The sequence below is a fragment of the Arachis ipaensis genome, chromosome B7, assembly GCF_059453495.1.
Source record: "Arachis ipaensis isolate K30076 ecotype BB chromosome B7, ASM5945349v1, whole genome shotgun sequence".
Classification (NCBI taxonomy): Eukaryota; Viridiplantae; Streptophyta; class Magnoliopsida; order Fabales; family Fabaceae; genus Arachis; species Arachis ipaensis.
The window spans coordinates 70,031,569-70,103,657 of NC_142442.1; the positions used below are offsets into that span (position 1 = coordinate 70,031,569).

Genomic DNA, 72,089 nt, shown 5'->3' on the forward strand with positions numbered 1-72,089 from the left:
ACGATTACAATTATAAAATTGGGTAATTGAAAAATAAATTGATGATAGATTATAAAATTAAAAATTTTATTGTAAGAAATAATACTATAAAATTGATTAGAGATGGATCTTCACAAAATTTAATGATAGAATTTTAAAATTAAGATACATGATAAATAGTTAAATAGTAATTTATAAAATATAGGATAGATTTTATAATTAAATAATATATAAAAGATTAATTAATAAATAAAATTAAATAAAGATTATTTGATAATTATTAAAAAATTTAAAAATATATTTTATTATTAAAATTATTTAATAGACTAAATGTTTTAAAATTATTAAAATTGGAGTTAATTTTTATATAATAAAAATAGATAGATGTTGACAAAGTTGTAATACTAGGAGAACCGAGTGATTTGTCATTTTTTATTTTAAGTGAACCAAATGAATAAGATTGCAATTATTTTGAACTTGCATCGTGGGCTTCATATCAAACAAGAGTCCCTGACTTGGGAAAGGACTGGACTATATATATTGGACTTCTATCGTTCTATGATTTGGATTTTTTTTTTCTTTTTTTTGACATTTTTTTTTAAATCTTAGAACTTTTTCAAAATCATAAATTAACTAATTAAGCATAATACATTAGTAGATAAAATAAAAATAAATTAAATTGATTCAAACAAAGAAAAAGATACAAAATTTGGAATTTTTTCTTATGTGATAAATAAAATAGAAATTGTAAAAGATGGAATTAATATAAGTAGATTGTAATTAACAAACATGAATTATATAATTATGTGTGTGTAAAACTAATATTATTATCGTAAATGAAAATTATAAAATACACAATATATGTAGGTCACGTCTCTGGTGAGTCCTGGTGATTGAAGTTTGTGTGGCTATAAGTAACTAAAAGTTGACTCGCCACTCAGCAGTTGACACTTGAACACAAGAAGAGGTGTTAATTCGAATGCTAATTATTTATAATGATGTCATTTGGCTAGAGTGCTCTAGAACATGTCAAGTTACTAAACATGTGTTATCCTTATCCCCAATAAATATTGAGTTTATCTAAATTTAGAAAACATAATTACAAGAAAATAATTTTTTTGTCACGTTTTTAAAGTGTATTTAAAAGTACGAAAAAGTATGCTGAAAGTTTTTCACCACATTTTTGTTGATCTATTAGAATACTTTATATTTTGTCACGTTTTTATCTATTATCACGCTTAAAAACATGACCATATATATAACTCTATACCCACGCTTTAAAAGCGTGCCAAAAAGTGGATATATAACTACCCTTTTAAAATGTGTCCATTGGTTTGGTTTTAACTACGCTTCAAAAGCGTGCTGATAGAAAAAGATATGGCTACGCTTTCTTAAGCGCACCTAGATGTGAATTTATTGCCACGCTTTTAAAGCGTCGCTATATACTTATCAAATTGAAAAAAGAAATTCTTAGTATGTGCTTTTACATGTACTCTAATACATTCAAAAAACAATAAAAAATATTGACAAAAATATGTGAATATCATTTAAAAAAATTAATCAATAAAAATTAGTATTATATTAGTAGAATTTGAACCAAATTAGCCATATCAATCTCTTATAGCCAAAGTAGTTATAAGTTTGTAAAATTAATAAACTCCTCAAATATGTCTCTCCTATAAAGTGGTAAAAGAATATAACTAGAGTTATACATATTTTGTAAACTCCGAGTAATTAGTAAATAATTAACTAATAAATTAATTATTAATTAAAAAAATTATAAAATTAAATTTTATAGTTTAATGATGTAGAAATAATTAAAATACGAATTTTGACACTAATTTAAAAGATTTTCGTCTGAAAATAGATCAACGGACTGAACCAATTCGATCGAACCCAAGTGGGCCCAAGCTCATCACTTACTCCACCCTATATAAAAGCATGATTTCAGCCACTCCTCCCTTCAAGAATAGGAAATCACGCTGAATTGGAGAATGGGGGAGCAAATAAGAACCCTAAACCCTTGTCCAATTTCAAATCCACATATTTTTCAATCCGGAGCTTTGATTGACAAGCCGTCAGCGGCCACGCGTTTGTCTTGGAATTCTCTACAAAATTCATTCAACAATTTAGTAAGGAGATTCTGATTTTGTGCCCAGTTCCCCCCTCTTCAATTCGTGATTTTTGGATGTTGAGGGTTTTGGTGTTTTGGTGGTTTAGGTACAATCTAACATTTGATAATTGAATGATTTTGCTACAATCATCAATGGGTAAGGTAAGAAAACTCGAAATCCTTGTGGGTTATCCAATTTTGTGTGCCCTAGTGTTCAATTGTTCAATTGTATGAACTAGTTTGAGTTTATGTTGAATTAGAGTTGAAAGTGTCAATTTGGAGCTTTTGGAACAATCTTTGGTGGCTGGAATAATTGGGTGTGAATTGGAGTCTTGGAAGCTTGAATTTTGGTGGTTTTGAGCTTAGGGAGGAATCGGCCAAGGTATAGTTTAGGTTTCTCGTAACTAAAACATAATGTGTCGTGAAAACTTAGGTTAGTTGACCGTAGGATAAGAATCGAATTATTTTGTTGTTGATGATTACAATGGATTGATATACATAAGGATTAGTGAGTTTGAGGTTGTTGTTGTGCCATATTGGTTGTGGTGTTGGTGTTGTGTTTGATAGAGATAATTGATGATGTATATGATAATGATAACGATGATAATGTATATTGAACTTGAATGGTTGGACTATGTTGTTGTTGAAAATGAATTATTATGCGGAAGTGATGATATTTGTGAAATTGGGGTCATATAGAGTAAAATTAGTGTGTTGAAGAGTGTTTGGACTTGTTTTGGTATGGTTTGGTAAGTTTTAAAAAGGGTTAAAATGAAATTGTTGTGAAAATTGAGGTTTAGAAATCTTTGAGAATTTTTGTTAAAAGTTGATTTTTGGCTGAACTTTCGCAAGACATAACTTAGCTTCAGGACCCTCAATTTCCCTCAAACTTGTTTTATATGAAAATTTGGGTCCGTAAGGTTTATGTCTTTTGAAGAACAGATGAAAAATGATTTCTAACGAAAAAGTTACGCACATCGGAAGTTTGGTGTGTAAAGCTGATATTTTGCAGCATTCAAGATTTTTGCTAACTCTGTATAACTCACGTACGCAAGCCTCCCACGTGACGTGGGAGTTCAGTTTGGGTTGGCTATCCTGCGTACACGAGAGGTTGCGTGCGTACGCAAGTAGAGGAAAAACGCACTCATGCATACGCGTGGTCCACGTGTACATGGGATCCCTGTTTTTAGCAAAGTAAATTTTATATTTTAAAACCTAACTTTGAACTTCTAAACTTCTATTTTTACTCCCCAGTATCCTAAACTTAAATTTAATTATAGGGAAGGAGTTGAACATTGAGAGGATAATAACTTGTGAGTGAAGAAAGATTGTGAAGGGGTGATAAAAGTTGAAAAGTTTAACAGGAATGCTAGTTTGTAAATAATTGTAACTGTGGCCCTGGGTAGTAGGCAGTGGCGATGTCCATTGGCTCCGGGTATGAGATGGGGAAGAAGAATTATGAAAAATGAGTTTAATTATGAAATTTTGAATGAATGTATGTTTGTGATACCTGGGCAGTAACAAAGATTGTGGTTCGTCCCACTTGCTCCAGGTCAGTGTTTGAGATTTGATAATAATGATGATTGATTTGGAATGAATGAATATATGTTTGAGCTCCTGGGCAGTAGCAAGGATTGTGGTTCGTTCCGCTTGCTCTAGGTTAGTGACTGTGACGCTTGGGTAGTAGCAGTAGTAGTGGATTATTCCACTTGCTCTAGGTTGAGCTTTTAAACACCCACCTGGGTAGTAGTGGTTCTTCCACTCGCTCTGGGTTAAGTGGGTAGTAGCAAGGGGGTTGTATCTTAGATCCACTTGCTCCGCAATGAGTGTTTCTGTCCATAGTTAGCTACCAGGATATGTCGGGTTGGCTATATAACCGACAGATGATATCATCAGCCATAGAACAGGCATACATCATATGCATATGTTTGTTTTATGTGTTTGTGCATTACTCTGGCTTGCCTATGTGATTATCACACCTACTTGCTAAATTTGCTACTTGCTGTAATTGTATTTTACTTGTGTTTGCTTTGTCTGTATTTGTTGTCTGTGCACTAGAGCTTTGGAGGGTTGGAGGAAGGTGGAGATTAGGGTTTAAGTTAGAAATTGAGATAGAATCTAGAACATTAGACAGCCTACCTTGTTTATGATTTTCAATGTTAGTTTTAAGTTTGAATCTAATGTTGGAAGCTCTAGGATCGCCTTCGGCTTTCCCGGGACATTATATGTTAGTTATGTGGGCACCGTTACCATGTTGAGAACCTCTGGTTCTCACCACATACATATTTTATGGTTTTCAGATGCAAGACGTGAGACACCTCCCTGAGGCATGCTGGGAGCTTTTGATGATGGAGCATCTTATACCCTTTTTCGTTGCATTTTTAGAGTGTTTTCAGTAGTATTTTATTTAGTTTTAATATGTTTTAGTCCAAAATTCACCTTTGGGATGCTATTTTGAGTTTTTGTGTTTTTCTTATGATTTTAGGTGATTTTTGGGTGAAATTAGCAAGTTTTGGCAAAGTCTGATTCAGAGGCAAAGAAAGGATAGTAGATGCTGTTAAATCCTGACCTCCATGCATTCTAACAAGCATATTTGGAGCTACAGAGGTCCAATTGACGCGCTCTCAATGGCGTTGGAAAGTTAACTTCTAGGGCTTTCCATCAATATATAATAGTTTATATTTTTCTTTGGAAATGACTACCCAAAATGGCCGTTGAACGCCCAAGAAGGACCAAGGCCAATGTTGAATGCCAAAACTGGCGTTCAACGCCACCAAAGGAGCACAAGGCAGCGTGGACACCTCCGTTCAATGCCCACTCACCCAAGTTGGACAACAAGCTCAGCCCAAACAATCACCAAGTGGGCCCAGAAGTGGATTTTTGCACTCCTTAGCTTAGTCTATCTCATTTTTGTAATTTTTAATTATTATTAATATCTTTTTAGGTCTAGATTAGTATAAATAGAAGGAAGATCATTCTTGTTAAAGATCTTCCACCCTATCATACATTACTTATATTTTCTCTGTAAAGTATGAGCAACTAAACCTCCTAAGTTTAGGAGAGGAGCTCTGCTCATTCCCACGGATTAATATGGGGTGGAACGGAAGTATGACCGCTTATTCTACATGAGTTCTTGCAAGTCCCTAACAGGATAGTAGTGAGCTGTAGCTTGAGAATGCATCACAGATCCCAACAGAGTATCTAGGCTAATTGGGATAAGTAACATAAAATCTCGTTAGTCATGGGTAATTGAGGTTTCTATGGCGCTAAGGCTAGAATCCTGAGCTTCATTCTTTGATCCAGAAGATCTGACCTTGTCTGTGGTATTTTGAGTAGGATCATCAGAGATTGAATTGCATGAGCTTCACCTTCGTTCAGATTGAATGACCATTGACCATGGCATTTGATGTGGATCAGAGGAGATTAATGACCACTGACCCTGGCTTTAATCACTTACAGCCATGCCATTGAATGAATCACTCATTGTTAAAGTAGTCAGTAAGAAGTATTAATCCAGAAAGATAAGCATCTCCAAGGCCTTAACTGATTTTCCATCATTGTTTCTACACCAGTTCGGTATTACTTTATTTATTATTCTGTTTTATGCGCCTACAACAACAACCTTCTTTTCTAATCGCCTGACTAAGATCTGCAGGATAACCACTGCTTGCTCAATCCAACAATCCTCGTGGGATTGACCCTCACTCACCTGAGGTATTACTTGGACGACCCGGTGCACTTGCCGGTTCATTTGTGCGAGTTCTAATTTCACGCACCAACTTTTTGAAGCGAAGAATTGTTCTTTTGGGAGTTTTATTTTGCTAGAGTTGTTATATATTTGTATCTCCTCTATATATGTGTTTTATGTTTGTCCCTCTATTTTTGGATTCCTTATGTATATATGTATGTATGTATATATGCTCTGGCCGGTTTAACTTCGCGAGTTGGTTCAGAAGCTTTGCTTTCAGTATCTTTGGAATTCTTTCCCTATGTATATATATTTATATATGTCGCTCGGTTCTTACCTCGTCGGGTTTACGTTTAACGCTTTTTGTTAAATCTTTCCTTCAAAGGCTCCTCGGTATAAATTTCCTTCAACTATTATTATGTATATGTTTTTACTTTTAGATCGTAATATCTTGCCACCTCAGTTTTATTACTTAAGCATAAGACTCTGTGTGGTAGGTGTTACATATTTCCCTTACCCATACTCCATAAATCTCTTCATTTCCTCCTCTACTTCAAATCTCACATATGTCACATGAAGAACTGCCATCGTTGTCTTTCAAGTCTGTGTCTTCATTATGCTTCACTAAATACTCAGCCATTACTTCCCGCTCATAGACAATAGCATAACACAGTGGTGTTTGTCCATCATTATCCTTATAAAAGTACAAAACATGACAATATAAGCAAAATTTCAAATTTAGCATTCAAAAAATAATTAAAAATTCATAGAACGGTCTTCTACTGCACATGCTAAATTGAGAGTTAGAGTTAAGCAACTATTGCAATAAGGAATAACAACTTAATTTAACACTCAAGCTAACTTCCATCATGTTTCCATTCCAGAAAAACAGTGGCAATACCTCTAAAACTCTAAAGCGTATAGATTAGCTCAAATATCTTAAGTACTTAAATTAGAATATTTTGAATTGCAATATATGAAATACCTTGGCACTAATATTAGCATTCTTGCTAATAAGCAACTATGTGACACTAATGTGGCCATGATCCACGACCTAGTGTAGTGGTGTCTGACCTTCACTGTCTGTAACCACTCTCATTAATCAAATATTGAGAAAGGGAAAGCATAATAAAAAACTAAATGATTTGATATAGTGTTGTAGCATAGAAAAATGATCCAAAAGAACTTTTATGACTATAGGAAACTAATGGTTAAATCACTAGATTTACCTTCAAGAGTGGAACTAAGGGTTTGTCTTCACCAGGCTGAGGATGCCACTCAAGAAGCACTTGCTTCTCGTTAACTGCATCACAAATATACAGATACATATTCATTGTAGTTCTTGAATGGAAATCTCTGCCGACTTCAAGTCTTCCAACATGCTTTTATAGTTAGCAAGATGTGCAAGGATCTTAAGTTCCAACTGAAATAAAAAATAGAAAGAGAAACCTACATTAGCTGAATGAATTTTCTTGTTGAATTATAATGGGAACATAAACTACTAACTTGACCGTAATGAGCAGCTATGAGAGAATTCCCAAGAGCAGCTGTGAATGCTTGACGAATTTTGTAACCGTCCTTTTCCAAAGTGGGTAGATTATGATTATGAATTATATGTGAGTCAGATTAAACATGTTGCATTAAGAAAGCCAATGATCAAACTAGTCCATGAGATATCCATATTTGAATGTTAGTTCAAATATCCATAATGCATCTAACTAATTTGAAGCTCAAATTATTGTAATAAATTTGTTGAGAATGCAACAAAACCGAATAGGTGAACAGCTAAGCTTTGTCCCACTAGGTGACATCAACTATATGAATTAAACGATGCTAAAACGACCTATTATATATAAAATATAAAACATTTAAAAAGAATCTTGTAAGTCTAGGGAGTTAGCAGAACCTACAGACTTGGCCTTCTTACTAATAAGAATCCCGCCTCTATTGATATTTATGGAACAATGAATACTGTGGTCCTTTTTTAATATATTGCATCCCTGCCATGGAAGACAAATCAAGAAAATGCAGAGAAGATATAAAAAATAAATTAAAGGTAAAAATTGTTCCAAAAGAACTAAAGATACGCATACAATCTATGAAATGAGTATGATGTAAAAACCTAAATCCATCACTAAAACACGCAGAACAGAACAGGAAGCAATAGCAGTTCAGCACCACATAGCAGCAGTTGAGCACTACCATAGCTACAATAGAACGGAACCAAATATCAAGCAGTTTAGAAAAAAAACCCTAAACCAAATATCCAAATAGAACAAAGGCAAAATAACTACTCATAATCCTTTATTAAAGATGCATGAAGTCTGAAATACGAAGACGATAAGCAAAGGAAAAATACCTAAAATGAAATTGAACCATATCACTCTCATACATTAGCGATTTATAAGTCGACCACTTACCAGTAGATCATAGCTTAGTTTTGAATTCCAACTAAAATATCAAACAAATTATAGCATTCCTACTCTGTTTTTCCTATGAAGTACATTGTGTATTTATGCTTGGTATTCACTCTGAAATAACATTCATGTCTACAACTTACCCTACTCCACTTGTCAAATCTAAAAGCATATGGTCATGCCAACTAGATTTTTTCAAAGAAAAATGATACTGTTCCAATTTTCCATCCATTCAAAAGCTCTATCATTTGGAATATGATACAAATAAAAGTTGACAGTAACAAAAACCAAAATTTGGTTGAACTTGGGTGAAGTAAGGCATCACTTTACAAAGGAATATGAGTATCAAATGTAATAGAGAGTAAAAAATCTGGGTAGGGCAGTTTTACACTTAGAGGAAGCATGGAAGAAGCTAGTGAAGTATGCACAACACACTAAAGATCTCTGAGAAGTCAGATTCTAGACCCGCCACCTCCAGGCCCTCCCTATTTGGAGTACTTGCTTCTGCTACGTAAGTGGCTGTCCACTCCAGGTTGTGGAAGCATCCCGTCCAGTAAAGGAAGAATACAATTCACACATTTAAAGAAGCAAAAATCTTCCACAGATCCATCCTCCCTGATGAGGACGAAACACCTACCCATCCACGTGAAAAAATCGTGAATATGCTTAAAGTATGAAAAAATTAACCCGCTGATAGTTGATGTAGAAAAACTAGCAGAATAGAACAGACATAAATCTAAACAAATTCATTAAAATATTGTTGCAGCACAAATTCAGCAATCAATAAAATTTTTGCTGCACTAATCAGATTCATAATCTTCCTCATCCATTAGTTGGGGAGTTATTTCAAGTTCTTTAACAACAAAAAATACTGCAAAAAACAAAACAAATAAAAGATTAATAACAAATTAAACACAGCAAAACTAATTTAATAACAGAACCAGAACAAATAGAAGATTAACAGAGAGAAGAGAGGTCTAGAAGATTTAAAAAATAGAGTAGTTAAAAGGAGAATAGCACAAACTCGGGAATTAGGAAGAACGACAGTGGCGTTCATGGGACAGGGAGGATAGCAACTGATGAGCGAATAATTTATACGCTTTTTGACATTGTTTTTAGTATGTTTTTAGTAGGATCTAGTTACTTTTAGGGATGTTTTCATTATTTTTTATGTTAAATTCACATTTCTGGACTTTACTATGAGTTTGTGTGTTTTTCTGTGATTTCAGGTATTTTCTGGCTGAAATTGAGGGACTTGAGCAGAAATCAGATTCAGAGGTTGAAGAAGGACTGCTGATGCTGTTGGATTCTGACCTCCCTGCACTCAAAGTGGATTTTCTGGAGCTACAGAACTCGAAATGGCGCGCTTCCAATTGCGTTGGAAATTAGACATCCAGGGCTTTCCAGCAATATATAATAGTCCATACTTTGGCCAAGAATAGATGATGTAAACTGGCGTTCAAGGCCAGCCTTCTGCCCAAATCTGGCGTCCAACGCCAGAAAAGGATCCAAAACCAGAGTTGAACGCCCAAACTGGCACAGAAACTGGCGTTCAACTCCACAAATGGCCTCTGCACGTGCAACACTCAGGCTCAGCCCAAACACACACCAAGTGGGCCCAGGAAGTGGATTTATGCATCAATTACTTACTCATGTAAACCCTAGTAGCTAGTTTATTATAAATAGGACCTCTTACTATTGTATTAGGTATCTTTGGTCTCAGTTTTAATCCATTGTTCATCTTAGGAGACTATTGATCACGTTTTAGGGGGATGGCCATCTCGGCCATGCCTGGACCTTTCACTTATGTATTTTCAACGGTAGAGTTTCTACACTCCATAGATTAAGGTGTGGAGCTCTGCTGTTCCTCAAAGATTAATGCAAAGTACTACTGTTTTCTATTCAATTCTTCTTATTTCGCTTCTAAGATATCTATTCGCACCCAAGAACGTGATGAAGGTGATGATTATGTGTGACGCTCATCATCCTTCTCCCTTATGAACGCGTGCCTGACAAACACTTCCGTTCTACATGAATTAAGCTAGAATGAATATCTCTTAGATCTCCTAACCAGAATCTTCGTGGCGTAAGCTAGAATGATGGCGGCATTCAAGAGAATCCGGAAAGTCTAAACCTTGTCTGTGGTATTCCGAGTAGGATTCAATGATTGAATGACTGTGACGAGCTCCTAACTCGCGATTGCAGGGCGTTAGTGACAGACGCAAAAGGATAGTAAATCCTATTCCAGCATGATCGAGAACTGACAGATGAATAGCCGTGCCGTGACAGGGTGCGTGAGCATATTATTCACTGAGAGGATAAGATGAAGCCATTGGCAAGGGTGATGCCTCCAGACGATTAGCTGTGCCGTGACAGGGCATTGGATCATTTTCCCGAGAGATGACCGAAAGTAGCCATTGACAGTGGTGATGTATCACATAAAGCCAGCCATGGAAAGGAGTGAGACTGATTGGATGAAGATAGCAGGAAAGCAGAGGTTCAGAGGAACGAAAAGCATCTCCATTCGCCTATCTGAAATTCCTACCAATGATTTACATAAGTATCTCTATCCCTATTCTATTATTTATTATTCGAAAACTCCATGATTATTTTATATCCGCCTGACTGAGATTTGCAAGGTGACCATAGCTTGCTTCATACCAACAATCTCCGTGGGATTCGACCCTTACTCACGTAAGGTATTACTTGGACGACCCAGTGCACTTGCTGGTCAGTTGTATCGAAGTTGTGACAAATTATGAATGTGTAGTCACGATTACGCGTACCAAGTTGCTCACGTGCCAGGAATAGTTTGAGCCTGGACAACACAATTTCGTGCACCAAGTTTTTGGCGCCGTTGCCGGGGATTGTTTGAGTTTTCGGCAAGCTTTTGGTCCGGTAACATCAGTGCCAAGTTTGGATCCGGCAACAACACCAAGTTCTTGGCGCCGTTGCCGGGGACTGTTCGAGTTTGGACAACTGGCGGTTCATCTTGTTGCTCAGATTAGGTAATTTTCTTTTTATTTTCTTTTCAAAAATTTTTCAAAAATATTTTCAAAAATCTCTCATCTGTTTTCGAAAAAAATAAAAAATGTTTTCAAAAATTTTATTCAAGATTTTTAAGAATGAATTCTAGTGTTTCATGAAGCATGTGAAGCCTGGCTGGCTGTAAAGCCATGTCTAAATTCTTTTGGACTGAGGCTTCCAAACCATCAGAGGTAAGTTACATACTTGATAAATGATGAGCAGCAATTTGTTATCAAGAGCAATATACTCTGGTGTTACATGCTAAAGCTTGGCTGGCCATTGGCCATGTCTAGTGTTTTGGACTGGAGCTTTCATTGAAAGCTTGGCTGGCTAGTGAGCCATGTCTAATTCCTGGACTGAAGCTTTAGACTAAGAATGCAAGATTCCTGGAATTCATGTTAAAAATTTTGGAATCCTTATTTTTCTTTTTCATATAATTTTCGAAAAATATAAAATAAAAATCCAAAAAAATTAGAAAATCATAAAAATAAAAAATATTTTTGTGTTTCTTGTTTGAGTCATGTGTCATGTTATAAGTTTGGTGTCAATTGCATGTGCATCTTGCATTTTTCAAAAATTTCATGCATTCATAGTGTTCTTCATGATCTTCAAGTTGTTCTTGGTAAGTCTTCTTGTTTGATCTTGATGATTTTTTGTTTTGTGTCTTTTCATATTTTTCATATGCATTCTTGAATTCTTAGTGTCTAAGCATTAAAGAATTCTAAGTTTGGTGTCTTCCATGTTTTCTTTGCATTAAAAATTTTTCAAAATTGTGTCTATGATGTTCATCTTGACATTCATAGTGTTCTTGATGTTCATCTTGACATTCATAGCATTCTTGCATGCATTCATTGTTTTGATCTAAAAATTTCATGCATTGCATAAATTTCATGTTTTTCATAAAAATTTCAAAAATCAAAAAAATATCTTTCCCTTTTTCTCTCATCAAATTCGAAAATTTGGATTGACTTTTTCAAAAATTTTTAAAATCAAGTTGTTTCTTATGAGTCAAATCAAATTTTTCAATTTGAAAATCTTATCTTTTTCAAAATCTTTTTCAAAAATCAAATCTTTTTCAAAATTTTTGGTTATTTTCGAAAATTCCAAAAATATTTTTCAAAAATCTTTTTCTTATTTTTATCACAAATTTTCGAAAATAACATAATCAATTAATGTTTTGATTCAAAAATTGGAAGTTTGTTACTTGCTTGTTAACAAAGATTCAAACTTTAAGTTCTAGAATCATATCTTGTGATTTCTTATGAATCAAGTCATTAATTGAGATTTTAAAAATCAAATCTTTTTCAAAACTAATTTCTATCATATCTTTTCAAAAATATCTTCTTATCTTATCTTTTTCAAAAAAATCTTTTCAAAATATCTTTTCTAACTTCCTAACTTCTTATCTTTTCAAAATTTGTTTCAACTAACTAACTAACTTTTTGTTTGTTTCTTAACTTTTTCAAAACCACCTAACTAACTCTCTCTCTCAATTTTCGAAAATATCTTCTCTCTTTCTCAAAAATTTCTTTTTTTATTAACTAATTATTCTTATTTTAATTTTTAATTTCAAAAAATTTTCGAAAAAAAAATACTAAACATTTTTCAAAAACCATTTTCAAAAATCACTAACTCCTTTTCAAAAATAATTTTCGAAAATTCCCTCCTTCTCTCTCATCTTATTCTATTTATTTATTCATCTACTAACATCTCTTCCTCACATCATCACCAAATTCGAACCCCCTCCTCTATCTGTGTTCGAATTTTTTTTTCTTTTCTACTAACAATAAGGAACCTCTTTACTGTGACATAGAGGATTCCTCTTCTTTTCTTTTTCTCTCCTCTTTCTTATGAGCAGGGACAGAGAAAAAGGCATTCTTGTTGAAGCTGATCCAGAACCTGAAAGGACTCTGAAGAGAAAATTAAGAGAAGCTAAATTACAACAATCCAGAGACAACTTGATTGAAAATTTCGAACAAGTAAAGGAGATGGCAGCCGAACCCAACAACAATGCAAGGAGAATGCTTGGTGACTTTACTGCACCAAATTCCAATTTACATGGAAGAAGCATCTCCATTCCTGCCATTGGAGCAAACAACTTTGAGCTGAAACCTCAATTAGTTTCTCTGATGCAGCAGAACTGCAAGTTTCATGGACTTTCATCTGAAGATCCTTTTCAGTTCTTAACTGAATTCTTGCAGATATGTGATACTATTAAGACTAATGGAATAGATCCTGAAGTCTACAGGCTCATGCTTTTCCCTTTTGCTGTAAGAGACAGAGCTAGATTATGGTTGGATTCTCAACCTAAAGACAGCCTGAACTCTTGGGATAAGCTGGTCACGGCTTTCTTAGCCAAGTACTTTCCTCCTCAAAAGCTGAGCAAGCTTAGAGCTGATGTTCAAACCTTCAGGCAGAAAGAAGGTGAATCCCTCTATGAAGCTTGGGAAAGATACAAACAGTTGACCAAAAAGTGTCCTTCTGACATGCTTTCAGAATGGACCATCCTGGATATATTCTAGGATGGTTTATCTGAGCTATCAAAGATGTCACTGGACACTTCTGCAGGTGGATCCATTCACCTAAAGAAAACGCCTGCAGAAGCTCAAGAACTCATTGACATGGTTGCTAATAACCAGTTCATGTACACTTCTGAAAGGAATCCTGTGAGTAATGGGACGCCTATGAAGAAGGGAGTTCTTGAAGTTGATACTCTAAATGCCATATTGGCTCAGAATAAAATATTGACTCAGCAAGTCAATATGATCTCTCAGAGTCTGCATGGAATGCAAGCTGCATCCAACAGTACTCAAGAGGCATCTTCTGAAGAAGAAGCTTATGATCCTGAGAACCCTGCAATAGCAGAGGTAAATTACTTAGGTGAACCTTATGGAAACACCTATAATTCATCATGGAGAAATCATCCAAATTTCTCATGGAAGGATCAAAAGCCTCAACAAGGCTTTAATAATGGTGGAAGAAACAGGTTTAGCAATAGCAAGCCTTTTCCATCATCAACTCAGCAACAGACAGAGAACTCTGAACAAAATGCTTCCAATTTAGCAAATCTAGTCTCTGATCTATCTAAGGCCACTGTAAGTTTCATGAATGAAACAAGGTCTTCCATTAGAAATTTGGAAGCACAAGTGGGCCAGCTGAGTAAAAGGATCACTGAAATCCCTCCTAGTATTCTCCCAAGCAATACAGAAGAGAACCCAAAAGGAGAATGCAAGGCCATTGACATAAGCGCCATGGCCGAACCCAATGAGGGAGAGGAGGACGTGAATCCCAAGGAGGAAGACCTCCTGGGACGTCCAGTGATCAATAAGGAGCTTCCCTCTGAGGAACCAAAGGAGTCTGGGACTCATCTAGAGACCATAGAGATTCCATTGAACCTCCTTATGCCCTTCATGAGCTCTGATGAGTATTCCTCTTCTGAAGAGAATGAGGATGTTACTGAAGAGCAAACTGCCAAGTTTCTTGGTGCAATCATGAAGCTGAATGCCAAATTATTTGGCATTGATACTTGGGAAGTTGAACCTCCCTTGTTCATCAATGAACTAAGAGATCTGGATCAACTGACATTGCCTCAGAAGAGACAGGATCCTGGAAAGTTCATAATACCCTGTACCATAGGCACTATGATCTTTAAGGCTCTGTGTGACCTTGGTTCAGGAATAAACCTCATGCCCCTCTCTGTAATAGAGAAACTGGGAATCTATGGGGTGCAAGCTGCTAAAATCTCATTAGAGATGGCAGACAGTTCAAGAAAACAGGCTTATGGACAAGTAGAGGACGTTTTAGTAAAGGTTGAGGGCCTTTACATCCCTGCTGATTTCATAGTCCTGGATACTGGAAAGGAAGAGGATGAATCCATCATCCTAGGAAGACCTTTCCTGGCCACAGCAAGAGCTGTGATTGATGTTGACAGAGGTGAAATAGTCCTTCAATGGAATGAGAACTCCCTTGTATTCAAAACTCAAGGATCTCCCTCTGCAACCATGGAGAGGAAGCTTGAAAAGCTTCTCTCAAAGCAGAGTCAATCAGAGCCCCCACAGTCAAACTCTAAGTTTGGTGTTGAACTCCCATATCCAAACTCTAAGTTTGGTGTTGGAGAGTCTCAACAAAGCTCTGCACATCTGTGAGGCTCCATGAGAGCCCACTGTCAAGCTATTGACATTAAAGAAGCGCTTGTTGGGAGGCAACCCAATGTTTATCTAATTCTTATTTTTATTGTTTTTCATGTTTTCTTAGGTTCATGATCATGTGGAGTCACAAAATAAATAGAAAAATTGAAAACGAAATCAAAAACAGCAGAAGAAAAATCACACCCTGGAGTAGCATCTGTCTGGCGTTCAGCGCCAGAACAGAGCATGGTTCTGGCGCTGAACGCCCAAAATGGGCAGCTTCTGGGCGCTGAATGCCAGAACAGGCATGGTTCTGGCGTTCAACGCCAGAAATGGCACACAAATGGGCGTTGAACGCCCAAAATGGCCACCAACCTGGCGCTGAACGCCCAGAGTTGGGTACAAAGGCATTTTTACATGCCTAATGGGTGCAGGGATGTAAATCCTTGAACACCTCAGGATCTGTGGACCCCACAGGATCCACTCAGGATCTGTGGACCCCACAGGATCCCCACCTACCTCCACTCACTTCTTCTCACCACTCTCTTTCACATAACCCCATAAACACTCTTCCCCAAAAACCCTTCACCAATCACCTCAAACTCTCTTCCCCATCACCTTTTCACCACTCACATCCATCCACTTTTCCCCATAAACCTACCTCATAAACTCCACCTACCTTCAAAATTCAAAACCAATCTCCCACCCAAACCCACCCATATGGCCGAAACCACATCTTCCTCTCCCTCTCCATATTTCTTCTTCTTCTTCTTCTATTCTTTTGTTTATTGCTCGAGGGCGAGCAATATTCTAAGTTTGGTGTGGTAAAAGCATAGCTTTTTTGTTTTTCCATTACCATTGATGGCATCAAAGATCGGAGAATCCTCTAGAAGAGGGAAAGGGAAGATAAAAGCTTCCACATCCGAGTCATGGGAGATGGAAAGGTTCATCTCCAAAGCCCATCAAGACCACTTCTATGATGTTGTGGCCAAGAAGAAGGTGATCCCTGAGGTCCCTTTTAAACTCAAAAGAAATGAGTATCCGGAGATCCGACATGAAATTCAAAGAAGAGGTTGGGAAGTTCTAACAAATCCCATCCAACAAGTCGGCATCCTAATGGTTCAAGAGTTCTATGCCAATGCATGGATCACCAAGAACCATGATCAAAGTAAGAACCCGGATCCAAAGAACTATGTTACAATGGTTCGAGGGAAATACTTAGATTTTAGTCCGGAGAATGTGAGGTTGGCGTTCAACTTGCCATACATGGAAGAGAACGCACGACCCTACACAAGGAGAGTCAACTTTGATCAAAGGTTGGACCAAGTCCTTATGGACATATGTGTAGAAGGAGCTCAATGGAAAATTGACTCTAAAGGCAAGCCGGTTCAACTAAGAAGATTGGACCTCAAGCCTATAGCTAGAGGATGGTTGGAGTTTATTCAATGCTCAATCATTCCCACTAGCAACCGGTCTGAAGTTACTATAGACCGGGCCATCATGATCCATAGCATCATGATTGGAGAAGAGGTGGAAGTTCATGAGATTATACCTCAAGAACTCTACAAGGTGGCTGACAAGTCCTCCACTATGGCAAGGTTAGCCTTTCCTCACCTCATTTGCCACCTATGCAATTCAGCTGGGATTGACATAGAGGGAGATATCCTCATCAAAGAGGACAAGCCCATCACTAAGAAAAAAATGGAGCAAGCAAGAGAGCCCAGTCATGGAGCTCAAGAGGCGCAAGAAGCTCATCACCATGAGATTCCGAAAATGCCTCAAATGCAACTTCCTCCACAAAACTATTAGGAGCAAATCAACACCTCCCTAGGAGAATTGAGTTCCAATATGGGACAACTAAGGGTGGAACATCAAGAGCACTCCATCATGCTCCATGAAATAAGAGAAGATCAAAAAGCAATGAGGGAGGAGCAACAAAGACAAGGAAGAGACATAGAAGAGCTCAAGGACATCATTGGTTCCTCAAGAAGGAAACGCCACCATCACTAAGGTGGATTCATTCCTTGTTCTTATTTCTTCTGTTTTTCGTTTTCTATGTTATGTGCTTATCTATGTTTGTGTCTTCATTACATGATCATTAGTAGTAATACTATGTCTTAAAGTTATGAATGTCCTATGAATCCATCACCTCTCTTAAAAAAATGTTTTAATTCAAAAGAACAAGAAGTACATGAGTTTCGAATTTATCCTTGAACTTAGCTTAATTATATTGATGTGGTGACAATGCTTCTTGTTTTCTGAATGTATGCTTGAACATTGCATATGTCTTTTGAAGTTGTTGTTTAAGAATGTTAAATATGTTGGCTCTTGAAAGAATGATGACTAGGAGACATGTTATTTGATAATCTGAAAAATCATAAAAATGATTCTTGAAGCAAGAAAAAGCAGCAAAGAACAAAGCTTGCAGAAAAAAAAAATAGGCGACAAAAAAAAAGAAATATATAGAAAGAAAAAGAAAAAGCAAGCAGAAAAAGCCAATAACCCTTAAAACCAAAAGGCAAGGGAAATAAAAAGGATCCCAAGGCTTTGAGCATCAGTGGATAGGAGGGCCTAAAGGAATAAAATCCTGGTCTAAGCGGCTAAACCAAGTTTTCCCTAACCATGTGCTTGTGGCGTGAAGGTGTCAAGTGAAAACTTGAGACTGAGCGGTTAAAGTCAAGGTCCAAAGTAAAAAAAAAAAAAAGAGTGTGCTTAAGAACCCTGGACACCTCTAATTGGGGACTTTAGCAAAGCTGAGTCACAATCTGAAAAGGTTCACCCAATTATGTGTCTGTGGCATTTATGTATCCGGTGGTAATACTGGAAAACAAAGTGCTTAGGGCCACGGCCAAGACTCATAAAGAAGCTGTGTTCAAGAATCATCATACTGAACTAGGAGAGTCAATAACACTATTCGAAATCTGAAGTTCCTATAGATGCCAATCATTCTAAACTTCAATGGATAGAGTGAGATGCCAAAACTATTCAAGAGGCAAAAAGCTATAAGTCCCGCACATTTGATTGGAGCTATGTTTCATTGATAGTTTGGAATTTATAGTACATTCTCTTCTTTTTATCCTATTTGATTTTCAGTTGCTTGGGGACAAGCAACAATTTAAGTTTGGTGTTGTGATGAGCGAATAATTTATACGCTTTTTGACGTTGTTTTTAGTATGTTTTTAGTAGGATCTAGTTACTTTTAGGGATGTTTTCATTAGTTTTTATGTTAAATTCACATTTCTGGACTTTACTATGAGTTTGTGTGTTTTTCTGTGATTTCAGGTATTTTCTGGCTGAAATTGAGGGACTTGAGCAGAAATCAGATTCAGAGGTTGAAGAAGGACTGCTGATGCTGTTGGATTCTGACCTCCCTGCACTCAAAGTGGATTTTCTGGAGCTACAGAACTCGAAATGGCGCGCTTCCAATTGCGTTGGAAAGTAGACATCTAGGGCTTTCCAGCAATATATAATATTTCATACTGTGGCCAAGAATAGACGACGTAAACTGGCGTTCAACGCCAGTCTTATGCCCAAATCTGGCGTCCAGCGCCAGAAAAGGATCCAAAACCAGAGTTGAACGCCCAAACTGGCACAGAAACTGGCGTTCAACTCCACAAATGGCCTCTGCACGTGCAACACTCAGGCTCAGCCCAAACACACACCAAGTGGGCCCAGGAAGTGGATTTATGCATCAATTACTTACTCATGTAAACCCTAGTAGCTAGTTTATTATAAATAGGACCTCTTACTATTGTATTAGGTATCTTTGGTCTCAGTTTTAATCCATTGTTCATCTTAGGAGACTATTGATCACATTTTAGGGGCTGGCCATCTCGGCCATGCCTGGACCTTTCACTTATGTATTTTCAACGGTAGAGTTTCTACACTCCATAGATTAAGGTGTGGAGCTCTGCTTTTCCTCAAAGATTAATGCAAAGTACTACTATTTTCTATTCAATTCTTCTTATTTCGCTTCTAAGATATCTATTCGCACCCAAGAACGTGATGAAGGTGATGATTATGTGTGACGCTCATCATCCTTCTCCCTTATGAACGCGTGCTTGACAAACACTTCCGTTCTACATGAATTAAGCTAGAATGAATATCTCTTAGATCTCCTAACCAGAATCTTCGTGGCGTAAGCTAGAATGATGGCGGCATTCAAGAGAATCCGGAAAGTCTAAACCTTGTCTGTGGTATTCCGAGTAGGATTCAATGATTGAATGACTGTGACGAGCTCCTAACTCGCGATTGCAGGGCGTTAGTGACAGACGCAAAAGGATAGTAAATCCTATTCCAGCATGATCGAGAATCGACAGATGAATAGCCGTGCCGTGACAGGGTGCGTGAGCATATTATTCACTGAGAGGATAAGATGAAGCCATTGGCAAGGGTGATGCCTCCAGACGATTAGCCGTGCCGTGACAGGGCATTGGATCATTTTCCCGAGAGATGACCGAAAGTAGCCATTGACAGTGGTGATGTATCACATAAAGCCAGCCATGGAAAGGAGTGAGACTGATTGGATGAAGATAGCAGGAAAGTAGAGGTTCAGAGGAACGAAAAGCATCTCCATTCGCCTATCTGAAATTCCTACCAATGATTTACATAAGTATCTCTATCCCTATTCTATTATTTATTATTCGAAAACTCCATGATTATTTTATATCCGCCTGACTGAGATTTGCAAGGTGACCATAGCTTGCTTCATACCAACAATCTCCGTGGGATTCGACCCTTACTCACGTAAGGTATTACTTGGACGACCCAGTGCACTTGCTGGTCAGTTGTATTGAAGTTGTGACAAATTATGAATGTGTAATCACGATTACGCGTACCTAGTTGCTCACGTGCCAGGAATAGTTTGAGCCTGGACATCACAATTTCGTGCACCAGCAACGTTCACAGGACGAGAGAGTAAGATGCAAGCGTTCACAGGACGAAGATGATACAACAAGGAGAACGCACCTTGGACCGAGACCGCGAGACGTGCGAGTTTGCGATGGCGTGTGCAAAGGGGATTCTGTTTGACGGCGTGAGGCCGGGAGCGACGGCGGTTCTAGCATGTGCGAGGGAGAGAAGGGAGTGACGGAGGAGAAAACTAAAAGGGAGATAAGAGAGTGAGAGAAGAGACTTAGGGAGTTAGGGTTCCACTGAGGGGAGAGGGTGATTTTAGGTTTAGGGTTTCTCTCTGAGTGTGGCATTGTAGGATGAAAAGGGTTTTGTTAAAAGTGGTAGAAAATTTAATTTTTTTAGTGAAAACTTTGTGGCCATGTTTTTTAGGGGTGTTGAAAGAGTTAGAGAAAACCGGCACGCTTTAAAAATGTAACGATAACAAAAATATTTTTTCATGCTTCAAAAGTATGCTTGTTTTCTTCTATGGCTACGCTTTTGAAGCATGGCAAAAAAAGCGTAGCCAAATCACTAATTAGTTGCCACCTTCATAAAAACGTGTCTGTTTGTCTCTATAGCCACGCTTTTGAAGCGTGACAAAAAAAGTGGCCAAATTACTAAACGGTCGTCACCCTCATAAAAGAGTGGCTATTTACCACTTTTGACCACGCTTTTAAAGCGTGGCAAGAAAAAGTGTGCCAACAGGCCTTTTTTCTTCTAGCCTGTAACAACTTAGTTTTACAATGAATTAATTTTTTATTTAGGACTTGTTTGAGTGGGTTTTTAAGAAAAGATTTTTTTAAATTATCGTTTTTTTTCAAAAGATCTTATAAAAAAGTAAAAGTAATTTTATGTTTAGATAACACATACAAAAAGATTTTTTTATTTATCAATTATGTTTAGGAATAACCATATAAAAGTATTTTTTTATTTATTTATTACGTGAAAAATATCTTTTTTTAAAGAAATAAAATCTTTTAAAAAAGATGTAAAGTGTAGCTTCTCAAAAAAGATTTTTTTATTTTTCTAGTACTTTTATTTTTACTATTAGAAATTTACCAAACATGCTAAAAAATAAAAAAAATTCATTAAAAAAATTCTTTTTTTATCAACTTAATAGTGCACAAACAAACACTTAACGTCACAATAAATTGACTTTTCAAGCTTTATACGTCAAAAATTCGTGAAATCCGAGCGATACGGTTAGATTCCGTTTGACGAGATAAATTCAAATATACAGAAAAAATAATAATATAATAATAATATTTTTTATTATTCAATCAACAAAGCACCTTAAATAGTTAAATTTAGGATAAATTTAATAATATAATAACCAGATTTAAATTCAACCAATACTCTCTAATTAATTTCATTATATTAGCATACTTTAGAGGATACTCTAAGGTAAAGATAATCATAATACCATGCTATATTTAATGGTAATTTAGATATCTGTTCCAATAAAATAAAAATATGTAATAAAAAAATATTTTTAGTAATTATCTCCAAATCTTATTTTAATCCAAGCACTTTCTTTTTCTCTCCTCCTTTTTAATGCCACAGCTCCTCTCCCTTTTACACCTCCTACTTCACTTTTTTTTCCCTCACCCACATTGAAATCAATTGAGAAATGCAAGCACAAACCTCCATCAAAGAAAAATTTCATGCTAGGCCAAGGGAGAAAGGAAAACTCTTATCAAAATTCTAAACCGATTAAAATCTTCCTCTTGTCTTTCTCTTCATCCTCATATAAATTTTTTTTGAAGTAAATTGAAGTATAACCTTCCTTCTTGATCTTTAAAGTTTTGGCTCCTTTATATTCATGGAGAAAACTTCATGTTCTTGATATTCTTGTTTAGGAAATCCTATCTAAAGATCTCAAGGGGCAAGGAACCATCATTCTCAAGTTTCAAAGGTGAAACATATTTCCTTTTTTTTTTCCTTAACATAGGTTCGGCCAAGGTGCATCAAAGAAAATAACCATGTTTTGTTCTATTCCTTGTATAATCATGTTTTAGATATCCTAAAAAGCGCAAAACCACAAGCCTCAAGCTCAAAGAGTGAATAAAACTTTTTTTTTCCTTATGGTGCAATTTGGCTTTGATGGCCTTTATGTGTTTAAAAATTATTTAATTGAAATTTAGGAAAGGAAGTAGTCACTACAACATTTTTGGCCTAAGGTAACCCTTATTCGAAGCAACATTTAACAAAAGTTGCCTTAGATAGGCAAAGACAACATTTTTGATAAGTTACCTTTGAGTAAGGCAAAGATAACAAAATTTTTTGCCACCCATAAAAAGAGTTGTCTTTAATATCTAAAGCAACATTTATAAAATATTACAAAATAAAAACTTTAAGACAACATTTTTAAATAAAAATACAACATTTTATAAGAATTATAAAAAAAATTAAACAAATAACATTTATAAAAAGTTGCCTAAGGTTGTTTATAGTTAAAAACTAAAAAAAAAACTTTTAATCATATTCCCATCAATTATTTTTTCAATAAAAAAAATAACTTAAAACACAAAAAGGAAAAAAGAGCTTCAGTAGTTCCACTTCACGCACATACACAATCAAAAGCCCTAACCTTGCTCCCCTGCAACAACGTACACAGCATACCCTTTTTCCCCTTCCTAACGGCGATAGAAGTCAGCAGCATTCAATCGCACGCACTCCTCCATGCACGGCGACGGCGCGGTGCTCTCCTCGACGGGCATCGGCGCTCTCCTCGACGGGCATCGGCGCGGTGCTCTCCGCAATCCCTAACATAGCCACTGCAACAACGCACCCTTTCTCCCCTTGCTAACGGCGACAGCAGTGTTCAATCGCGGTGCACTCCTCCACGTATGGCGACGGCGCGGTGCTATCCTCGACGGGCGACGGCGGTTGGCTCTCCACATGCCCTAACATAGCCATTGCAACAATGCACAGACCCTTTCTCCCCTTCCTAACGGCGACAACAGCGCTCAATCGCGGTGCTCTCCTTGACGGGCGTGGGGCTCTCCTTGACAGGTGCGGTGCTCAATCGCAAGAAACCCCACTCCCTTCTCATCTCCTTCTCGTTCTTCCTCTGTTCCTTCGTTTCCAGGTATTTGAGAAAACTAATTTTGATGTTCTTTGAATTAATTCATTACAGTTTAGTTAGAATTTAATATTTAGTTAGTAAATTACTTTGTTGTTGTCTGATTTGCTGTTCTGTGATTTGTTGTTGTACAGATTATTATTACTATTTCTAAAAGTTTGTTATATATATATATATAAGAGCAAATAAAAATAAGTTTATAGAGTGATATAGAGATTGTTGAGCTGAGAAGCTAAAAGGCTGCGCAAATATTGTAAAACAATCTTGCTGTATAGGGCAACATTTGACTTGGTTCATGATACAAAAATGATTTTGGTGCATTCATATATTTTTTTAAGGACATAGATAGTCTACTCCTCATTTTAGGTTCGTACTATGTGTGTTTGCATTAGCAAATTAGTTATGATAAACCCGGAGAAATCTATGGAAGAGTTCCGAGCAGCTAGTAAAAAACTTGGTGATGGCGTGGGTGTAAAGTCTTTAATACAAAGCATGGGACTTGGAATGATGGCTGACCAGGTAGTTTCTGCTTTTAATTATGAGTGTTTCTTAATCTAGTGTTAAGTTCTAAGCATTTTTAGAGGCTAATAGTTTGCTGTATATATTACACCCCCTATGATAATCACATGAATAAATGTCTACATACTTAGCTTAGAATATTCTTCGTTACTATCAAAGTAAAACTCATATTTTGCTACTATTGACGGTTGCTAAAGGAGCAAATCAGGAATTGCTAAAACATCTTTGAAGATTCTTAAAATTGAGAAATTCTCTTAGAGTTTGGTAATATGAATCGCATTGTTTGTCTCGTCATGCAAGTTAGCAAACCATAATACTTTTATATCCATTTTAGTCCATGTTTCTTTCTTGTCTGCATTAGGATACAGTGACTCAATGTCGAATGTTGGCATAACATTCCTTTGTCTTCTTTAATGGAATTGCCAAAGTTAGGGGATTTGAAGCTGGAAGAGCTCCTGAGCACTCCTCCACCTGGAACAGATGAAATTGTTGCAATTTCTAAGGTAGGCTAGTTTCCTCTCTCCCCCCCTCCCCAAAAAAAAACCAAAGTAACATATGCTTTATGAAATACTAATCAAGTCAATATGCTTTATGAAATACATAGAACAATTAATCACTATTATAGCTTCCCCCACCCCCCCAAAAAAAACCAAAGTTTTGGCTTCAATGTAAAGTCTCTGCCATACAAAAGTTGACCTGTCGAGATATAAATGATGTTTCTTCCCTTGCTAACTTTCAGGCAATTATAAAGCTGGACAATGATGGATCTTTCTACATTAAAAACCTTGGCAAGACTACAATATTGGTGAATAACAAAGAAGTGCAGACTGGTCAGTCTCAAAGACTACACTCCAATTGTTTGATCGAGGTATGATTCTATAGCCTGTTATTTCAGATTTGGTTATTCACTACAGAGGCTTCTGCTAAGGTGATTGATGGGAAGTCAGTGGCAAAGCAAATCAGAACTGAGATAACAGCAGAAGTCTGTAGGATGAAGATGCTATCGAAGTGACTCCTGGGTTGGAGATAGGAAAGACTCTCCAACTTATGTGCGCAAGAAGGAGGCTTGTGAATCTGTGGGAATCATTTCTTTTGAAGCTAATTTCCCCAAGGATTCCACAGAACAACAAGTGTGATCCTTCGGTTTATGGCGTCCTTTACCTTTTTGTATGCTTCTAAATCTCTTAAATGCAGTTCCATTTTTCTTGAATCCATAATAAGAGCTTTTTGTGCTATGCTAAGTTATATTTTAGTAGCGACTGTTTTCAAGTGCTTAGGAAACTATGTTAAACTTTCCAGACATGAAACTATGTGTCTTGTCCGACTTTAATTTAAGTTTAAGCTTATTTGTAAAAGTATTACATAATCAAAAACATATATAATCAAAATTTTAACTAAAAGTTAATAATAATAATTTAATTTAATGATAACAAGTAATAGTGATATCCACTTCTTCATCTATTGACTGAAAACAACTTTAACTTTTATAATGTATTATTTTTAGAGGCATTTTTAGAAAGTTGTTTGGAAGGAGTAAGGTGCTAAATTGATGTTGTTTTAACTTTATTTGTGTCTGATATTGTTGCTGATTTTTTCTATCTTGGTTCTGCATTTTGCATGAGTACTTGACAGGAGTTTCATTTTTTTGTAATAGGTTCCCCGGCCATGACTTCTAGTTTACAGGATTTTTAAAAAAACTTAGGTTAGTGGGGTTCTTAGAATTCATCAATTTGTTCTCAAAAATTGAAAAAGGCATTAGAATTTAGATGTATAACTTTTGAAAAAGGACAGGAAAAATTCCTAGAAGTAGAACTCCTCAAATTTTTATCATCAGAATCAATGTTGCATCAAATGGTACATTGAATTAAATCGGAAATACCCTATCATTTGTTTGGTTGTTTTCTAAAGTAAGAAATTCATGATTAGGTTTATCGTTATCTTCTTTCAATTGTCATTGCAGGTGACACAACCAACAAAATTGGGACCTATAACGTTGCCTTGTGTGCCAAATTTCACAACATACCTTTTTATGTGGCTGAACCGCTGACTTCAATTAATCTGTCACTTTTTTCCAGAGAAGAAATCGTAATCGAGGAGAGATCTCCGAAGGAGTTGTTGAACACACAAGGAAGGAGAGCAAGTTGCTGCCTCATGATAAATGTTAAAGAAATTTTGTTTCATATTGAGAAAAACATGTATTTCATTTACTTAAGTTTATTATTTATTTGACTTGTTAACAAGTATGTTAATTGACACTTGGAATACCTTTCTACATACATGCAATATATATTATTAGCTTATTCTCCCTACATTGATTAAATTGAATTTAAACATTGTTAGTGTGTGTTATATATCCTATAAATATAACAAAGGTAAAAAAATATATTGTTTTAGATATAAAAAAATAGAACTTAAGAAAAATTCAATAAGGTGTTGCTTTAGGTATTAAAAAGGGATAACTGCAAATAAATTTAAATAAGTGTTACTTTAGGTCGATAAAAAGGCAACTTAAAAAAATATGGACAAGTGTTGCTTTATGTATTAGAAAATACAACTCATAAAAAGGGTTGCCATAAAGTCTTTGTTTAAAGTGTTGTCTTTGGATCCTTTAAGGCAACCCTTATGTGCAGTTGTTTTTTTTTTTGTAGAAAAGGCAACGTTTCCTAAAGGTTGCTATAAAAAGGGTTCTCTTTGATACACAAAAGCGTTGCCTTAGACCAAAGGTAACGGCCGTATAGCCAACCCCTCAAAAAGCGTTGTGTTTTGTCAGAAAGTGTTGCCTTTGATCAAAGGCAACACTTTTTCTTATTATAGGCAACGTTTTTAAAAGGTTGTCTCAGCCTGAATTTGTTGTAGTGGGTTCTAAAACCTCCTAATGAGAGTGACTCATAAATTTGGAGTTAAGGTAAGGGTTAGGTTAAACTAAAAGATGTTATATGTGCTTTACTGATTAATGGATGATCTTGGTTGATGACTAATGAAATTGAGTACTTGAATAAATATTTGATAATGTTTAAATGTCATTGAAATGCTTGTATATGGATATGTGAATGAAAGTACCATGGCCGAAACAACATACTAAGAAAAAGCCTCATATTTAAACTTGTTTGAAAGCCTTTCTAAAGATAAAAAGAAAATATTGAAGTATAAAATTTTTTTTTGAAATGATACATAAAGAGATTTTTAAGAAAAGTACTAAATGATTTAAAGTGAAAAAGAATAGAAAAGAATTTAAAAAAAAGAATTAAAAGGGTTTAGAAAATAGTACTTTAGGAAGAAAATGTTAAAAATGAACAAGTGAAAAGAACTGAAAGGTAAAATTGGCCAAAAGGATAAAAAGAGACGAAAAATATGAATAAAGAAAGTTTTAGGGGAAAAAAGTTTATTTTTGTAAAAAATTTGGGACAAAAATATAATTAAAATGAGGTTTATGGGTAGCTATTTGATAAAAATAGGAGGGGTAATAGGAAAAATAAAAAGTAAAATGGTGTTTTAACAAAATATTGGAGTAAAATGGTATTTCGGATCATTAGGGATAAAAAAATGATTTTGTAAAAGTTCAAGAGTGAAAAAGTAATTTTGTAAAAGTTTAAGGGTTAAAAGATAATTTTGCAAAAGTTCAAAGACAAAATGATAATTTTGTAAAACTTTAAGGACAAAATTAGAATTTTGTAAAAGTTTAGGGACAAGAAGGTAATTATTTAAAAGTCTGAGGACATAAAGATAATTTTATGAAAAGGCTACATGCATAATGGTAATTTTGAGAAAAGACCGGGATGAAATGGTAAAGTGAGTAAAGAAAGGCATAATGATAATTTAAGATAGAGATAAAAGACTGAGAGATGAATAAACAGAAATTTGAAAAGGAGAAAGTGACAAAGAAAAGATAGATTGAGAACTGAGAAAAGAATAAAAGACACTAAATAAAAAATGAAAGACTGTGTGCCTAGCAAGATTGGAATCTTTCCTTTCTGCTTGTCCAGTGCTAACTCTATGTGGGAACGCCCACAGACTGATATACACTATTTTCAAGATATACACATAATTATAGCTTCAAGGTTTGCGACACAGACTGAATGTCAGACTGATGTGGGTTAGGCCATACGACATATGCAGACTGATGCATTTTGGAAGTCATATATGGAACTTGTTCTCAAGTAATATTGGGAGCGGGTAGGCAACTGACACATGAGCTCATGGCCTGCATAGGAATAAACATACATCATACTTGTTTGTAGTATAATTTTCTTGCTTTTGTGTGTTGTGTGTGCTTGAATGTGATTGTTGTATTTGGTACTTCAATGAAGTAACTGAGAAATGAATTATTAAAGATTGTAACTGAAAAATGATTGACCGTATACTAACAATGCAACCCTTAAACTAATTATTGACACACATATCCTTTTTGTGATACTCTGCTGGAACCTTATGTTCTCACCCTCTCTTTTTTCTCTTTCTCGCAGATTGAGACGAGAGTCATTTTCTATGAAGTGCCATAGTTATTTATGTACGAGAACCCAAAGTGGGGGAGTACTATAATCTAGGGAGAGCCTCACATGCGTATGTATATGTTACATTATTAACTTTTCTCGCACCCTCTGCTTAGTCCCGACTTTGACCGAGATATGTCGTACAAACTCCTTTTGTCAACAATGTGTCCTTGAGGTGTGCATCACCTTTTTCCTCCTAAACTGCTTAAATAGGTAGCACTTGAGCCTAACTTTGATGATGATTACCAACTTGAGCTAGGGAAATATCACCCTGAGCCACCACCTGTCACAAATGTTCCACCTGTTCCTAAACCCCCTTTATAGCCCTTTGATTAGCTGATTGCCAGTTTGGACCATTAGGAGAAGTATTGGTACCTATTTACACGAATGGTTCAGTATATGAGAATGGCAACCTCACTAGCTTATCAGAGGAGGAAGATCCTGAGAAAGATCCTAATTAGGAGGCACAACAAGCGACAATGGAAGGATCTCACACTACTATACATGGTGAAGCATCGAGGAACCTAGCCAACATTGATATGTGACCATGCTTCACGGGCGAAGATAGCATTTTGCATTTTGATGACATCAAGTTCGATTAAGATTCTTGAAGACCTACACTACAAGAATTTGACAAATTAGCGACAAATTTTTGTGAGAAATATTTTTTGTCACTAATCCGTCACTAACTTGCGAGGAATTAGTGACGCATTAACGAAAAAATTAATGAGCGGTCACAAAATATCTGAACTTGAGAAAAGTGACTAATTAGTGAGAGATTCACGAGTAAGTTTGTTTCTCGCAGAAATACTTTTGTATCTAAAAAAAGAGCGGAGAAATTTTTCTCGCTAATTTGTCACAAATTAATTAGCGAGTGATAATGTTCTAGCAAATCAGTCACTTAGGGGTTCAATCGAATAAAAGCAAAATAGTGAGGAAAATTATTGTCACTATTCCGTCGCAAGTGTTTGATATACAATTAGTGAGAAACAATTCACACACTAATTCGTCGCTAAATAAACTTTGTGCGAAAAGGCTAATTGGCGAGGAATAATGTTCCTAGCTAATCCGTCATAGTGACTTGGAAATAGTCATCGCTAACTTGTCGCAACAGATAAATCATTCAGCTAGGGAAGTGTTCCTTGCTAATTAGTCGCTAAAGTGGAAAAACGGATATTCAGCACCTAGGACCTAAGTAGTGAGAAATTTGCAACCGTTTAACAACTGACACACTTCGTTCGCTAATTTCAAGTCGCTGATTAGCGGGCGAAATACATTTGTCGCTAAGTTGTTGCAAGTTTAATTTAGCGAGTGACTTGGCAACTGCAATCTTGTCGCAAAATAAAATCTATATCCTACCTATTTTGTAGCAAATTACTCCCTAATATGGTTGGAAATCCGTCGCAGAGTTATAACAAATCCAAAACTAACCGAGAAAATGTTAGAAGTAACTGGTCGCAATTGAGTCACTAATCAAAAGCTTATTTAGTGAGGAATTAGCGACCTCTTAACCACCTAGACTTTCTTTCTTTATTTTATGTTGCTACTAATTTATGAGAAAACACGTTAGTCCTTATTCCCTCACAACTTTAACTAGCAGGTGACGTGCTTGTTCAGCCATTTTTCTATTGAGTTTAAGAAATTAATTTTATATTTTTATTTTTAAAATTATAAATTTAGTTTTAATAATAAAAAATAGTTATAAAAAAATAAAATACCTCAAGTTATTTAACATGTAAAATGTATAAAATAAATAAATTTAAATTAGAAACAAGATTAAAAAAATATTTTGTTGTTATTATGTGTAACAAAATCAATATAAACACTTATTAATATTATATAAAGATTAGTTATTTATAAATATTATTAAATTTATTTATTTTCTCAATCCTGTTTAATTAGAAGCAAATTTAAAAATTTACATCGAAATTATTCTTTATCTTCATTCATAATTCTAATAGATAAAAAATCTTATGAAATTATTTTTTTTTAAATTTTATTATTTTTAAAAATTATTAATTTTTATTTTTATTATATCCTCTCATCATATTATACACTATCATTTTCTCTTATCATTCTTTATACATGTATAACTATTATTGTCTCTCATTAATATAATTAGCATCTTAAAAATTGGTCAAAAATATAATTATCAGTTAATTTTTCTTTCTTGTTGTCTTTTTCCTTATCCTACTGAGTACATATAGTACTCTTTTCTATCTTTCATATACTTAATGAAGAAAAAAATAACGATAGATATGTGTATGGAGAATGGTAAGAAAAAAATAATGAAAATAAAAATTTAAAAATTTAAAAGAATAATAAAACTAAAGATGATTTAAGCTATTAAATATAAAATTAAAAAAAATTAGCAATTAAAATTATGCGAGAAAAAAATTCTTTAAATTTAATTTTTTATATCCGCTTCAAATTAAATAAGATTAAAAAATATACAAATTTACAAATATTTATAAAGTTTTTATCTTGAATGTTACCTATAATAATATCGTAAAAATTTTAGTATTATACTTAAATTAATTAAAATTTTATTATCCTATACATTAAAAAAATTAAATAACTCATAAATTTTTTATTTTTATTTTTATTTTTATTTTTTATTTATTAATAATTTATTATTTACAAAATTATTATTCTTTATCTCAAATTTATGATTCAAAAGACATAAAAATTAATTTTTAATCGTTCCTACCCCCATCCTAATCTGAACGAACCTCAACGTCTCTCTTGCTTGGGTCTTTGCTCTCGCCATTCTCACCCTCAAGCTCTCTCACCTTGCTCACGCCACTCTCTCCCTCAAGCTCAGTCACCGCCGCCAGTTCGCCAGCTTTCTTCACTGTCACCGTCTTACACCCAGTCGCACACCTTCTTTCCCATCGTCGTCACCGCGGAAGAAGCAGCAGGTCCCGAGGTCGCTCTCTGTCTTGTCATCCTCTCGTACTCAGAAGTGCGTCTTTTCTGTGCAAGTCGTTGTAACACCCTGATAAACCCCATTTTTAAGGTTTATCATGTGCTTAATTTAGTGGATTTTATCCACTATTCTCACACTTATTCATAGAATTTGCATGTTTTACATTTTCCTTCCTACTTTTGTGCTATGATTGAAAAACATACTTTTTTGGCCTTAAATTTGCTATGTTTAATCCTCTCTTATTATCATTCGATGCCGTGATATATTTGTTAAGTGTTTTTAGGGTTTATAGGACATGAATGGCTTAGAAGATGGAAAGGAAGCATGCAAAAGTGGAAGGAATATAAGAAATTAAAGGAATTGCTAAGCTGTCAAGCCTGACCTCTTCATACTAAATCGATCATAACTTGAGCTATAGAGGTCTGAATGAGGCGGTTCCAGTTGCGTTGAAAAGCTAACATCTGGGACTTCAAAATGATATGCAATTTGCCATAGTTGCCATGCTGTTAGGTGACGCGCACACGTGATGTACGCGTACGTGTGACACGCGCAGAAGACCATCGACGCGTACGCGTGACATGCGCCACGTGCAGAAATTGCAGAAGATACTAGGAGCGATTTTTGGGCTCTTTTTGGCCTAGTTCCAAGCCTGAAAATACAGAATAGAGGCTGCAGAGTGGGGGAATCATAGACACAACTTTCATTCACATAATTTTAGGTTTTAGATGTAGTTTTTTAGAGAGAGAGGCTCTCTCCTCTCTCTAGGTTTTAGGATTCTTAGTTTTATTCCTTTTCAATTTCTGAATTCTATCTTATTTCAATTTAGCTTCTCTTCTACTTTTATTTGTCTTAGCATTCTAGTTTATTTATTTACCTTATTGATTACTTTGTTGTGTTGCTACTTTAGTTTATGAATTCTCATGTTAGATTTGATTTTCTATTTAATATAATTTGAGGTATTTCATATTTATGATTGCCTTCTTCAATTTATGTTATTGATGTTTTCAATTGGTTGTTTGGATCTTTTTATCTCTTATTACTTTTCTATGCTTTTATGTTGTGCCTTCCAAGTGTTTGATATAATGCTTGGTAGGATTTTAATTTAGATTTTTCTCCTCTTGGCTTTGGTTGAGTAATTGGTGACTCTTGAGTTATCAAACTTTGTTATTGATTGATAATTGAAAGTTGCTAGTTGATTTGGATCCCTCTAAAGCTAGTCTTTCCTTAGGAGTTGACTAGGACTTGAGAAATCAAATTGATTCATCCACTTGACTTTCCTTCATAGTTAGAGGTTAACTAAGTGGGAGCAATGGACAATTGATGTCACAATTGATAAGGATAGCTAGGATAGGACTTCTAATTCTCATACCTTGCTAAGAGCTTTCTTAGCTATTAGTTTACTTTCTTGCAATTTACTTTTCTTGTTCCTTATTCACAACCCCAAAAAGATACTTTTTCATAACCAATAATAACTACACCTCCCTGCAATTCCTTGAGAGACGACCCGAGGTTTAATACTTCGGTTAATTTTATTGGGTTTGCTTAAGTGACAAACAAATTTTTATATGAAAGAATTCTTTGCTGGTTTAGAAACTATACTAGCAACGAGAATTCATTGAGGAATTCTAAACCATCAAAAATTCGTTCATCAAAATGGCGTCAATGGTCTTCTGCGCATGTCACGCATACGCGTACATCACGCGTGCGCGTTGCCTAACATCATGGCAACTATGGAAAATTATCATTTCGAATCCCCGGATGTTAGATTTTAAATGCAACTAGAACCGCCTCATTCGAACCTCTGTAGCTCAAGTTATGATCGATTTTGTACGAAGAGGTCAGGCTTGACAGCTTAGCAATTCCTTCAATTTCTTGTATTCCTTCCACTTTTGCATGCTTCCTTTCCATCTTCTAAGTCATTCCTACCCTATAAACCCTTAAAACACTTAACAAACATATCACAACATTGAATGGTAATAAGAGAGGATTAAACATAGCAAATTTAAGGCAAAGAAGCATGCTTTTCAATCATAGCATAAAAGTAGGAAGGAAAATGTAAAACATGCGAATTCTATGCATAAGTGTGAGAATAGTGGATAAAATCCACTAAATTAAGCACAAGATAAACCCTAGAAATGGGATTTATCAATCTCCCCACACATAAACATTAGTATGTCCTCATGCTAAGCTCAAGAGAACCAAAAGAGTGAAGTGGAATGGTAGAAAGTATGAAATGCAACCTATCTATATGAATGCAACTAAATGTAAAATACTTCTACCTATTTGGGTAAAAGTAAACAAATTCTCCAAGACAAACATAAATCACATTCCACTAATTCAAATCACACAATAAGAGACAAGTAAACTTGTAAGAAGACAGTTCATGAAAGCCGGGAACATAGAATCAAGCATTGAACCCTCACTGGAAGTGTATATGCACTCTAATCACTCAAGTGTCTAGGGTTAATCCACTCTACTCTTCTCTAGTCATGCTTTCTAAAACTTTGTTCTTCATCTAACCAATCAACAAATATTTAGTGTACGAATGCAAACATCATGAGGGCTTTCTAAGGTTGTAATGAGGCTAAGGTAAGGGTGAGGATACATGTATGGCCAAGTGAGTTATACTTTGAATATTTGACTAACCTAAATTCTCACCTAACACAGACACATACTCTATATAATTCTAAAATCGTGCCTAGCTACCCAAAATCACACTTTTGTATATTTCACATACTCATGCATCAATTTTTTTTTAATTCCACCACATATGCATTGATCTTTTTATTGGACTTAACATTGGGATAATTTTGTCCCCTATTCATAAGTATTTTTGGTTTTTTTTATATATCATAAACGAAAACATAATATATCAATGCATATGGTTTTTCTAATTTCACATGAGTAAGTGATGCGCGGGAATTTGCCTCTCAACAAATTTCCTTCCGGCAAGTACACCAGATTGTCGTCAAGTAAAAACTCACTGTAGAGTGAGGTCGAATCTCACAGAGATTGGTAGATTGAGCAATGTTAATTTGAGAATTATGCTAGTTGAGCTAAATCGGAATTGAAATTGAGATTTGCAGAAAAGTAAATTGGCAAAAAACGTAAATTGCAAAAAAGTAAATGATCAGAAATAAAATTGCTGGAAATTAAATGACAGAATCTTAAATTGCATGAAATTAAATGGGAATCGGGAATTAGCATGAAATTAAAGACAGAGAGTAAATAGAATGGGTAGATCAGAGATGGGAATTCATTGGGTTTCAAGAGATACTGAATTTTCTGGATCAAATCATTTTCATATCTTCCTCAATAAATACATTCATTGACATTGCTTGGCAATCTTGGATGATTGGATCCCAATGTCTTGGCTCACCAATCTCTCTAAGTATGAACAATTGCCTAATGTCTTAATTTAATTGCTCATGGGAAGAGTTGAAGTTCGGTCACTGACTATACCACACAAATTCATAGATCAAAGTATTGGTAGGATTACATGTCACTATATCCATCCAACCCCCAATCTAATCCAATGTGAGAAAGCAATTCTAGCATGAACTCTTCATTCCTCTCTCGAGGCTCCGAAGAGTTCCAATTTTGGATAGCTTCTCTCTCAAGACAACTATCCAATTGAATTAAGACTGAAAGCTTTCTAACAAAATCAAGAGAAAAGAGAGAAGAAGAAGATGTAAACTACTATTGATCCATTGAATTACAATAGAGCTCCCTAACCCAACGAAAGGGGTTTAGTTGTTCATGGCTCTCAAAATGGAAATTAAAATTGAAAGACACATTCTGGAAATTAACAAATAGAGAATGAAAAATACAATAGAATGTAAAAGTGCTCCCCAAAGTAAAGTGAAAAAAAAGAAAAGTCCCTCTAACTTAAATTCTAAGCTATTTATACACTTTCTTCCATTGATCTTCAAGCTTTGAATTGGGCTTTTGGCCTTGATGGAGATGGGTTGAAAATGGCTCTAATTGGATATCCTTGGTGTTGAGAAGAGATCTGTGTGAATTTTGAATCCTGATGCTTCACGTTTGAGTCAACGTTTGATGGCCAACGTTGACTCAAACGCCATTTAGAACAAAACCAGACAAACCAGAAAGCTTGCTGTTATTGGCGTTTGACTCAACGTTTGAAGGCCAACGTCAGCTAACCCACACGTACGCGTGCCTTGCACTTCTGCGCAAAAGGGTCAAAATGCTCATCCACGCGTACGCGTGCTTCACGCATGCGCGTGGATGCAAGATTTTCATTTTGCATTTTTAAAAGGAAGCAAGGGGACGTTGGCCTCAGCGTTGGACCCCCAACGCTCCCTCCAACGTTAGAATTTTCACGCGTGCGTGTACCCCACGCTTATGCGTGCGTTGGTATTTTTTTTCATCCTCGCGTACGCGTGCTTTACGCTTACACGTGCATTGCCTTTTTTTCCATCCACGCGTACACGTCATTGACGCGTACGCGTCGATTCAAAATTCTCAACTCCAATTTCTAGGCTTGGCATCCCGGATGTTGTAGGCAGCGTTTGAGGCAACGTTGGACCTCCAACGTTCGATTTTGGCACGTACGCGTGACACACGCGTACGCGTGGATGGTCAATTTTTTCCATTCCACGCGTGCGCGTGACGCACGCTTCCGCACGATATCAAAATTTGCTTTTTCACGCGTACGCGTCATAGACGCGTACGCGTCACCCAAAAACCATTTAGCTCCAAAATTGAAGTTTTTATCACCACGTTGTGGAACGTGAGCATCAGCAATCTTTTCAGAGAAGTGCTCTGTTACTCTTCCAACGTTGCTTCCTCTTCGTCTTTTCCATGCTCCTTCTTCAACCTTCCTCTATGCTTTTCTTCACCTATCATCAACCAATGAATGCATCAAAGCCTTACTAAAGTCATGAGAATTCTAATCATTCTTAGCATACAAGTAATCATAGCATAAATCATCATGAAATTGCATCAAATTACTCATGGTTGAATGAATATAGGCATACATGAATTTCTACCCAATTTGCTTACTTATAGCTCAAGAAAGTACATAAAACCTATTAAAAACAAGGAAAAAAGATAGTGAAACTTGCCTAAGATGCCCTGGCATCACAATACCAAACTTAAATCTTGCTTATCCCTATGCAAGTACTGAATTTATTAAAAAGAAAGGATGAAACAGAAGGAGATGTTCATATCATCAAGTCATTATTATTAGTCAATGGGGTTTTATGCAGAAAAAATGTGACAGCTCACTTCTTATTGATCTTTAGGCATAGAAAGTTCCCCTTCAAGCATCAATTATCATACTGCTATGTCCTCTTATTATTCATTCATCCTTGGTAGTTGTTTTTCTTTATTTTCTTTTCCTGTAGACTTTGGCTCAGTGTCATGTGTTGTAGCATTTTCTTAGCTTATTTGTACTTAACACATTTTTCACTACAAACACTTGGCTCACAAATCTTCTTAAGACATTGATGCCCAGCACCTCTTTGGGTTACTAAATGTCTTGTAACTAGGTTGCTCTTGATAATGGACTTTCGGTCGATAATCCCAGGTTAGTTAACCCAAGTTACCAAGTGTTAAAGCACTCCATAGAACCTAATCATCCAAGCAGATCCTAGTACACAGACACCACAGGCATATGTCCTAAGGTCCAAGCTATTGGTGTCTAGCTTTATTCATTGCTTTCTTTTGTTTTTGCCGCCAGTTTTGGCTTTTCTTTTTCTTTCTTTTTGTTTGTTTCCCTTTTCAACCAAGGACTTTTATTTACTAAGATTCATAGACAGTAAGCTAATTTATACTAAAATGGAAACAATCTACCCTTTTATTCATTATAAGTGAGCTACTTATATAACCAAACATATATACCACCACTTACTGTTATTTTACTACTTGCTAAAAAGGAACTTTTCCACTTTTTGTTCAAATATTTCTTTTATTTAATTGAAAAGACTTAGGGAACAAGACAAGCGTTTAACAAGTAAAAGTGAAAGCACACATACTTATTGCAAAATTAAACACACAAAATGCAAAACAACTAAAACTACAATTAACTGTTAACATGGGCACATTCAGACTTCCAATTTAGAGTATTTCAATGCAGATGGAATTAAGTAACAATACAACCTCTTGGTGGCTCCTTCTTTTTGCTCTCAGCTAATGGTGTGTATTCCCCCAAGAGATTAATTGAATCCCTGTAATTTATTGGAAGTTGCTTGTTCCTCAAAGCACTTGAGAGATTGTTAGCATGCATGTATATTTGTAGGCTTTTGAGCTTATATTGGTGTGTGAACACCAAACTTATTTTCTTACCTTATGCAATAAATTGGGTCTTATACAGAAAACATCAAGTACTTTTATTAACAAAGTAAACTATGAACTAGAAAACAAAATTGAACTAAGTAACAAACTAGAACTAGAAAACAAACAACTTTTTGAGTAATTTCTCTGATTGTTTGGAGCTGACAACTAGTTATGCTGAGGGTGCAATGTGTTCTTCATGCAACCCATGGTGGAACACCAAACTTAAGATTACACATTCACCTTGTAATTTCTTTGGTGTGCAACACCAAACTTCGCTCCTTGCAATGGAGAATTTACTTAACTCTTATTGACACGCTATGAAAAGAGAATTATCTTTGGTTGGGTTGCCTCCCAACAAGCGCTCTTTTAACATCACTAGCTTGACGGTTAACTCTCTCAGTCGAGTCTGTATTTTGTCTTAGGCCCTTCCTTTATATCACCCAAATAGTGCTTGAGCCTTTGTCCGTTTACAGTGAAGGTCTCCTATGATTTTTCTTCCATAATTTCTATATGTCCATGAAAGAACGAAACTCTCACGCGATCTAGAATTTTCTAAAAATAAATTTCCGTTCTAAGTATAGCTTCTAGACCGACAAGAATTCCTTCGTTACAAAAGTTTTGTTTGTCACTTAAGCAAACCAATAAAATTGATAACCGAGTATTTAAACCTCGGGTCGTCTTCTCAAGGAATTGTAGGGAGATATGATTTATTATTAGCTATGGAAAAGGTAGAATTTTGTTTTGGGTTTTTAAAATAAGGAACAAGTAATGTAAAATAACAAGTCGTTAAAATAATAACTAATAAAGCTCTAGGCAAGGTATGAAAATCTGGAAGTCCTATCCTAGTTATCCTTATCGATGGTGATGAGAATTGAGTTTTAATCCCACTTAGTTAACCTTTATTAAAGCAAAGGAAAGTCAAGTGGACTAATTAGTTTGATCCTCAAGTCCTAGTCAATTCCTAAGAAAGGACTAGAGTTATTGGAATTCAATTCAATTAGCAAAAATAATAATTATCAATCACGATGAGTTTGATAACTCAAGAGTCTCCAATTAATCAATTAAATCTAAGAATATAAAAAGCTAAATAAGAATCATAATTCTGAAATACCTCAGTTTATATTAAATAGAAAATCAATCTAAACATAAAGAGTTCATAAACTAAATTGAGAAAATAAGTAAAAGGAACATTGAACCTGGAACTTGAAAGAAATTGTAAGTTGAAATAATAAGAAATCCTAAATCCTTTAAGAGGAATCCTAATCCTAAATCCTAAGAGAGAGGAGAGAACCTCTCTCTCTAAAAACTACATCTAAATTATGAAAAGTGAATAATGGAAGACATGTTAATGAATGGATGCATTTCCCCACTTTATAGCCTCTAATCTGTATTTTCTGGGCCGAAAACTAGGTTAAAAATAGCCCAGAAATCTCCCCCGGCGTATTTTGGTACGTACAGGTTGCGGGAAAGTGACGCGGAAGCGTCGTCCACGCGTTTGCGTGGATTGCGTTTCTGCCAAGCCACGCGTCCGCGTGATCCACGCGTTCGTGTCACCTGGCTTCGAGGCAAATATTGCAAATTATATATCGTTGTGAAGCCCCGGATGTTAGCTTTCCAACGCAACTAGAACCGTGTCATTTGAACCTCCATAGCTAAAGTTATGGTCGATTTAGTACCAAGAGGTCAGGCTGGACAGCTTTAGCAGTTCCTTCAGTTTCTTGTATTCCTTCCACTTTTGCATGCTTCCTTTCCATCCTCTAAGCCATTCCTGCCCTGTAATCTCTAAAAATACTTAACACACATATCAAGGCATCGAATGGTAATAAGAGAGAATTAAACATATCAAAATTAAGACTAAAGAAGCATGTTTTCAATCATAGCACAAAATCAGGAAGGAAAACGTAAACTCATGCAAATCATATGAATAAGTGTATGAAAGATTGAAAAAATCCACTCAATTGAGCACAAGATAATCCATAAAATAGTGGTTTATCAGTCCATAAGGAGAAACTTTAGTGATACGAAAAGGGCCTGACCACCTTGATCTTAATTTCCCAGGGAACAGTTTCATTCAGGAGTTGTAAAGTAGCACTCTTTGTCCTTCCTCAAAGCTTCTTGGTGCCATCTTCAGGTCATGTCTTTCCTTTGCCTTTTTCTTGTACATTTTGGCATTTTCATAGGCTTGGAATCTGAATTCTTCTAATTCTTGCAGTTACAAGAGTCTCTTTTCATTAAATAGTTCTCTGCTCACCTAACCATCATAACAAGACAAAAGGAGTGAGTACTAACAGGTGGTGGCAAGAGAACAATTAATATTTAAAACTAAAACTTTGACTATCATTCCTCATGCTAGTTTAATCAACCGTGATTCTTTTTGGTGCCACCTTATATAGTCTTTGAGGACACCAAACTTAGTGTTTGGTCATATGGTTCAAAATATCACTTTTTTTGCTTAAACCATCATGAGAAAAACTTTATTTTGCTATTTCTAAACATGAACTAAAATATAACCATGGTTGCACTTTCATGACTTTCAAGACTCAAGAAAACGTGACTCTCATGACTTGTTTTGCAATATATAGAACACCAAACTTAATGTTTGGCTATATATTCCAGGAAATAAATGTCAAACTGGCACTACGATCATTATTATTAAAAGGTGTCCTAGTGTGCCTATAGGCACACCAAACTTAGAATTGGATCATATGCTTCTCCATGTCATGGAAAATTGTCAAAATTGTCTTGAATTCATGCTAGAGCAACACTTGTTATTCATACTGAAGTATTAAAAACAAGGAAAATTAAATAATAGGTTGCCTCCCATGGAGCGCTTCTTTAGCGTCACTAGCTTGACAGTTGGTCTTTGTCATGGTGGATTGTAGTGCCTCGGGTCTTCTCCCCTCACAGTGAAGCAGTCTCCACTTGATTCCTTGATGATCTCTACATGCTCTAGGGAGAGGACCTTTCTGATGGTGAACATTTGAGGTAATTGCGATGGAATGGTTGGAAGATGGGGTGGGAGTGGTGGATTGTGGATTGATATCACCTTGTCTCCAGAGGAGAAACCTTCTGTAGGTACCTTCTTGTTTCTCCATCCTCGTGGAAATTTCTTCACAACTCCTTCCTCTTCTTTCAGTGGTGCTCTAGTGATTATTGTGTTAGGAAGTTCCTTGTTAGCTGCTCCTCTCAACTCTTGTGGCTTTGTCTCTTCCTTGGACTCCATTGGTTGCTTCTTCTTTTGAGCTTCTTATTTATCCATCAAGGAAAGATCCAGATGCTGGCCCTGTGGTTCATTGCTGTTCTCCTTCAGGAGACTCTCAATGTGCTCTTCCTTTAATTCCTTGCTCCTTTGCTCAGATTCGTACACGGGCCTGAAGGCCTGGAAAGTCAGCTGCTCATCATGTATTCTCAGTATCAACTCTCCTTATTCTACATCAATGAGAGCTCAACCAGTAGCTAGAAATAGTCTCCCCAGAATAATGGGATGTGTGTAACTTTCCTCCATGTCCAGAACAACAAAGTCTGTGGGGAGAAAGTAGTTTCCCACTTTCACCAACACATTTTCCACTATTCCTTCAGCCTACTTCTGAGTTTTATCAGCCAATTGTATGATTACATCCGTGGATCTCAGCTCATTGATTTGCAACTTCTTCATAAGGGATAGAGGCATCACATTTATGTTGGCACCTAAGTCGCAGAATCCTCTATCAATTTTTGTCTCTCCTATGGCACATGAAATATGAAAGCTCCCTGGATCTTTTTTCTTCATGAGTATGTCTTTCTTGATGAGAGAACTACATTCCTTGTTCATTGTCACTGTTTATCCCCCTTTTAAGGTTCCTTTCTTGGTCAACATTTCTTTCATGCACATGATGTACGTTGGCATCTGTTGTAGAATTTTGATGAAGGGGATGTTGACACTGAGTGATGCAAACATGTCTAAGAATCTTGAATATGACCTATCTTTCTCACTTCCCTTGAGTCTCTGTAGAAATGGTGCTTGTGGCACAAAGGCTTTGGGATATTCTTTCTCTTTTTGTTCCTTCCTCTTTTCAGGGTTAGCCGTTTCTTCTATATCCCTTACATTCGTCTTTGGTTCTCCCTCATCATGCTCTGAGTGTATGGAGCATTCTTCCTTCAGATCTTCTTCACTGCTTAGATTGATTGACTTGCATTCTTCCCACCTTACCTTCTTCATTTCCCCTCCTTGATTTTTCTCTGTATCACTTAGGAAACAATCAGTGGGCTTCGGAAATTGTAGTGAAAGATGTCCTACTTAAGATTCGAGATTCTTAAGAACCTTTCCTCGGCTTTTCATACTACCTCTCTCTTCTTCCCGGAATTTTTTTAGTTCTTCACACTCTTTGTTAAGGTTTGCAAGTATAGCTTCTATCCTGGCTATTCTGTCATCATCATATGGTGGTGGTTGGTTTGAATTTGGGTGTTGAGAATGGTTGTTGTGGCTTGGGTATGGTCTTTGGTTGAAGTTTTGGTGAGTGGGATTGTTGTACTGGTTTGGGTTATTGGGTCTGTGATCTTGGCCTAGATTTTGTTGGTTTTTCCACCCAAAGTTTGGGTGGTTCCTCCAACCAGAGTTATAGGTTTTAGAGTAAAGATGATTAGCTGGCCTAGATGAGTTTCCAAGGTAATTAGCTTCCTCCCAGTTAACTCCTTCTTCTGTCTCCAACTCTTCTTGGGGTGAGGGTTGAGTAATGATAGCTGCAGCCTGATTCTTCTCTATTTGCTTGGTCAATTCAGCCAGTTGCTTGGTAATCATCTTGTTCTGGGCCAAGATTGCATCCATATGGTTTAGTTCGAAGACTCTCCTATTATTGCTCCTATCTGAGGCATAAAAATACTCATTGTCAGCCACTATCTCTATAACATCAATGGCCTCTTCAATGGTCTTCTTCTTGTTTAGGGTACCTCCAGATGAGTGGTCTACAGCTTTCCTGGATTCACAATTCAGCCCTTCGTAGAAGATGTGAATTTGCACCCACTCATTAAACATATCAGGGGGCATTTCTTTGTCAAGTCTTTGAATCTCTCCCAGGCTTCATAAAGAGTTTTACCATCCTGTTGTCTGAATGTTTGCACTTCAGTTCTTAGCCTGTTTACTTTTTGTGGAGGGTAAAACCTTGTCAAGAATCTGCATATTACCTCTTTCCAGGTGGTCAAGCTTTCCTTGGGGAATAATTCTAGCCATTTTAATGCTTTGTCCCTCAAAGAGATGGAAACAGTAGCAATCTATAGGTGTCAGGATGAACACCATTAGATTTAACCGTGTCACATATCCTTTGGAATTTAGTGAGATGCTCATTAGGATCCTCTTGTGCACTTCCTCCAAAAGAACAGTTGTTTTGGACAAGAGTTATGAGCTGAGGCTTTAATTCAAAATTGTTAGCATGGATGGTTGGACTCTCAATGTTGCTACCACAATTTCCTGGATTTGGATTGATGTATGATCCCAGGACTCTCCTCTCTTGTCCAGCAAGGTTAGCTCCACCTCTTCTGGCATGATTTTTCACCTCTTCTTCATCATGGTTTTCCATGTCATCCTCCATGGTTATATCAAAATATTCCTCCTCTTCTTCTGCACCAAAAACCCTCTTTCCTTTTGCTTCCCTCCTTAATCTCAGGAAGGTTCTTTCCGGTTCACTATCAAAGGAAGTTGAAGTTTCCTTTCTCCTACCTGTCATACAATGAACAAGTACAAGAAACAGCAAGTGTAGAGTCTACTAAACATAGTATAGTTAGCTTGGTTAGAGCAATTTATCAAATAGTTAGTGGGTTAGCTTACAGGAGAGAAGAAAAGTAAGGTAAAATTAAAGAGAAATAACTAACAGAAAATTTGTAGAGAATAAAATGAACAAGTGAAATTAAATTGAAATTAATCAAAAGAAAAAGTAAAGCGCTCAATCTAGTTATCCTTCAATTTAGTAATTGTCAATACAAAACCAATCCCCGGCAACGGCGCCATAAACTTGATGCGTGGGAATTTGCCTCTCAACAAATTTCCTTCCGGCAAGTGCACCGGATTGTCGTCAAGTAAAAACACACTGTAGAGTGAGGTCGAATCCCACAGGGATTGGTAAATTGAGCAATATTAATTGGAGAATTATGCTAGTTGAGCTAAATCGGAATTGAAATTGAGATTTGCAAAAAAGTAAATTGGCAGAAAACGTAAATTGCAAGAAAGTAAATGATCAGAAATTAAATTGCTGGAAATTAAATGACAGAATCTTAAATTGCAAGAAATTAAATGGGAATGGGGAATTAGCATGAAATTAAAGACAGAGAGTAAATAGAATGGGTAGATCAGAGATGGAGATTCATTGGGTTTCAGGAGATACTGAATTCTCTAAATCAAATCATTTTCATCTCTTCCTCAATCAATGCATTCATTGACATTGCTTGGCAATCTTAGATGATTGGATCCCAATGTCTTGGCTCACCAATCTCTCTAAGCATGAACAATTGCCTAATGTCTTGATTTAATTGCTCATGGGAAGAGTTGAAGTTCGGTCACTGACTATACCACACAAATTCATAGATCAAAGTATTAGTAGGATTACATGTCACTATATCCATCCAACCCCCAATCTAATCCAATGTGAGGAAGCAATTTTAGCATGAACTCTTCATTCCTCTCTCGAGGCTCCGAAGAATTCCAATTTTGGATAGCTTCTCTCTCAAGACAACTATTCAGTTGAATCAAGACCGAAAGCTTTCTAACAAAATCAAGAGAAAAGAGAGAAGAAGAAGATGTAAACTACTATTGATCCATTGAATTACAATAGAGCTCCCTAACCCAATGAAAGGGGTTTAGTTATTCATGGATCTCAAAATGGAAATTAAAATTGAAAGACACATTCTGAAAATTAACAAATAGAGAATGAAAAATACAATAGAATGTAAAAGTGCTCCCCAAAGTAAAGTGAAAAAAAAGAAAAGTCCCTCTAACTTAAATTCTAAGCTATTTATACACTTTCTTCCATTGATCTTCAAGCTTTTTATTAGGCTTTTGGCCTTGATGGAGTTGGGTTAAAAATGGCTCCAATTAGTTTTCCTTGGTGTTGAGAAGAGATCTGTGTGAATTTTGAATCCTGATGCTTCATGTTTGAGTCAACGTTTGATGGCCAACGTTGACTCAAACACCATTTAGAACAAAACCAGACAAACCATAAAGCTTGCTGTCATTGGCGTTTGACTCAACGTTAAAGGGCCAACGTCAGCTAACCCACGCGTACGCGTGCCTTGCGCTTCCGTGCAAAAGGGTCAAAATTCTCATCCACGCGTACGCGTACGCGTGGATGCAAGATTTTCATTTTGAAGTTTTAAAAGGAATCAAGGGGACGTTGGCCTCAGTGTTGGACCCCAACGTTCCCTCCAACATTGGCATTTGCACACGTGCGTGTACCCTACGCTTACGCGTGCATTGGTATTTTTTTCATCCTCACGTACGCGTGCTTCACCCTTACGCGTGCATTGCCTTTTTTTCCATCCACGCATACGCGTCACTGACGCGTACGCGTCGATTCAAAATTCTCAACTCCAATTTCTAGGCTTGGCATCGCGGACGTTGGAGGCAGCATTTGAGGCAATGTTGGACCTCCAACGTTCGATTTTGGCACATATGCGTGACACACGCGTACACGTGGATGGTCAATTTTTGCCATTCCACGTGTTCGCGTGACGCACGCTTCCGCACGATATCAAAATTTGCTTTTTCACGCATACGCGTCATAGACGCGTATGCGTCACCCAAAAACCATTTAGCTCCAGAATTGAAGTTTTTATCACCACGTTGGGGAATGTGAGCATCAGTAGTGTTTTCAGAAAAGTGCTCTGTTACTCTTCCAACGGTTGAGGCAACGTTGGTGGTCCAACTTGGCCACCAACGTTGCTTCCTCTTCGTCTTTTCCATGCTCCTTCTTCAACCTTCCTCCATGCTTTTCTTCACCTATCATCAACAAATGAATGCATCAAAGTCTTGCTAAAGTCATGAGAATTCTAATCATTCTTAGCATACAAGTAATCATAGCATAAATCATCATGAAATTGTATCAAATTACTCATGGTTGAATGAATATAGGCATACATAAATTTCTACCCAATTTGCTTACTTATAGCTCAAGAAAGTGCATAAAACCTATTAAAAACAAGGAAAAGGGATAGTGAAACTAGCCTAAGATGCCCTGACATCAGTAAGCACCCAAATTTCCAATATTTGTCGGTAAAAACACAACACATTCTCATCAACCCATGTTTCTACATTTTCCCACACTTAGTTAACACACACTATCTTAAGCTAACCAAAGATTTAAATCATGTAATTAATTATTTTTCCGCTTAAGGCTAGTGATGTGGTAATATAAAGAACAAATAGGGATTAAAAAGGCTCAAAGTTGCAAACAAAGGTAAATAAAATGGTGGGCTATTTGGGATAAGTGAGCTAATAACAAATGATGGCCTCAATCATATGTATGCATGAATATACACTAAACAATGGACATATAGATTGGAACAAACCATAGATTGCAATCATAGAGAAGAAAACACACAAGAATAAAAATCATGGTTAAATAATGTAACCATATAATTAAGCTCAAAATCTCACAGGTTGTGTGTTCTTAGCTATAAACCATGTTCCAAATTACAATCTTCAAATAAGTTTAACACAAATTTTAATTTGAATTAGTGAAATATTATAAAATAGGGTCCTGAAAAAGAACTTATCACTCCAACCAAGTAGTGGTAGAAGAACATTCACAAAATCAAGCAAACATGTAATCAAACATGCAAATGCAACAACTAATTTAACAAGGAAAATTAGACATTGGTGTTGAAATAGGAAATAACTAACCCACAGAAGTCGGTATCGACATCCCCACACTTAAAGATTACACCGTCCTCGGTGCATGCTGAGATGTGCAAGTGGACGGGTTGCTACACTGACGCTTTTCTCTCCAAAGAATGTGCGCAGGGACTTGTTTGACACCCCATATAGAAGTTCTTCCTTTTTCTTCTTGATGCTCATCTTGAAAGAAGAGAAAAGGGAAGAAAAGTAACCCATAAATAAAGATAAGAAAGCAAATAAAATATGAGTGGGTTAATGCCAAATAATGAGGGTCTCAGCTACATGGTAGCTACAACATGCAAGTGAGAAAATAGTAGAAGTAAATGGCATATCAATAGTGCAAAAATTGCAACAATGGGGGAGAGAGTGTCGGTAATGCAAGATAGTATAAGTGCATATCAATGCAAATGGAATGCAAGTATCATGAAAGATTAGCATTGACTTATGAATAATAATATCCAATTAGAATAAAACAAGTCATGAATCACCGGAATAATGCAAGAGATATTCAACAGTTGAGCAAGAAAATTCAACACCGAAGAAAAAGTATCAAATTTAGAAAAGAAAATGAAAACATGCACAAAATTAAAATGCAGTGAGTGAAAGTATGCAAATACAATAAGAAAAATAGAATGAAAGAGAATAAGGATGAGAAGATAAAGAAACGAAGAAGAAGAAAGTAAGAAAAGAGGAGGAAAGAAGGAGAAAGGAGAGAAGAAAGGAGTAAGAAATGAAAAATAAAATGCGACGCGCACGCGTGCAGGGTTTATAGGGCAGGAATGGCTTAGAAGATAGAAAGGAAGCGTACAAAAGTGGAAGGAATACAAGAAATTGAAGGAATTGCTAAGCTGTCAAGCCTGACCTCTTCGTACTAAATCAATCATAACTTGAGCTACAGAGGTCCGAATGAGGCGGTTTCAGTTGCGTTGAAAAGCTAACATCCGGGGCTTCAAAATAATATGCAATTTGCCATAGTTGCCATGCTGTTAGGCAACGCGCACGCGTGATGTACACGTACGTGTGACACGCGTAGAAGACCATCGACGCGTACGCGTGACATGCGCTACGTGCAGAAATTGCAGAAGTCACTGGGGGCGATTTCTGGGCTCCTTTTGGCCTAGTTCCAATCCTGAAAACACATAATAGAGGCTGCAGAGTGGGAGAATCATAGACACAACTTTCATTCACATAATTTTAGGTTTTAGATGTAGTTTTCTACAGAGAGAGGTGCCTCTAGTTTTAGGATTCTTAGTTTTATTCCTTTTCAATTTCTGAATTCTACCTTATTTCAATTTAGCTTCTCTTCTACTTTTCTTTGTCTTAGCATTCTAGTTTATTTATTTACGTTATTGATTACTTTGTGTTGCTACTTTAGTTTATGAATTCTCATGTTAGATTTGATTTTCTATTTAATGCAATTTGAGGTATTTCATATTTATGATTGCTTTCTTCAATTTATGTTATTGATGCTTTCAATTGGTTGTTTGGATCTTTTTATCTCTTATTACTTTTCTCTGCTTTTATGTTGTGCCTTCGAAGTATTTGATAAAATGCTTGGTAGGATTTTAATTTAGATTTTTCTCCTTTTGGCTTTCGTTGAGTAATTGGTGAGTCTTGAGTTATCAAACTCTTTTATTGATTGATAATTGAAAGTTGCTAGTTGATTTGGATCCCTCTAAAGCTAGTCTTTCCTTAGGAGTTGACTAGGACTTGAGGAATCAAATTGATTCATCCACTTGACTTTACTTCATAGTTAGAGGTTAACTAAGTGGGAGCAACAGACAATTGATGTCACAATTGATAAGGATAGCTAGGATAAGACTTCTAATTCTCATACCTTGCCAAGATCTTTCTTAGCTATTAGTTTACTTTCTTGCAATTTACTTTCCTTGTTCCTTATTCAAAATCCCAAAAAGATACTTTTTCATAACCAATAATAACTACACCTCCCTGTAATTCCTTGAAAGACGACCCGAGGTTTAATACTTCGGTTAATTTTATTGGATTTGCTTAAGTGAAAAACAAATTTTTGTATGAAAGGAGTCTTTGTTGGTTTAGAAACTATACTAGCAACGAGAATTCATTGAGGAATTCTAAACCGTCAAAAATCCGTTCATCACACCCTACTACACAGAGTTTTACGCTTAAGTCGTAGAACAGGGGTAGAGTGGTGTTATGGACCTCTAATCAGTTAAAACATACATATAATAGTGAATAGAGATAATATACTAGGAGCTTTGAAAAACGGGTAAAACAAAATCGCGAAATAAAAAGCGCAACGCTCAAGAAAATCGAGTTACTTGTGTGCTAAGAAACCTAAAAGTTAAGGATTAGAATAAGCGACAGAGTAAAAGAAGGCCAAGAATACAACATAACTAGCTCCTGACTCAGCCTATGAAGCCAAGGCTGGACGGAGGATATGTATATACATATATAGGTATCCCAAAATACACAAAATACAAAATAAGATCCTATCTCTTCATCAACCTCTATGAGGAGTATAATAAGCAAGTTTCTTGGCGAGCAAGCTAGATACATAAGTACATATATATACAATCATAAAACCCAAAACAACTCGGGGACTACTCCACTTCAAGATCTAGACGCCTAGCGAGGAGCCTCTCACATGCATCTGAAAACAACAACACAGTATGGGATGAGAACCGGAGGTTCTCAGCATGGTAAAGGTGCCACGCGTATAAGAAATAAGGTCCTGGGAATGCCAGATGCAATCCTAGAACTCTGTCATTTAGTTATCAAACTTAATTTCTAAACAGAAGCCATAAATAGGGGTAGGTAACCTAAACATTCCTGAACTTATTCACTTTTTAAACCTAACATAACTCCAACCCATTTCACCCTTCCTATGTTCCTCCGTCATCCATAATTCAGCAGAGACAAGCAACCAAACAAGTTCACACACACAAAATAAGCAGATAGTGCAAGTAGCAAGTATAACAGGTAGCAGGATGTATATATTCAATTAGGAAATCCCAAGTAATGCATAGCAATCAAGACAAACAAATGCATATGATGCATGCCTGTCCTATAGCTGATGAGGCTCATTTGTCGGTTATCCAGCCAACACGACAAGTCCAAAAACCTTAGACTATCCCCCGTCACATATCTACATGAGTCTATGCATAGATTTCACATTCAATCATCATTCAAATCACTCAATGGGGGCTATCCATACCCGGGAATTTATACGTGCCCGGTCACCCTTACGACGTAGGGTCAACAGAGTATGGAGATTCAACCTGGAACACATGGTGGCAAGCCACGGTTCTTACCCAGGAAAACTCGTATCTTAGAAATCATCATTCATAAGCCATTTCATTTTCATAATCATTATGTAATCATTTATCAAGACCATGGCACCAGAACTTCATTTCCCATTTACATCTCTTCTTTATAACTCATCATATTTACCTCTTTCTTCATCCTCAAGTTACCTTATTGTCCTAGAATCAACTAGCTACTAGACTTAGTACTACATCTTAAGCCTAAAAGGAAGAAAATGGAGGTTTAGAAGTGAAAACCTGGTTTAAAACGCCAAAAATCCAGTTTTGCAGCAAACAGAGGCCACACGTGCGCGTGGACCACACGTACACGTGGAAGTGTGAAAAATTAGCATGCGCACGCATCTTCTTCCATGCGTACGCGTAGGTAAGAACCGCATGTCACGCATACGTGTGGGTCAAGCGTACGCATGGTCATGCAGGTTGGCTCATCACGCGCACGCATGGCTACTCGTGCATGCGTAGTTGGAAATGTCACGCCACGTGTACACGTGGGTCACTCGTACGCGTGGATATATGTTTACCCAAATATTAACAGATTGCCCAGAAGCTGCAAAACCAGAAAATTTCCACCTGCATAACACAATTTTTATACCAATCTTCCGTCGTCCATAACTTTCTCTACAAAATTCTGTTTTTCTCAAACTTTATATCAATCTCAAGCTTATTAAACACTCTTTAATTTAGAACAAATATCATTGGTATTCAAAATTTAAGGAGCAAGTTATGGACTTCTAAATTTCATTAAAAACCACTTTTTACCAAATTTTGCCAAAATTTATTTTCTTACCAATACCACATTCCTTACCTATATAATATGCACATTTAGCACATAACAAACTCCATTTCATTGATACTATCTTCCAACACTTTAGTATCCACATCAATTTATAAAACTCATATATTATTTAACAATCCACCCCCTTTCAACCATAATCTTCCATTTTAAAAATTCATTAACCCATTCCCTTCATTCATTCATAACCAATCATAAATCAACTTCAACTAATTAAACAAGCCACAACCACCAAATTCTATTAACATATATCAACATCATCATCAACCCATCATTAATAAGTCCAAGAACACATATTCAACAACACCAACAACTCATGCTCATAAAATTCCAACACAAGCTCAATTCCAAGAACACATATTCAATAACTTCAACAACTCATGCCCATAAATTCTAATTCAAACTCAATCATAAATTTATCCAATATCATCACAAAACTAATCACTTAATGCATCTAACCTTTTCAACTTAACCTATGGTTCTCTAGCCTAAGTTTTCACAAAACCTTATATATTAAACGCGCAAACCTAAACCATACCTTGGCCGATCACTTTATTTAGTCCAAGGCATACCCCAAGGTCACAACATAGCCCCTTAAGCTTAGAGAAACCAGCTACAATCTTAACCTCAGTCACCACCAAGCTTCCAAATGCTTACTTTTCAATTCCAATGCTTATATATAAACTCAATTCACACCTAATTCACATATATATATATATTCCAAATTCAGCTTCTTCATAATAAAATCAAAATTGACTAGAGTTTAGGTTGTTCTTACTGTATCCATATGCATAATAACTCAAGCTCAATAAGCTCCGGAAGCTAGATCGAACCTAAAACACCAAATTGGGCAAGATTTCATCACAAGGGTTCAATTTCACCATGAGAAAAGGGATAGAGATTCTGAAACGAAAATGGAACTTACTAGTGAAATTGATCCGACAGAAATGTAGAGCTCAATACACTGGATGCGTGGCCGCAAACGGTGCGGTGATCGGAGCTCAAACGTGGGAGTTATGGTAATTGGAAAATTGATGAGGGTTAGGGAAGTTCTTTTTCCTCCCCAACACTGTTCAATGTTTATGATGATAATCGGGAAGAAAATGCTTCTATCCCCTTTTTAAGAATGGGTCCGGTTGAACCCACGGGATCGGTTCAGCCGGTTCGGCCCTTTCGGTCCAATTTCGGGCCAAAATTTTGAAATTGGTATCAAAATTCTCGTTTTGAAGAGCTCTATCCTATTTTGATATTAGTTTTTCATTCTTAATTTTCCTAATTAAAATTTGGTTTATTGACTAATTATTTACCGATTTTAGCGGGATTTACAGTCGTCGCCGGCGGTAGAGGTAGCAAGTCCCACTGGGCTGTCTTCGTTCGTCGTCTTACTTTGAGCCTCGCGGTCAGCTTCCTACGGCGCAACCTGATTTGGTGAGTTCCAATTAATTTCTCCTTTCTTTTTGTTTTAGTTGTGTTGCTATAATTCATCAATGTACTTTGATTTTGTGGTTGAAAGTTAAATGGGTTGCTGATATTTGTTCTGGAACCTTGAATTTGTTGTTGTTCTGAAATGATCACTTAAATTTATTCATTGTTGAAATAATTTGATACTGATTGAACTTGAATGCACTTTGATTTTGTTGTTGAAAGTCGAATGTGTTGCTAAAATTTGTTACTGAAACTTTGAATTGGTTGCATGAGATTAATGATACCCAATTGTTTTTGGGCTTTCTAATGTTTCAAATTATTTATTACAATTTCCTTCAAGCTTTGTATATTATCTTTTTATGATTTATATCTTTATTTTTAAATTGAATTTATTAATTTTGTTACTTTATAACTTTTAGAAGGGGTTATTTAATGTGATTGTGAATAAAAATATATTAATAAAATTTAGAAAAAAATATACGAGACTATGTCATTTATATGCATGTTAAACATTGGTATTACAACTAAAATGAAACCTTAGTCCAGATAATCATGGCGCCTGATAGGAGTTGGATGTCACAAAGGCAAGATTGCACTTGTCATCTAAGTGAAGAATTTAAGAAAGGAGTTATGAAATTCGTAGATTTTGTAGAAAGAAACCCGACAGTCATTGATAGTTTAGGTCGCATTCTTTGTCCATGCACAAAATCTAAGAACAGGATTAGGGATGAAATATTTTGGGTCAAAAAGCATTTGTGTGATCGTGAGTTTATGGAGGGTTATATAAGCTAGACTGCTCATGGTGAGGAAAGATGGGTTGAACAGAAGGCAACAAATGTTACCCAAGAACATGAAGAAGAGAATACAAATCCATATGTAGACATGGTTATTGATGATACAAGTGATAACTTAAACGTAATGGAAGGTTTAGAAGAGGATCCAAATCCATCAGCGTCGAAGTTTTATAAGTTGCTGAGGAGTGCTGACGAACCTTTGTGGGATGGCTGCACCAAGCATACAACATTGTCAGGTGTAACCCAGCTAGTGAACCTGAAATCAGAATTCAACAAGAGTGAGAGTTGTTATAATCGAATGGTTTTCATAATCAAGAGCGTGCTCCCAGAATCAGAGAAGTTGCCAGATTTCTATCGGTTAAAGACAATGATTCAGGAATTGGGATTAGGATATGAGAAAATTGATGCTTGTCCTAATCACTGCATGCTATATTATAAAGAAACAAGTGACAAGACTAGTTATGTAGCCTGCACAATGTGTGGACACCCACGATTTAAGCTAAAGGCAGGAGATACAGTTAATAGCAGTAGAGATGTGCGATACTCAATATTGAGATATTTTTCTATTACTCCAAGGCTTCAAAGTTTGTTTATGTCTAAAAGTACTGCGCAATATATGAAGTGGCATGTGGATGGAGTACGCCAAGATGAATCGGTTATCACACATCCGGCTGATGCTGATGCGTGAAAACAATTTGATGCCACCCATGAACTATTTGTCCAAGAATCTAGAAAGGCTTGGACTTTGCACTGATGGCTTTAATCCATTTTCTAGCTTGAAGACTCCATACTCATGTTGGCCTGTGTTTGTCACACCTTACAATCTTCCTTCAAGTATGTGCATGAGAAGAGAGTACATATTCCTCAGTCTTTTGATGCTTGGACCGAAGTCTCCCAGAAAAAGATTAGCTGTTTATCTTATACCACTGATTGACGAGTTAAAAGTTTTGTGGGACAATGGTGTTACTACTTATGATACATGGGAAAAGAAAAATTTTAACATGAAGGCAGCATTATTGTGGATTATAAGCGATTTTTCAGCTTATGGAATGTTGTCTGGTTGGAGTACTCACGGTCGACTTTCTGTCCATGTTTTTAACATTGACTTCACGGCAAAACTTCGTTAAAGCTAAATGATACTATTAATTGAAAATCGATAACTTAATTTTTTTTAAGATTAACATTAAAATGTTATTTTATTGTTTTAAAAATTAAGTATATGAATATTTTAATTGTTTCGAATCTTAAATTTAAAATTAACTATAAAATGTTTAACCTTTTTAATATTGAATTAAAATTTATAATTGCTATTAAATCAAATAATATTAATTATTCATATAAAGATGTTATAGTAGTTTTAAAATTATTACATAAAGAGTATTTTGGTATTTTAAATTTAATGTAATTAACAAGAAGTTTTTTGGGTGAAAAAAGTATAATTCGAACCTTGAAGGACTAGAAAATAAATAAAAATAAGGTAGTTGGTTCGCAAACAGTGAATTATAGCAAGTGTAAATTTGGTTATAAGTTACTAAACTATTTTGCAGGTAAAATAAAATAAAATCAAGTTTTTTTACATATAAAAAGATTGGGTTACACAAAAAATGATACTATTAGACATAAAAAATTAGATTTTTATATTAAAAATTACAAAATATTATTTTACTTAATTTTAAATAATTATAAGACCCTACTTAAAATTTTTACAGGTTTAACCATGTTTGATTATATTATACATTATAATTTGAGTTTGAGTTTTAAAAAGGCTAAAATTTTAATTTTACTATAAAATGATAAAATATTCCTTAAGCATTCAAGTAAAAATACTAAATTATAAACTTCAATGGTCAAATTTTTAAAAATACTAATTTATTCAATTACGATAATAATAATAATAATAATAATATAAATAATATATATTTGTCTAACTTAATTTAACTTTCTCGTAAGCAATTCCTAATATATTTTAGATTCATCTACATTTTAAAAAAGAAAAAAGCAAAGAAATGAAGGATATACGATCTTTAATACGGTGCCATTTTAGGCATTTAGAAATCTGAAAAAAGAAGCTTGAAAACCAAATCAGCCACCTAACTTCTCTTGCCCTCACCTTTGTGACCTCAGTACCAAAAACCTAGAAGAGCAGAACATTCCTTGACTTGCTTTCGAACGCACCATAGAAGAACATGCAACCTCCATCTCGTCGCCGTTCTTCCACCTGTCCCGCCACCACCGCCGTACACGCTGCTATGCGTCATCCAAACGCCTCTGTTCGGTCGCATGTTTGAGCCTCCACTCAACTGTCATTTTTCCGCTATTCAGCCTCTCAACCGGCACTGTGCATTGATGAGCCACTATTTTATGGTTTATTTTGTACTGCATTGAGTGGATTTTGTCAACTATTCTCACACTTATTCATATAATTCGCATGTTTTACATTTTCCTTCCTAATTTTGTGCTATGATTGAAATCATGCTTCTTTGGCCTTAGATTTGCTAATTTTAATCCTCTCTTATTACCATTCGATGCCATGATATGTATGTTAAGTGTTTTCAGGTTTTATAGGGCAGGCATGGCTTAAAGGATGGAAAAGAAGTATGCAAAAGTGGAAGTAACACAAGAAGTTGAGAATTTCAGAAGCTGGTAGCGACGCGTACGCGTGACCAGTGCAGTAGGAAAGCGACGCATATGCGTGGCCAGTGAAATGTCCAGCAACGCGTACGCGTGGCTGGCGCATACGCGTGACAGAGCGCCACGTGCTGCATTAAACAGAAGACGCTGGGGGCGATTTCTGGGCTGCTTTAGACCCAGTTTCAGGCCCGAAAATACAGATTAGAGGCTGCAGAGTGGAGCAGGAAGGGGGGAATCATTTATTCACTTTTCATTCAATACACTTTAGGTTGAGATGTAGGTTTCTAGAGAGAGAGAGGCTCTCTCCTCTCTCTAGGTTTAGAGTTTCTTCTTTCAATTTCTCTTTAGGTTCAGGTTCAATCTTCCTTTAATTTAGTTTTTGTCTTACTTTTATTTGTTTAAGCACTTTAGTTCATCTTCTTCTCTTGTTAATTTCCCTTTTTCGTCATTTTTATATTTATGAGCTCTTGTTACATTTGATTTCTTTTAATACAATTTATGTTTTTCATGTTTATTGTTACTCTCTTTAATTGTTAGTCATTGATGCTTGCAATTGATTGTTTAGATTTAATATTCCTTGTTAACTTTATCATGCTTTTATTTTGTACCTACCAAGTGTTTGATAAAATGCTTGGTTGGATTTTAAATTAGATTTTTATATTCTTAGCTTGGATTGAGTAATTTGGAGACTCTTGAATTGTCAAAATCTCTTGTTGGTTAGTAATTGAAAGTTGCTAGTTGGCTTGAGCTTCACTAACTCTAGTCTTTGATTAGGATTTGTGAACTCAAGTTGACTTGCTCACTTGACTTTCCTTCAATTGTTAGAGGTTAACTAAGTGAGAGTAATTTGAAATTACCACCACAATTGACAATGATAATGAGGATAGAAATTCCGACTCTCAACCCTTGTTAGGACTTTTTCTTAGTTGTTAGTTCATTTACTTGTTATTTACATTCCTTGCTTATTAAATCAAAACCCAAAAAGATACAATCTCATAACCAATAATAAACATACTTCCCTGCAATTCCTTGAGAGACGACCCGAGGTTTAAATACTTCGATTTATTTTTATTGGGTTTGTATTTGTGACAAACAATCTAAATATTGATTGAGGTTTAATTGTCGGTTTAGAACTATACTTGCAATGCGATAATTTTTATGAAAATCTTTACCGACATTTTTCCTCCCATCATGCATCCCTCCGTTCAACCATCTCCATTGAGTATGAAATCTTCAGCTCCCTCTCCATCCTCTGTTGATTTTCATAACATGTGAAAACTAAGGTGATTTCTTTTCTTTGTTCTTTATTGTATTAATTGTTCAGTTAGTATTTTAGCTGATATTTGTTTTAATTATTGAGTTGCTGTTTCAGTTCAAGTTCTTTCATCCCATGTGCTTTTCTGTTCTTGATGGTTTTTAAGTTGCCCTTTTTTTTTCTTGTGGTTTTTTGTTTTAAATTTTATTAAAAATTAAATTCTTCTTTAAAAAAATATAAATTACAAATTTAAAAATAGGAACATAAATTTAAAACAATTATACTATTTCTAATTTTAAAAAAAGCACTAAAAGCAAAAAACAAAAAACGCGCACAACGCCCTTTGTAATTTGTAATACTTTAACTCAAAAATTAAAATCCTCACTATCCCCACTATCTCCCCTTCTGCCATTTAGCTACCGTACAAAAAGAAAAACAAGGATTCCTGGCTTGGAAAATGAAGGATTTTCATATTGTTGGTGCTGTTTGTTTAAAAAAGGAGGTCTGCTGAAGGAGGTCCAATTGATGACACCGCTCTAGGAGGTCCGATCCATGACACAGCTGAAGGAGGTCCCCTGCTCCTTTTCACAAATCACAGGTTATGATAATCTCTTCCCATGCTTGTTCTAATGTATTATTTAATAAGATTGTGATGGTTCTTGCATTCAAAATTTTCTTAGATTATCTCTTCTTCGTAGAATTAGATATTTGCCGCTATGAATTTTATTGTTCATGGAGGCCCTGCATGCCTGAGATTGAAAATTTTTTTTAAACCTTCGAAATCATCTGTTCCCAAACCTAAATCATTTTTTCTCAAACCCTTAAAAGGTACAATTATATTCCATACTAAAATAGTCATATGATTAAATAAAATAAATAGAGATATTATTTTATTTTTGCACTGTTATTTTTTATTCAAGGACAACACATGAATATTTCACAACTTATATTCCACTAAGAATATAAATATACGGTTACCACCTTAAAATTCTGTTTTCAATCCCATAGTGCATGCTCCTTTTTCTTTTTGTAAATTCAATTTTAAATTAATATTTTATTTTAAAATAAAAATTTATATAAGTAACTTTTTCTGAGTTGGTGCGTTATAATGTCAGTAAAAAAAGTTTGGTGCGTGTTTACATGAGTCACGGTCTTATACTTATTGCCTCCGATAATGGAGTTGCAACCTGCAATAGAAACCTGTATGTTATTGCCAGTCAGGGTTTGGAACTTCCTCTTATAATAGAATCATGTAGGTTCACGGTTCACCTATGCAAATAATTTAGAATTTCTTTCACATTTCTTCTCTTCTCTATTATTTTATATATCATTCTAGAATTATAATATTATATAACTAATAAAATTTATTATTTTAGACTAGTGTTTGACCTTAAATTTTAAATACTAAATTATAAATATTAAATTTTAAATTTTAATAGTATAAATATGATATTAACTAATTATAATAAAAAATATTGAATGTAACATTTTTCTTTTAGAATAATAATATAGCTTGACACTTATGTCTGCTAATGATATTTTTTTTTAAATATTCTTTTATTTCTATAACTTGTTCTATGCATGCCATATAACTGCAAAACAGCCACTCTCATGATACTCCCAAGTTTTCTAAGAAGAATTTCCATATAAAAGATGTAGTTTTTTCTAACTATTTAAAAAAAATAGGTTAAATTATACAGTTAATCCCTATATTTTTACTGAAATTGTAAATTAGTCCTTACATTTTAAAAGTTTGTAATTGGGTCCCTAAACAAAATTAAATTTTATAATTTAGTTCCCACCGTTCAAACAACGTTTGATTTAACAGAATATTCGTCAGTATATTCGCTATTTTAAACATGTGAGTTGCACGTGTTTGACAGTAAGGACTAATTTGCAATTTTAATAGAAATATAGGGACCAAGTGTATAATGACTAATTTCCAAAATAGCATACCACCCTTCACCCCATCTCACCATCCACCGGCCTAGTTCTTCTGCCTTTACATTATCACCAAACCCAACCATCGACCCTCCGCCTCTAACCCTAACTGCAACAACTTTCGACTGCTCACAGCATCTTCAACAGTGACGGGATCTTCGTTATCATCGTGCCGATTATGGAGGAGATGGATTCCGTTGTTGTTGTTACCATCTCAAGTGCTGTTTGGTTTATTATTATTGTTGTTGTTGTTGTTGTTGTTGTTGTTGTTATTGTTGTTGATGATGTTACCTCCGATGATGGAGGAGATGGCGGCTGCAATAATGGCAGTGAAGTTAGGATCGATGGTGATGGCTGCAGTGACGGAATCAGCCAGGGATGGCGGTTGTTGCTGTGGTTGGTTGGATTCCTAATTGGGAAGAGGCAGTGAAGAACGAATGATTGACAGTTTAGAATTCAGAATAAATTTCTGTTGCAAGTATAGTTTCTAAACCAAGCAATCATCCTTTGTTACAAACATTTTGGTTGTCACAAGTAACAAACCCAATAAAATTTATAAACTGATGAATTCAAACCTCGGATCGTCTTCTCAAGGAATTGCAGGGAGGTGTTCTTATTATTAGTTATGGAAAACAGTGTTTTTGGGTTTTGAAAGGTTTGAACAAAGAAAATAAGTTGCAGAAATTAATAAATTAATATCTAATAAAACTCTTGGTAAGGTATGAAATTCAGAAGTCCTATCTTAGTTATCCTTATGAGAATTGAGTTTAATCCCACTTAGTTAACCTTTACGAAAGCAAGGGAAAGTCAAGTGGACTAATTAGTTAGATCCCCAAGTCCTAGCCAACTCCTAAGGAAAGACTAGAGTTAGTGGAATTCAATTCAATTAGAAAAAAATAACAATTAACAATCACGATAAGTTTGATAACTCAAGAGCCTCCAGTTAATCAATTAAAGCCAAGAATATAAAAAGCTAAATGAGAATCATAAATCTGAAATACCTCAATTGCATTTAATAAAAGGAAATTAATCCAAATATAAAGAGTTCATAAGCTAAATTGATAAAATAAATAAAAAGGACATTGAACCTGGAATTCAGAAGAAATTGTAAGTTGAAATAATAAAGTTGAAATCCTAATTCCTTTAAGAGGAATCCTAATCCTAAAACCTAAGAGAGAGGAGAGAACCTCTCTCTCTAAAAACTACATCTAATCCTAAAATTATGAATTATGAAAGCGTGATCATGAATGAATGGATTCTCCCACTTTATAGCCTCTAATCTGTGTTTTCTGGGCCGCAAACTGGGTCGAAAACAGCCCAGAAATTGCTGGAGAAGAAATCTGCCACGCTGATTTTCGTCACTCCAATGCATCCGCGTGGAGAATGTGTTCGCGTCGTGTAGCATCAGAGCAACTATGGCATATTATATATCAAATCGAAGCCCAGAAGTGAGCTTTCCAACGCAACTGGAACCATCTCATTTGGACCTCTGTAGCTTAAGTTATGACCATTTGAGTGCGAAGAGGTCAGGTTGGACAGCTTAGCAATTTCTTCAACTTCTTGTATTCCTTCCACTTTGCATGCTTCCTCTCTATCCTCCGAGCCATTCCTGCCCTGCAATCCCTGAAATCACTTAACACACATATCAAGACATCTAATGGTAATAAGAGAGGATTAATATTAGCAAATATAAGGCCAAAGAAGCATGTTTTCAATCATAGCACAAAATCAGGAAGGAAAACGTAAAACATGCGATTTCTATGAACAAGTGTATGAAAAATTGATAAAATCCACTCAATTGAGCACAAGATAAACCATAAAATAGTGGTTTATCAAGAAGGAACTTGTTGAGACAATTGAAGACCAAAAAATTTTGATTGATTATGTAGGGCTTGAGTCTCAAAGTTCTGCGGGTGACCTTGAAAATTGGGTGACTGAAATAAAGGGACAACATTAAGAGGATGATAATGCCTGATTGGAAGAGTGGAAGTATTATTAGTATTATTTGAGGATGATGAGTTTTGTGTGACGTCCAATGTGACAGTTAGGAATGGTGCCCAAGCTGAGAGTGTTGCCATGCTTCAAGAAGTAGAAGAAGTAGAGCCCGATGGAAAGATAGCTCTTACTTGGAGGTTTGGGTTCATGATTCCATCTGCACTTGACATAGAACCTGATAGTAACATGGTGGCAGCTACTATGGTGGTTGATGACATGGCCATGGCTGCCAGTAAAGAAGGAAGGGGAAGAGAGGAAGAGAAAGGATAATGGAAGAAAAGAAAAAAGAAGAAGAGGACATTATGGTAAATGTGTATTTTTTTACAGTAAACGTTATTGAGGACTTAATTACAAATTTTAATTTTTTAAAGTCTGGGGACTAATTTGCAATTTCACTAAAAGTGTAGGGACTAACTGTATAATTTAACTAAAAAAATAAACACAGTTTCTAAACTCAAGAATACTCTTTCACATCAAAATTGTCATTGTAGTTTCTAAACTCAAGATTTTTTCCCATATTAAACATGCTACTTTTTAATCAAGTCATTGGTTCAAATCCTTGCAAGTTTGGTGTATTAATGTTGTCCCTTTTTCAAGAAAATATACAATTCTCTATGAATTCTTCCACTCTTTAAATTAGAAGATTATAAACGTGTATTTGCATTGATATTACAATTATCTATGAAATCTCCCTCAAAAAATCAGTAATGTGTATTATTGTTGCTAGAAATTTTGTTTTCTTGTTAATTATGCTAGAATCAGGTATTAATTATAAAAAAATCTGCATATCACAAATAAATTAGTAATGTATGTTGTTGTAATTTATTTTCCAATTTATTATTTTAACAGGTTGTATTGAAAATATTTTAAAATTACTTTTTTTAATTTATTTTTTATTTGACAGATAATCATGACACCAAAAGGTAGAGGTAGATGAATGGTACAAAACACTCGTATCGATCAATCTCAACTTTCCTCGCTTTGGCCAGGTATACATTTGGCATTGAATTTATTTTACCATTAACAACTCTTGATTTAGAAAATTTGATGTATGCTTATTTTATTGAGTTTAGGTGTGCAAACTGTTGACATTGATTCTTCTCAACCATCGATACATGTATTAAGTATCTAGTTGTACTATACATTTGAGTTATATGTCTTCATTGTCATTTAATTAATCATAGGCTAGAAAGTGGTTTTATCCTATCTATTTTTTTCTCTTTTTTACTGTAGGTCAACAAAGTGATAATAATAATGAACCTCATCTTACACAATTAAATGAGGGATCAGCATCACAACCATTCCCACAAGCTTTATCACAACCGTCACCACAATTAGATGGTATGATTTACTTCAGCGGCTAAATTTTTACATATTCACAAATGAGTACATATCTAATTGAAAATTGTCTCTTATTCATTGTAGGTATGAATTCGTCTGACGGATCTGCTCTAGATGCAGAAAATAATGAGTTACCTAATGTTGGACAATCAAGTGCACATACTGAAACTAGGAGTAACAGGAAGTTGGTAATAGTTGTAGAGAAAGGCGATAACCCGTAAGTAGTTATAATGTTATTTTGACCTTGCTATATCTACATACTTTCTACCTAAAATAAAAAAGAAGGGTATCACTTAGTGCAGTACCTTTAATTTACTAGTTTATTACTAGATTTTACCCCTTATTATATTGTGACTTTTATGTATATTTATTTCACACTTTATCATGTTGAAATTATCTCAAAGGTAGAATAAATGGCTCTAATTTTATTGTTCATCCATTAATCTTGTTAGTAATGCATGTGCTGTATTTTTTAAAAGAAGTATAATAACATATGAGAATTAAAGGAGGTCAATGCATGATTTCAGAAATAGGGGGTCAGGTTTTTATTTCGTCAAACCTCAAAAGGGGTGAGTCATGTATCTAATTTGTCAATGAGCCATGTTTGTAATTTGTCTTTGGTTTTATGATGATACTTTTGTAGTGCATTTGATAAACTTGATTTTTTATTTGAAAAACTGCCATTAGTTGAACCTACCTAATGTGAACAAACTTTTTTCCCTTTATGCACTTGCTATTTGTGGTTGCTAATGTTGTACAATATATACCATAAACAACAATGACTAAAAAAGTATATGTTTCACTACTGCAACCAATCTGAATTATAGAATAGAAAATTTGATCCAACAAGTCTTAATGCAAGCTTAAATGCTCAGCTTATCTAAATGTTAAAATTATTAAAGTTGACTGACGGGCAGAAAATTACCGATTAAGAATTTATAATGAAAACAGCATTGCAAGTACAGTTCTTAACCGACGAAAATTCCACTTATCAATTTAAAAAGAGTTGTCACACTTTAAGAATAAAATACTGGGAGTAGAATTCCCAGGTCGTCTCCCAACGAGTTGACAAAAGAGTTCAGTTTATTGGTCAGAATTTTTTTGAGAAATTTTCAGAGTTGGCGAATAAAGAAATAAATGACTATTAATTAAAGCAATAAAAATTAATGAGAGATTTCATATAATTAAAATAAAATCCTTGACTAGGAGAAGATTAATCGGAATTCTTATCCTTGTTGAATTTTTCCAAGTATAATAGTAAGAGGTTGTTGTTATACTTAGTTATCCCTTACCTATTAAAGGAAAGTCAAGTAACTAACCAACTCTGATTCCCAAGTTCTAATCCCTTCCTAGGGAAAGATTAGAGTTAGAGACTAGAGAGTCAGCCAACAACTTCCAATTACAAATTAAACTTGAGTATTCCAACTCAAGAGTCTCCTATTAATCAACTCCAAAGTCAAGTTGGGAGTCTACTCCATTGACATGAATGCCATTTTCATAAACATGTAAAGGGGATAGATGGAAAATATGGCAATTCAAGTAAAGTAATAAAAGAAAATTAATTAAAGGTAAAAATAACTCTTTGCATTAATAAATTCCAAAATCGGAGATATTCATATGTAACTCTGAACAAACTGAATGGAAAGTAAAAGAGTAAGGAAATAAGAAAGCAAACTGTAAAGATAAAGACTTCAAATAGAGGTAGTAACTCTTCTCAATATCCAATCCAAAAGCATAAAACTAGAAATCTACGAATGTGAAGAACCCTAGAGGAAGTAGTGTTTTCCCTCTAAGATTCAAAACTAAAACTAAAAATTATGTAAATGTGAATGTGTGTTGAGTCTCTGCTTGTCCCATGGCTCTAGTATGTGTTTTTGGGCCGAAAACTGGGTTCAAAACTAGCCCAAAATCGCCCCAGCGTCTTCTGCAATTTCTGCACATGGCGCACATCACGCGTACGCGTAAGTCACGCGTACGCATCGATGGTCTTCTGCACGTTTCACGCGTGCGCATCGATATGCGACTTCGCTGGTCACGCGTACGCATCAGTCACGCGTACGCATCGCTGTGAAAAGCTCCAAGTCACTTGCACGCGTGAGCCGTGCTTGCGCGTCAATCCTCGCTGGTCAGCTCCTTAGTTTCTTGTGTTCCTTCCACTTTTGCAAGCTTCCTCTCCATCCTCTAAGCCATTCTTGTCCTATATAGCCTGAAAACACTTAACACACAGATTACGGCATCAAATGATGTAAAAGGAAATGGAAAATATACAATTTAAAGGCTTAGGAAGCAAGTTTCCAATCACAGAACAAAATTGGGAAAGATTTGTAAAACCATGCAATTTGTATGAATAAGTGTGTAAAGAACTGATAAAAACCACTCAATTTAGCACAAGATAAACCATAAAATAGTGGTTTATCAAACTCCCCACACTTAAACATTAGCATGTCCTCATGCTAAGCTCAAGGAGACCAAAAGAATGAATGGGGGAAGGTAAGACTCATGCAATGCAATGCAACATATGTATATGAATGCAACTACATGCTAAGATGTTTCTATCTACTTGGTTAAAAGTAAACAAGTTCTCCAAGACAAACATAAATCAGATTCCACTAATTCAAATCACACAATAAAAGAAAAGTAAACTTGTAAGAAGATAGATCATGAAAGCCGGGAACATAGAATCAAGCATTGAACCCTCACTGGAAGTGTATATGCACTCTAATCTCTCAGGTGTCTAGGGTTAATCCACTCTAATCTCCTCTAGTCATGCTTTCTAAAACTTTGTTCTTCATCTAACCAATCAACAAATATCTAATGTATAAATTCAAACATCATGAGATCTTTTCAAGGTTGCAATGGGGCTAAGGTAAGGGTGAGGATATATGTATGGCCAAGTGAGCTATAATATGAATCTTTGACTAACCTAAGTTTTTACCTAACACACACTCTCTCTAAACAATTCTAAAATCATGCCTAGCTACCCAAAATCTCACTTTTTGCATCACATACTCATGTATCAATTTTTAATTTCACCACATAAGCATTGATCTTTTTATTGGACTTAACATTGGGGTAATTTTGTCCCCTATTCATTTATTTCTTTTCTTTTATTTTCTCTTTTCTCTCTTTTTTTTTAAATATAAACATGAACGAAGACATAATATATCAATGCATATGGTTTTTCTGATTTCACATGAGTAAGCACCCAAATTCCCAATAATTGTCAATAAAAACAAAACACATTCTCATTAACCCAAGTTCCCACAATTCCCCATACTTAGTTAACACACACTCTCTATCTTAAGCTAACCAAAGATTCAAATGGGGTAATTAATTATTTTTCTGCTTAAGGCTAGGAATGTGGTAAAATAAAGAACAAATAGGGGTTAAAAAGGCTCAAAGTGGCAAACAAAGATAAATGGAATGGTAGGCTATTTGGGATAAGTGAGCTAATAATAATTGATGGCCTCAATCATATGTATGCATGAATATACACTAGACAATGGACATATAGAATGGAACAAACTATAGATTACAATCACAGAGAAGAGAACACACAAGAATAAAAATTATGGTTAAATAATGTAACCATATAATTAAGCTCAAAATCTCACAGGTTGTATGTTCTTAGGTATAAAACATGTTCCAAATTATAATCTTCAAACAAGTTTAACACAAATTTTAATTTGAATTAGTGAAATACTATAAAATAGGGTCTTGAAAAGAAACTCATTACTTCAACCAAGCAAAATATACATACAAACAATTATTATCATGTAATCTATCATATCTAACAAAAGAAAAAAAATCAAATGTTGGTGTTAAAAGAGAGAGATTACCTCCGGAAGTCAAGGACTGACCTCCCCACACTTAAGGCTTGGCACGGTCCTCCGTGCCATCAATAAGGAGCAAGGTAGGGCTGGAAGCATCGCCTCCACTGTCTGGCTCGTCATGGCTCCCTGTGCTACTACGTGAAGGGGAGTACGGGGTGTCCTTCTGTTCTGAAGGTGGGTAATTACTAACAATGAGCTCCTTCAGATAGTTGTATCGGCACTTGTTGCGGCGCTCCAATTGCTCCATCCGCCGGTCTTGTCGGTCAAACCTCTGAAGGATCTCAAGGAACATCTGATGGGTGGATGGTGCTTATGGTGTGGATGATGGTGGAGTAGAAGAAAGAGGAGTGTCCAAAGATGGGCCTGGAGGTCTGCTCGCAGAAGGGACTGGGGGTCTGATGTACTTCCCATTCGGGATATACTGATCGGCCCTAGGGATCATGACCTTCGTGTCCCTAGCCCGATAGGAAACACCTACTGCAGAGACTAAATCTGAAACCAATGCAGGGAAAGGTAGGATACCCGTGATCTGCACGTGTCCTATTGCCTGCTGGATGAGTCAGGGCAGGTTGAGAGGTTGCTTTGTCAGGATGCACCAGATGAGAACAGCCATATCTACTATGAAGGTGGACTCGTGAGTGCTCGGAAAGATATAGTGGGACATAATATGTGCCCACACGCAAGCCTCCAAGGTAAGTGATTGGGCCGAAATGCTCTTGGGTTTTGACCTGTGCTGCCCATAGATCCATGTGCTGCCAGGTGGGGCTATAACTCCAAGAACGTTGTCCCAGTCGAATTGATACATCTGGTGCTGAAGCTGGGCCTCTTGATATGCATCCAATCCCTCTAGGCTAGGTGGAAGCTTCAGTGCTCTCTGTATGGCACCCTCGGAGACAGGGTCTTGCTGCTGACGAACATAGACAGTCTACAGGGTAGGCGAGTAGAAGTTGGAGTAGAATTCAACTACCCATGATAGGTTGGCCTCCCGTGGCTGCCTCCTTAAGAAAGAGAATTAATTGCAAGTATAGATAACTAACAATTGGAAGGAGAAAAGTCCAAGTAATAATGAATGCCAAAGGAAAAGGGATGTCCTATACATGGTAGCTACAACATGCATGGAAGACATTAAGTAAAATAATGAAGGCAATTCATAACAATGGGATGCAAGAGGGTTAAAAACATGCAAGTAATAGGCATAAGAAGCATAACTCAAGCATCTATTATTAAATGTACCAAATTAAAGAGCACTTGTATGATGATAATTGTGAATGATAATCTCAACGCATGTGGATTGCAAGTGATGTGAAAAAGAGGCATTAGAGTGTGAGAGTAAAATAGAATAGAATTCAAAATGCCATGAGAGCCTTTTTCACAAACACTTGGTATGCAAGTTGAAATAGGAATTAAAATAGTTAATTCAAGTGTATATGAGACCCATAATAAAATGTCAATTGTCAAATCACTCCTCATAATATCCACAAGCTCAAGTATAATAAAATAATACCCAAATAGAGCTCCAACACCAACATAAAAATGCATGATAAAAGAATGAAAAAAAAAAGAAACCATAAATAACTAAGCTAATATAAAATTGAGAAGAAAGAAAAATAATTAAATACAATAAAAGAAAGAAGAATGAAAGAGTAGAGGAGAGGAAGAAAAGAAACCTTAGGAAGAAGATGAAAATAGGAAGAAGAAAGAAGTAGGAAGTAAGAAGTAAGAAGAGGGAAAGAAGGAAGAAGAAAGAAGGAAGAATTAGGATTGAAAGAGAATTAGGATTTGGGAGGGGGGAATAATTGAAACTTGGCGGCGCGCTGTTTTAGTGTTGCGGCGCATGCGACGCGCATGCGTACGCATAGGTGGCGCAAACGTGAAGGCGACGCGTAAGCGTCTGGCACGCGTACCGTGCCCTTGGATGTGCCAGTCGCGCGAAACCAGCCGCGCGCACGCACAGCTCTCTGTTCGCATTGCATAGAAACCAATATTTGCATATGACGCGTGCCCGTTAGGCACGCACACACGTGGGTGGTCTTAAAGTGAAAAGGATTCGTATGCATCAAGGGCGCGTACACGTGGGTGAATTGGTGCCTCTCGCACGGTGCCAGCACCAGACCATCACAACCCTCTATTCAAAAACATATTTACGCCGATTTCCATATCCACACGTGCACATATTGCCAAAGCTGCAAGTGACGCGCACGCGTGATGTACGCGTACGCGGGGACTTGCTTGTGCGCAAAGCACGCCTTCTGCTCCAATCCCGTGTAACTCTCTGTTCAAACCCAATAATTTTCACATTCACGCATAACGCGTACGCGTCATAGACGCTTGCGCGTCGAATGCTCGTTTTTTATTTTTTTTATGCAGAATGCAGGTGATTATGCAGAATTTATAAATTGACACTGATAAAAATAAAATAAAACTAAGAATAAAAGGGACGATCATACCATGGTAGGTTGCCTCCCACCTAGCACTTTTGCTTTACGTCCTTAACTTGGACGGTCCACACGCTCAGTCTTCTTCTGTTGGTGGATCCTCCAAGAAGAAGATCTCCAGCTCCTTGTTGTTCTTCATCTTCTCACCATGATACAGTTTCAAGCGGTGGACATTGACTTTGATGAATTTGGGGCTTGAAGGATGACTCAGGTGGAAGACGCCATATGGCTCAGCCTTTTCCACCCGGTAGGGGCCTTCCCATCTTGATCCCAGCTTGCCTGGCATGAGTCTCAGCCTTGAGTTATAGAGGAGAACCAACTCCCCAGGTCTGAACTCTCTTCTCTTGATATTCTTTTCATGCACAGCCTTCACCCTCTTTTTGTAAAGCCGTGAGTTCTCATATGCTTCTAGCCGGAGGCACTCCAATTCCGCTAGTTACAGCTTCCTTTCAGCACCGGCTTTCTCAAATCCCATGTTGCATTCCCTTACCGCCTAGAAAGCTTTGTGCTCCACCTCCATTGGGAGGTGACAAGCCTTGCCATAAACTAGGCAGAATGGACTCATTTTGATGGGTGTCCTGTATGCTGTTCGATAAGCCCAAAGCGCATCTGCCAGTCTAGTACTCCAGTCTCTTCTGTGAGGCTTGACAATCTTCTCCAATATGCGCTTTATCTCTCTGTTAGACACCTTGACTTGCCCATTGATCTAGGGATGGTAAGCCGTCGCCACCTTGTGAACAATGCCATGTTTCTTCAATAGACCTGTCAATCTCCTGTTACAAAATTGAGTGCCTTGATCACTCACGATTGCTCGTGGTGATCCAAAGCGATAGATAATATTATTTCGAACAAAAGAGACAACAACGTTAGCATCATCAGTATGGGTAGAAATTTCTTCCACCCATTTAGAGACATAATCAACAGCTAACAATATGTATAAGAAACCACTAGAGTTTGGAAATGGACCCATGAAGTCAATACCCCAAACATAAAAAATTTCACAGAATAACATAAGTTGTTGGGGCATCTCATCCCTCTTGGATATATTCCCAAACTTTTGGCATGGGAAGCAAGATTTACAGAAGGCAGTAGCATCCTTAAAAAGAGTGGGCCACCAGAATCCACAGTCTAAAATTTTTCTAGCTGTTCTTTGAGGACCAAAGTGTCTACCACTCTCAGAAGAGTGGCAGACCTCTAAAATTGACTGGAATTCTGATTGTGGCACACACCTTCTAATTATCTGGGCAACACCACACCTCCATAAATATGGGTCATCCCATATATAATATTTGGACTCGCTTTTAAGCTTGTCCCTTTGATGCTTAGTAAAATTAGGAGGGAAGGTACGACTAACTAAATAATTAGCTATAGGTGCGTACCAAGGAACCACCTCAGATATTGCGTGCAAGCTATCAAATAGAAAAGCATCATTGATTGGAGTGGAGTCACTCTTAATGTGCTCTAGGCGACTCAAGTGGTCTGCCACTAAATTTTGGGAACCACTCCTATCTTTGATTTCTAAATCAAATTCTTGCAGCAACAATATCCAATGGATTAACCTTGGTTTGGACTCTTTTTTAGCTAATAGATATTTTAGAGCTGCATGGTCTGAGTATACTACCACCTTAGTACCAAGTAAGTAGGATCAGAAATTTTCCATAGCAAAAACAATAGTCAGAAGCTCTTTTTCAGTGGTAGTATAATTAGACTAAGCAGCGTCTAAGGTCTTAGAAGCATAAGCAATTATATAAGGGTCCTTACCTTCGCGCTGAGCCAACGTCGCTCCTACTGCATAGTTGGAGGCATCACACATTATCTCAAATGGTTGACTCCAGTCGGGTCCTCTCACAATCGGAGCTTGAGTCAAGGCAATCTTCAGCTTATCAAACGCTTCCATGCAGTCCTCACTCAACTCGAACTCAACATCCTTCTGCAGCAGTCGGGATAAAGGCAATGCTACCTTACTGAAGTCCTTGATAAATCGCCGGTAGAAACCTGCATGACCAAGAAACGAACGGACTTCCCTCACAGAGTAGGGGTAAGGTAAACCAGAAATAACATTTACCTTTGCTGGATCAACTGAAATACCAGTATTAGAAATAGCATGTCCTAGAACAATACCATGTTTTACCATAAAATGACATTTTTTCAAAATTTAATACAAGGTTTGAACTAACACACCTTTGTAATACTCTAGCTAAACTATCCAAGCAGAGATCAAATGAATCACCATATACACTAAAGTCATCCATAAAAACTTCCATACAGATCTCAAGAAGATCTGAGAAAATACTCATCATGCATCTTTGAAACGTAGCCGGTGCATTACATAAGCCAAAGGGGATCCTCTTATATGCAAACATTCCAAAGGGACATGTAAAAGTAATTTTCTCCTGATCTTCAGGAGCTATATGAATTTGAAAATAGCCAGTGTAACCATCTAAAAAATAGTAGTGTGATTTACCTGACAGGCGATCAAGCATTTGATCGATGAAGGGCAGTGGGTAGTGATCCTTGCGGGTAGCCTGGTTGAGACACCTATAGTCAATGCATACTCTCTAGGAATTCTGCACTCTAGTTGCCATGAGTTCCCCATGCTCATTCTTCACTGTTGTGACTCTAGACTTCTTCGGTACCACCTGTACCGGGCTAACCCATTCACTATTCGAGATTGGATAGATGATGTCAGCTTCAAGCAGTCTGGTCACTTCTTTCTTGACCACTTCTAAAATGATGGGGTTCAGCCGCCTTTGAGGTTGACGGACAGGCCTTGCTCCCTCTTCTAAAAATATTTGGTGCTCACAGATTTGAGGGTTGATACCTACTATATCTGCCAAGCTCCACCCAATAGCTCTCTTGTGTCTTCTCAGCACACTAAGCAACTGCTCCTCTTGCTGGGAAGTGAGTTCCCTTGCAATAATAACTGGGAGCTTCTGATTATCCTCAAGGTAAGCATACTTGAGGTGGGGTGGAAGGGGCTTCAACTCCATTTTTAGCTCATCGCTGGGCACTTGATCATTTGGAGCTAATGGTGGTGGTAAAGTATCTTCAGTAAGCTCAGAGGGCTTCCCCACACTTGCACCTTGCTCCATGTACATCTCTTCTACTTCTTCTTGGTGAACTGCAGCCACTATCTCATCAATGATGTTGTATTGGAAGATGGAGTGATCTTCCGGAGGGTACTTCATAGCTTCATCCAGGTTGAAGTTCACTACTCTGCCATCTATCTCAAAAGAGTAAGTTCCTGAGAAGGCATCCCATTTGAACCTCGAAGTCTTCAGGAATGGCCTTCCAAGCAGGATGGATGATGGTCTTCCTGAGTCATTAGGGGGCATCTCCCAAATATAGAAGTCAATAGGGAATGTCAGCCCCTTAATGCTCACCAGCACATCTTCAGCAATTCTAACCATTGAGATTATGCTTTTATCTGCTAAAACAAAACGTGATGCCGACCTTTTTAAGGGAGGGAGCCTCAAGGCATCATATACAGATAATGGCATAATACTAACACATGCTCCTAAGTCACACATGCAGTCAAAAAATTGTACACACTCTATGGTAATAGTAACCATGCATGGACCGAGATCACCACATTTCTCCAGTATAGCACCCATTAAAGCAGAAATATAGCTACCTAGTGGAATAGTTTCTAAATCATGTATTTTATCTTTATTCATGCATAAATCTTTTAGAAACTTAGCATACTTAGGTACCTGGCGAATAGCATCAAAAAGGGGAATAGTTACCTCAACCTTTTAGATCTCCACCATCTTGGGATCTAGCTCCATTTGCTTTCTGGGTTTCCTAGCAAGGTGTGAAAAGGAAATGGCATCTCTCGCAGCATCATCTTCCTTAAGTGCTTCATTTCTTGGTTGAGCTACTTCCTCTTCATCCACATCTTTTGCTTCTTCCTC

The 72,089-nt window shown here is 36.2% G+C and overlaps 1 protein-coding gene and 2 non-coding genes across 3 annotated transcripts; 2 read left to right on the plus strand and 1 right to left on the minus strand.

The window, feature by feature from the left end:
* Nucleotides 1-13,608: 13,608 nt before the first annotated feature.
* LOC148552935 (small nucleolar RNA R71) lies at nucleotides 13,609-13,716 on the minus strand. Its single transcript, XR_015893594.1, has one exon. It is a non-coding gene; the product is annotated as a small nucleolar RNA R71 (small nucleolar RNA).
* Nucleotides 13,717-23,170: 9,454 nt separating this feature from the next.
* On the plus strand, nucleotides 23,171-26,013 carry LOC110264635 (uncharacterized). The gene is made up of 5 exons (XM_088492562.1): nucleotides 23,171-23,335; nucleotides 24,277-24,351; nucleotides 24,588-24,716; nucleotides 24,839-25,015; nucleotides 25,924-26,013. Exons 1-5 carry the CDS (start codon nucleotides 23,171-23,173, stop codon nucleotides 26,011-26,013), a joined length of 636 nt encoding a protein of 211 aa, XP_088348688.1.
* Nucleotides 26,014-42,572: 16,559 nt separating this feature from the next.
* Nucleotides 42,573-42,679, plus strand: LOC148552936 (small nucleolar RNA R71). Its single transcript, XR_015892964.1, has one exon. It is a non-coding gene; the product is annotated as a small nucleolar RNA R71 (small nucleolar RNA).
* The last annotated feature ends 29,410 nt before the right edge of the window (nucleotides 42,680-72,089 follow it).

Coding starts and splice junctions, on each gene's coding strand:
- LOC110264635 (XM_088492562.1), top strand. CDS start 23,171: ATGCACAGACCCTTTCTCCCCTTCCTAACGGCGACAACAGCGCTCAAT. Junction 23,336..24,276: donor CTCTGTTCCTTCGTTTCCAG/GTATTTGAGAAA, acceptor GAATTGCCAAAG/TTAGGGGATTTGAAGCTGGA. Junction 24,352..24,587: donor AAATTGTTGCAATTTCTAAG/GTAGGCTAGTTT, acceptor GCTAACTTTCAG/GCAATTATAAAGCTGGACAA.